The following is a 72,089-nucleotide window of genomic DNA, read 5'->3' as shown; positions in this document are numbered from 1 at the left end:
ATGCAACTCTGGTACTTCTTAACTGAGAAAGATAAAGAGCTACTTGAATGAGATTTTTGTGGTATTGAGGAGGACTCCAGGCAATCTCAAGCAGAATACCTGTGTTTCTACATGGGGTTTCCAGAAAAATCTACATGAAAGTGCATGCATTGCAAGTCCTAAAGTGTGCCAGATGAACTGCAAGTGCGATATCAGTGCACACAGTGTACAGATGTTTCACAGATTCTCACCTGAGCAACAAATTGTGTGGGGAAACCTCATGCAAGTATTCATAGAATCACAGAATGGTTTAGGTTGGAAGGGACCTTGAAGATTATCTAGTTCCAACCCCCTTGCCATGGGCAGGAACACCTCCCACTAGACCAGGTTGCTTAAAGCTCCATCCAGCCTGGCCTTGAAAGCCTCCAGGGATGGAGCATCCACAGCTTCTCTGGGCAACCTGTTCCAGTGTCTCATCACCCTCACAGTGAAAAATTTCTTCCTAATATCTAATCTAAATCTACCTTCTTCCAGTTTGAAGCCATTCCCTGTCGTCCTGTCACTACATGCCCTTGTAAAATGGCCTTCCCCAACTCTCCTGTAGGCCCCCTTTAGGTACTGTAAGGCCGTAATAAAGTCTCTCTGGAGCCTTCTCTTCTCCAGGCTGGACAACCCCAACTCTTTCAGCCTGTCTTCAGCTTACGTTTAGGGAAGACTTCCAGATGGAAAGAGAGGAGGATGTATCTGAGGAAATCTGAATATAGGGCAGGACTGTTTCTTAGGTTTGTTTTATTTTCAGCTTTTGGGAAATTTTGCTTTATAAAAAAAAAAGTTGAAATATTAACATTATCAAACAAGGTTATAACTATTGATCCCCAATGGATGACAGATACATACATAGAATTTTTTAAAAGCTTATTGTATTCATATATTGTGGCTTAGGATTTCGGGACCAAGTGTGAATCAGGCTGAATTACTGGTTTTTAATTTGATTTTCCATATTATAATGTTTTATCTTGTCTTACCCCAATTTTTAATCAAATACATGTAGTGGATTCTCTTTCTGCATATGTGAAACCTGGTACCTTAAACGGTTTCATAAAGCCATGTTTTCCCATTCCTATCTGAACAGGAATATCCCTAGCAATGACCCAGAGAATTTGTCAGAGCGTTGATACAGGTACATACTGAACTATTCACAATTTTTTTTGGCTGTAATGATTTGGGTGAGTTTAGTAATATATCCAGCGGTGCTTATTGTTCTGATGGTTTATGAGGCTTTAATTACCTATTTCACTTTGTAATTGTTTGTTACAATTACGGCCAGGTCCTAACTTGCAGTGCTGCCATGGGCAGGTGTACTTTAATACTCTGTTGTCAGTGCTTTTGTTAAGGAGAGTAGTTTCAGGCTATCTAGCACTAAAAGATACATTAGCTTTTATACCCGAACAAAAATCACATACTGTTTATTTTAATCACAGCACATTGTTGTTATATTGGTAGGTGAATTGGGAAGTAAATAGGGTCCTAAGGCAGTAAGGGTTATTCAGCAATTGCATTTATAAAAATAAAGGAATTGAGTTCTTCTAGGAAATGTGCTTGACGATGGCTCCAAACTCGACTATTTGCTGAAATAAATAGTCCCCTCTTAATTTCATATATTAAGATGTTATAATTTATAAAGTCATTGGGTGAAATATTTAAATGAATTAAATGCATTAAGATATATTTCAAGTCATATATACTAGCTTAAAAAGTATAATAGGTAACACAGATCCAGAAACTTTAAAAGTAGTCAGTAGGGTCTGTTTACTTTATGTAAGTGAATTACTGTGGTTTAATTTTTGACAATTTCATGGCTGCTTTCTCAAGCTGCAGAATTTTGGTTTTTTTACTTTTCTTTCTTGATCTAATGTTTGGTTCAAACTATTTCAAGAGGAAAGTTTGAACCAGAACTTAAAAAACATAGGAAAAAAAGAAAAAAACAAACCACAATCTTTATCTAGTCTCACCTCTCCTGTAGCATAGATCATAGAATACTGCCCAGCAAATTGAGGTTCAATTGGTATTTAATTACCTCTTATCCAGTGTAATGGGGAACTGACACAGTCCAGGTCATGGAAGACGAGGAATTAGCTCAAGAATGTACTGGGGGATGTGTCAGAATAAAAACAACAACAACAAAAAAAACCCACCAAACCAAAACCAAAACTCCTGTCCTGGTTCCAGCGGGGATGGGGTTAATGTCCCCAAGGAGCCGGCAGGGGAGGTAGGTATTCCATCCCACCTGAGCCATGCCCAGGGTATAAGGGGCCATACGGGGCGGGGAGGGGAGAGCAATTGATGCTCGGGGGTGGGCTGCGGCAGTCCGGGTCCAGTCACTTTTGTATATCCCTTTATCGGTGTTATTGTTATTGTTTTCTCTTCCCTTTTGTTGTTCTGTTAAACTGCCCTATCTCAACCCAGAGTTTTGCCTTTTTCCTTCCAATTCATCCCCACGGCTGTGGGGGTTGAGCGAGCAGCTTCGTGGTTCTTCGTTGCAGGCTGAGGCCAAACCACGACACAAAAAAACCCAAACCAAACACAAAGAACCAAACAAAACTCACAGATCTGAAAGGAGTCTGCAAAGCAAGTCCTTCAGCATGATTCTTCACTCTTAAGGTTTGTGTGGCAATTTAAGGAGTTGCCATTCTCTGCCTCTCCGATGGCGCCACAGTTTGTGTGGTTGTGTACTCACCCAGGTCAGGAACTGATTCGATTGAAAAATATTTTTCTTTTCCTGTGTCCTTTTTCAGCCTTCTCACTTTGCAGTCTGATTCTTTCTATGACTGAAATCCACAGCATGGGACATAGTAAAAGCCAAGGCGATGGGAGGAGGTAGCTGGCAGCAGAACCAGATTTAAGTCGTAGAGGTAACAAGCTTCTAACCCATAGCCTGTGCTGTCTCTGCGCTGCAGCTCTTGCTTGGTGCCGGTACAAATCCTGAACAAACCAATTCCATGCTTTTGTGCAAAACTGTATTTGAGCTTAGTGAGATCAAGCCAGGTCTTCATAACCAAGTTATGCATTTATTAAAAGTAAAATAAAAATACTGTGTGCAAATAATCAAAACGGGAACAAAGTGAAATTGGCAAGACTGAGGTATTATGCAAAGACTTTCCTAAGCAGTAGCTATTACTGTTACCTTAATACCTATTTCACATGTGACTTTTATCCAAAAGCTAGACCAGTAGTTTGCATAGCCTTTCCCTGAGTCGCATATGCTAGGATACACGTTCAGAGGAAGCTAAGGGGCACAACAGCCCCATAAAGGAGATGTTAGCAAGCTGCTCAGCATTCTTAGCCAGAGAATGGCAGCTCAGCCCAAGTAAGTGTTGCAGCTTGGTCAGCCAAGCCTCTCAAAGATGGCTGCTTGTGTCCCATTGTAAAGATGTTATCTGTCTTAGAGGCGTTTATCCCTATCAGATTTGCGTGAAATGTATGATTTATTTCCTTGGCCTGTTGTCCTTTATTTGTCATTGATTGAAGACTTAGTAAGTATCAACATTGTAAACGGTCTCACATCTTCTGTTTTTGTATTTATTGCAATGAATTAACTAACAATATTATATTAATTTGCAAAAGTAGCTGTATGCTATCTCCGTCCTCATCCTTCTCAGGAGAAATGTTGTTTCTGATAGGTAATATAAGGTGAGTTGGGGAGAGTGTGTGGCATTATTTGTTTTCCCTGTCATATTCTAATCCTTGTGAGTATCTCATGGTGCAACATAAGTAAAGAACTGCTTCTTTCTTAAACAAAAGTATTGCATCAGGTAGCCTCCCTTTTCCTGGGTTTTTATGCAAGTATGAGGCTAGTCTGTGTGTATTCCATGAGTAGGAAAGCAAGCTGTATAGCTGGAAGGTCTTTTATTACTGCATGGATGATCTTTCTGCAAGGTTTGTTTAAAATGAAATTAATGGCTCTTGTGTCTGGATAATTTGACAAACACAGAAGGGTGGAAAAGTTTTGTTCCCCCCCTTTTTTTTTTAATCACTCTTTAAATGCCTGATGTGTGTGGGTGATGTAGATGTGAAACATCACTTGGCTGATGATGCATTTCAGCTCTCCTTAAGAGAAGCTGAGGTGGTTCAGTTATTTGCTTTAAGTAATCTGATCCTAGTTATTTTCTTACAACCTTGTTGGTCGTATTCAATACCTGTTATTCTGGGGATGGTCCGGCCTAACTTATCACATAAAATACAACCGAATCAGACATCCCCTTAAAATATAACTAAAACCAAGAAGCCTTACTATTCCCATGGTATTCTCCAGTAATCTTTGAGCATTTTTAAACTATTGACAAGCTTTTTTAACCAGTCTGTTCACCAGTACTGTACTTGCTGTTATGCTTCACGCTGTTGAATTTGACTGGGGAGAGTGAGATATTAATATAAAAACCCTTCAAACGGGATAGTGCTGTTCTGCTCCCTTCCCCTGTAATTTTAGTCCTTGCATCCTTTCAATCCAAATGCCTTTGCTTTCTTTCCCTGATGTTGTAGTTTCTATAGCTATTCTGGATCACATTAAACTACTTGTGTTGGCAGCCTTTGCAATTATACCACATTCAGTAAATCTCTGACAAGGCTAAATTGACTTCTGAAGAGCCTTTTGAAGGCCTCATTACCATCAGTTTCTGCCCTGACATGCTAATAGGGACACATCCCTGCACTTATAGCAGTGCCAAAGAATTAAGTGCTTGAATACCTGTCTCTGCAGTATAAATTTTCTAGGATAGTGCTCGTTTCTTTTAGTTTCAAATAGCGTATTCTTCACAGCTGTGATAGAGTAGGTCTGTAGAAACCTGGAACTGGGATGCAGATGTATTTGCTTAAGAACTGTTAAACCAACTAATGCAGCAACTTACTGCTTGTATATAGCTCATTCTAGCTCGCAAAAAACTCTTCCAGGCTCGTAGATCGTCTTGTGGATTTAAGATTCTAGTTCATGTGAGGGTAAACCATTTCAGTATTCTCAGGCTTGGGAGAAGGATGGAAAGGTTCAGCGGTTGTCTAGCACCAGTGCCATGGGAGATTTTGCCAGCAAATGTTATAAACAGCTGTTGCAGTAGTTAGGCAGATCAGATGATGGCTACTAATTACTGTATTGCAGTGATTCCCAGATATTCTGATGTCCCAGTTATCGCTTAATCATCAGAGAAAGAAAAGTTGTTGCTTCTTGAAAAGCCAGTGACAGAAAAAGTGCTAGGCAGGGGAGAACTCAAACAGGAATACTGCAAAGGTTTTTAATGCATAATTTTTATATTAAGTCTTTCCATTTCTCAGATGGTCATGTGAAAAGATGGAAGGGGGAGGGAATTAAACCCCTTAAAGCGAGGGGTCCTATTTCTTGATCTTTAATTTATTTATTTCAGGGGGGAAGCAAAGTGACTTTGGTTTTAGTAAAGCATATTACCTCGCAGCAGTACGCTGTTCTGAGCGAACATAAACTGAAAAGGTAGTGTTTGCAACAGGTCACTAACTAGGAATAATTACTACATGGTAAGTAAAGGTAATGGAAACGGACATCTGTAACACAATGAAATGCTTCTCATTAAGCGAATTAGCCTGTAGAGTGCGGGGTGCCCCCCCCTTTATAGGTGCTGTGCCTAACTGCTACTATTGATGTGTACTTAGGTAATTAAGCTAATGAATGTTGGTAAATTCTTAAAACTTGTATTTCTAGGAGATTTCTGTGGTGTTATTTTCTCTTAAATTTCACTCTGAAGCAGTTTAAATAGTGTAATGGCTTTATTTGCTTTATTACTGCTTTTTTTCTTTCCCATTTTCATTTTTTACAAAAGCTTGGGACTCGGAAATTTCCAACTGATTTTGCAACTTAATTTCAGTGGGAGGAAGGGTCAGACTTGCAGGAATTACTGTAGCTGTTGACAATATGTTCTTACTGTAAATTCTTTGAAAATGTGAAATGAATCTTTATGGTGTAAAGCAAACCCTGTGTGGGGTTTTTTAATATAAAACTGAAGACTGAACTTAAATGATCAGAGAACTTCTTTTAGTACCAGGTTTTTGCGTTTTTGTTTCAAACACTCTTTACCTTTTGGTTCTTATTTCCAGCTTATAACACTATTCTGAAATTTAAATTTATTTACCAAACAAGGTTCTATTATGTAAAATAAAGGTTTGTTGAATAGGGTTTGTGATTGCAGGGACTGACTGATCTATGAATTTATTTTTTTTCTGCTTCTGTGGAAAAATAGTGAATTTTTTCCTTCTCCCCACCCCCAATGGAAATCCTTTAGCAACAATTTTGTCTAACTTTTTTTAGTTTCAAATTAATTTAATAAATACTATGTCTGACTCTTCTAGAAGGAAAAGACGTAGAAGCACACTGTACGTCGTTGGTGGATAGGGGCAAAGATAGAAGCCAGCTATAGATGCACCATGTTTTACTTGCTTTGTTTTACTACCTCTGTTTCCTCAAAATATCTGCTTATCTGAAGGAAAGAAAACATTTACGTGATTCATTGGTTAGAGCATTTTTGTACAAAAATTGATTCCTGTTTGATTCTCTAATTGATTAGAGAACTGACCGCAAAATTGTAAACCACAATAATAAAACAGGTCTTGATACAGTGTAGGGAGTTCTTCCAGGCTGAGCAAATCCAAGCAGTTACTTATTACTGAAACAGACCACAGTTTTGATTCTGCATGGTTGAAATCATCCTCTATTTATACAACCAACAAAAAAAATATTAGCCTTAGGCCACATGTATAAAACAGTGGCTTGGAACTGTTTTCCTCCTGAAACATCAGCCAAAGACGTGGAGCTTTGATATAGTTATCTCTTGATGGCTGGGCACACGGTGGCGTGGAAGAGAAACATTAAGGGAAAATAGATTGTGCCAAAGCTGCTTCTTGTCATGTTCTCCTTTTATCTTGACTTAAGAAGGTTGTCATGCTGTTGTCGCAGGGCTCTGGTAGGGAAGGGAAGTGTTACAAGTCTGAACTCTGCAGTCAGTAGTGGCACGTAATACAAATGTGCAGCTCAGTTAAGCACTGAGAAACACTGATAACATGGGCTGCAGTCTTGAATTTCCCAGCCCCACTCCTGAAACTGCATATAGCTGAGCCCAGTAAAGTAAATAACCTTTGATTTGAAATGAAAGAGATTTTCACTTCCTTATACCAGTATGCTTTAGACTTTTACCGTATTCTTTTCACTGCTCAGCATCTTGCTTTAGCCATTTTGAGTCCTTCAAGGACTTCATAGAAGGCAGCTGAGAATTCTCGCAATATTTTTTTCCCCTCACAGTCAACTAAGCATTTGGGAACTTGCAAAGGAACATATGATTCAACAGGTTTGAATTTTACTGAATAGTGAGCTTTTATTGAATAGCTTAGTGCTTGTCTGTAAGGGTTAGTTTGTGTATGGACGGGTTAGTCTGTCATAGTGATACTCAGAAGTATCCAATTAGCCCCATTTTCTTTGATACTGGCTAATAATGAGTACTTGGAGAGCGAAGACAAGGAAAGGGCAAACACATGTCAATATACTCACTAATATATTTTCTAGCACCTTCCTAAATCTTAGACTTACTGAACCTGATACTGGATCTCTATACTTAATTTTTTGAGAACCCTTTTTTGCAAGCTTGAATACTCAACTCATCTAGGTTTTCTATGACAATAGTTACATAGTTTAATTTTGAATTGCATGTGTTTGCTTTTTTGATTAACTTAATTTAATGCCATGGAGTTACTGTGAGAAATTGTGAGTAAAAACTGAATAGTTATTCCCTATTCATCATCTCCATGCCATTCTTGAAGTTAGGACTTAAATTATGCTCCTCCCCTGCCTTCACCCTTCCCAATGTTTAGCTCTCTTTTTCTAGATTGAAAAGTGATATTTTTATTTTCTCATTGCAAAATTTCCTTGTACAATGTTTGATCATTTTTATGTTTGTCTGTATTGCTTCTAGGTTTACTTTATCTTGTACAAGATGGAAGTACACCCACAGTACTACTTAACACATGCATGGATATCTATGATCTTAATTATGTTGTAAATATCTTAAGTAAAATGTATTGAAATCAAATTATAGAATATGGAATACAGAAACGTGTACTGTGTTATAATAATTAGGACAATAGTATTACTCTTGTGAGTTGGAATTTAACCTTGTTGTAATAATGACCTATTTAATTTAAGATAAAGCCTTTGTAGGATGATGTTTATTTAATCTGTTCTCCATTTCGTATTTCTCTTCCCTTTTTCCTATCAGATGATAATATAATTTGTTGAAATGGTCAGTGATTCCTTTTAAAATTAATGATAGCACAGTCTTTACAAAGCTTTTGTTTTATTTATTTGGTTTAGTATATCTGGTTTTGCCTCTAAACGTGAACTTTTTGAGTGGATTTGTATTGATTCATTGCTGTGTTATTAATAATGTCTTGTCCAAAAAAGATCCAGCAGGATAGCTAGTGTCCAAGCTAGAAATATCACTCTTGAGTCTGTAAAATTTTCTCTGGATGAGAAAAAGCTATTATATAAGAATGTTAATTAAGACAAAAGGTGTTTGTTTTGTTTTTTTTAATCTAGATGAGAGAGGCCTTAATAAAGTTGCACGGAGAAAAGGAAGCTCTGAGGTTCAATAGTCCTGACATTCTTTAACTGCAGGGGGTGGGGGTGTGCAAATAAATAAACTTTAAAATCTGTATATTCAGAAAGAATTTAAAAGGATGTTATACTGAGAATATAGAAGATGATGTGTTTCAAGAAGATAGAAGATGCATTTTGCCTAATTCTGGGCATAATTTCAAGGGATTTGGGGTAAGGGAGAGAATAATCTGAAATCTGTTTATTAGAAATAACCATTCTGAGGCTTTCATATGAAGCAGCTGTTCTCTGAAGTAAGTCCTGGTTCAACTCTTTAAGTGGCCTTTAGGCATTAAAAAACTCTAGAGATAGATTCTTATGGAAAATGTTTTCTGCTTGTAATGCTTATCTCCAGGACTTTTTTTTTTTTTAATATGAAGATTCTTGGTAAATATAAGAAACCACCAGCTTGGAACCACTACTGATATTAAAGTTGCTTCAGAAATTTACTTTCTGAATTGCCCAAGCTGAATACAAGTGCATGTGTTTAAGCGATACTGATTTCTTCATGAGTGCATCACTAGGGACACAATCCCACTGTTTTGGTTTGTCTACAGCTATTAATAATTTAACAAATGCAACTGCATTTTTATTATAATTATTATAAAATAATTTTATATTGGACTTATTTTAAAAAGGCAAACTATTGTCTTTTGAGGAGAACATGGCTAATTATTGGTTTCTCTAGTTTCTACACTAAGGGTTGTATACGTTTAAGACTTTCAGCAAGCTTTGAAATAATTTTATTTCACATAGGGTAAAGGCTTAAGAAAACTGAAAAAGCTATGGAGTTATTACTGCCACTACTGTAGTTCAAGTTTAAGGCCATTCTGTTCACATCTTAAATAACAAATTTCTATGTATTTTCAAGCCCTTGAGAAACACATTGATACGTTTAAACCAAGCAATTTACAGTAAGGACAGCAGATATATTTTTCTTCTTTGCTGCACCATTTAACTGGCTTTATCAATGAGTATTTATGGATGACTCTAACAGGGTAATTACAGGATAGCCTTCATAGACTAAGCAGCAGAGAAGCCAACACTCATGGTGATTTTTGGCTCTAAACTATGCAGTGGGAAGAAGCTATTAACAGCACATTTACAAGCAGTGAGGCTTAGAATAATAGAATGTATTAATACTGTGTATTAGAAAACAAAAAATCAAGCAAATGCTGTACTATACACAATATCAGATTAGACGTAAGAGCTTTCCTTTCAGGATGGGGATTGTCTGGTTTAGGAATATGCAAAGCAAAGAATAAGAAAGAAACTCCACAAAGTCATAATATGCTGGGCATACTTCAAGCAGGTGCTCTTAAAAGCGCAGGAGAAGGCCATCCCCTTGTCTCGAAAAACGAGCAGACGGGGAAGACGACCAGCCTGGCTAAATAGAGAACTTTGGCTGGACCTCAGGAAAAAAAAGGAAAGTTTACATACTGTGTCCAGTTTTGGGCTCCCCAGTTCAAGAGGGACAGGGAACTGCTGGAGCGAGTCCAGCGAAGGGCAGCTAAGATGATGAAGGGCTTGGAGCACCTCCCTTATGAGGAAAGGCTGAGAGAGCTGGGACTCTTTAGCCTGGAGAAGAGAAGGCTGAGGGGAGACCTTATTATGGCATACAAGTATCTAAAGGGTGGGTTGAAGGAGGATGGAGCCAGGCTCTTTTCAATGGTTCCCAGTGACAGGACGAGGGGTAATGGGCACAAGTTAGAACACAGGAAGTTCCGTTCAAATACACGGAAAAACTTCTTTACGGTGAGGGTGACGGAGCACTGGCACAGGCTGCCCAGGGGGGTTGTGGAGTCCCCTTCCCTGGAGATTTTCAAGACCCGCCTGGATGCAGTCCTGAGTAATGTGCTCTGGGCAATCCTGCTTTAGCAGGGGAGTTGGACTAGATGATCTCTAGAGGTCCCTTCCAACTCTGAAAATTCTGTGATTCTGTGATAAGCAACCAGATTGTTTAAAAAGGCCAATAAAAATACAAAAATGCATTTAACTTTCACAGTAATAAATTTCATACAAGAAAACGCCTGTTGTTTAGTTACATGTTGGAATTCCAGTTGTGAGTCCTGGTGTTTGGAGATTCTTCTGGTTCTTGCTATGAATCTAAACTTGAATTGGGAGAAGCAGAGGAATGGGAAATTTGGTAGAAATTTTGTGGGTTTTTTCTTTTACTTAATCCCCTCACTTTAAAGTGCTTGCAGTTTTTACAGAGTAGTCAGCACACTAAAAATAGCTGAGACACAAATGTTAAGAATAGAGAATTTGATCAGAAGAAAATGCTGACACCAAGTAAGAGGGCAGTTGAGTTGAATAATAGAATTATTTCTGACTTACAGGTACATAATATCTGTCTATTTTTAGAGTCCATTCAGGCTTTCACTATAAGCTTATGTAAACAGTACCTAAATTGAAATTTGCAAATCGAATTTCATTTGCAAATCTGTTTAGTGCTAGGCCCCTGGATGCTATACGTGGCATTATATAGTTGGTCTGGTTTTAAATGTTAGGCCCCGAGCCTTCGATAATTAAGCAATGCTGAAGTAGAATATTGGTGAGGGTAAAAATTACATATTATATAAAACTGACATCAAAAGACAGAAGATCTCTAGCTCACTGTTTTGCATTGCAACGGTAAATTGATGTGTTGATGCTTGTAATGAAATTCATAAATCCTCAATTAAATCTGAGATCACGTGGTTATCATATAGGAATGTAGTCACATATAGAAGCATAGCACAGCTTTCAGTGCTTTTGCTTTTCATCCTTGCAGGAAGACAAGGTGATTTGCGTTGCAGAGGTGGACTGCAAGGTGAGGGAAAGAGCTGGGAGGACCGCATGGCTCAAAGGTGTGATTCTGTGTCTCCTCAGTGGTTCGGAGTCTAAGCGGCCAGTTGCCAACAGCATGGTGCAAAGGCTGATACTGGCGCCGATCCTCGTTCATGTCCTTCCTTGTCTGTGACCAGAGCAATGGGATGTGCTGTGCTTCCCTCAGGTTTGCAGGTGATGCCAGATCTGGAAGGGAGTGGTTGATAGATAGCAATAGATAGAACTGACTCTAGATGGGTGCATGGGATGACAAGAACTTCATGACGTTCAACCAAGACGTATGGCAAAGTAAGAAGTCCTGCACCTGGGCTGCAATAACCCGGTGGTCGGGCTGAGGGCTGGCCGGTTGAGTTGGGACCAGCCTCCTGGGAAAGCCAGGCTGGACAGTGGTCAGTGGACCGCCCTTGCAGCAGTGAAGATGAACTGCATGTTGAGCTCAGTTAGCAGGAGCGTATCCTGCAGAGCAGCAGAAGGGATTGTTCTCCTCTGTTGGGCATATGGGACTGCATCTGGAAACCTGTTTTCAGCCTCCTAGTGTGAGGCGTGCCCGTGCTGTTAAACTTCAGAGCCCAGCACAAGTCAACTAAGGTATTTAGGCAGCTGTAGCATATGACAGGAGGAGAGACTGAGGAAACTGGTATTTTTTTTAGAAAAGATCAAAAGAGAAGAAAAGGGGGGGTGGGGGTGTGCTAATTGCAGCCTTCCACTCCCTAAATGTTTCATGGTTGTAAAGAAAGTAAAACTAGGTTCTTCTTAGACATGTACAGTAGAAAACTAGGAGGCAAAGATGACAATTGGGGAAATCCCAATCATTTAAGAGGCAAAATAAAACAAACAAACAAACAAAAAAATTAAAGTCACTATGGGAAGTTGAAGCTGTGCACTTAGTTTTATGATGTTTTGCCATTAAGCAACGTCACTGAATGATAATGTTTGCCCTGCTTTGAGCAGGGGTTTGAGTAGATGACCTTCTGAAGTCTGTTCCAGTTCTGTGACTCTGAATTGTATAAATGAGCAGGTGTCAGTGGAGGAACTCCAGCATGTTTAGACAAATTCCAGTCTGTCACGAAATCACAAATGTTTTGAGAATCTGAGTGCTGTGTACAACAGGAGCTTTTTTTAAAGCTTCGTATTGCAATTGGAGAAGCAAAAAAAATACGTTTCTGGAGTAAGAGGAAACAAATCTAGGTTAAATCTCTTTATGAACTTGCTGGGTGCTTCCCAAGGCTGCCACTGATATCAGTGAACACTTTTTTTCCTGAAGATTGGGTTTGGAGATGTCTTAGTCCTGAGTTAACTTTGCTTTTAATGACAAGCACGTTACAAAGAACTAGAATGCAGGGCATTTAGTTAGAGAGGGAAGCTTCTGTCAAGACAAAACTAAACTGATTTTATCCTTGCTCCTGATAAGTATTGCGAAAAGTATCGCTGCTCAGTCAGAAGTTTGTTGATTATCTTTCCCAAAATTTAGCAGTGAAGTGTGGCAGGATTGTAACAATATCATGCTGTGAGAGAAATTGCATTTGATTTTAACCTTCCCAGATTAAACTCCCTCATGAGGAAATTCCACAGTAAAGTCTTATTTATTAAAGTTGATACCTGAAGCTTACTTTACTTTTCGATGATGGCTGTTATGCATTTATTCTGTAACTGTTGGTTGGACATGGTTTTATTTGGCATGTTTCTGTACCTTGGCATAGAATGGGTGGACCTAATGTGTTTTGCTTTAGGTTAAGTGTTGCAACAGATGTATGAAAGTGAACACAGATTACCCCTTTTCTCACGACTTCTGCAGCAAGTATGCTGAGCCTTCTTGCTAGATTGCTGTAGACAGAAAAAGTAAATAGTCTCATTTAGGAACTGCCATTTTAAAGAAGGCAGAATAATTATTTTCATCTGGTCCTTTTCAATTCTTTTAGTGTCTGGCTGGAAGAAACCGTATGCGTTTGCCATATCAAGCATGTTTCCAGAGTTTCTTGTAAAACATGTAGCGTGGTATAGGTTATCCACCTTCTTACTTCCAGTGCACTGCAAAGGACTGAAAAAATCGGTCATGAGACAATAGAAGTCATGAGAGGAGAAAGCTGTACTGTCAGATTTCAGTTTGCAGGTTGTGCATCTCTCTAGAGGTCTCTTTAGAGATCACAACTGCAAATATATGCTTTTAGAAAACCTGCTGGATTTTGTTGCATTTTTTCACATTTTAACAGTCTAGCCAGGTACAAAATCTGTCTGATCGTATGCTGGTCTGCATCTCATTTCTTACCACTGAGAAGCTATAAATCAGTCAGAAGAATTAAATACAGGGAGACGTAATGAGCAGTTCAGTCATTTTAAAATAAATCCCCCTCATTGCATTGTGCAATTAATAGATAGTGACAACAGAAGGAACAAATCTGCAAGGTGTTGCAGTGGTGCTTGTAGTATCAGTGCTCTTTATGTTCAGACACTGGTTTTGTGTAATGACACACTCAGTGAAATGCAGGTGGCTGGGGGGGGGGGTGCAGCATTTCTTCATACCCAGATTTCTCCTGGTTTGGGGAATTACTTGTCCTCCAGAGACCACCATGGATTAGGGCTTTTTTGCACTATGGTAGCATTGTATTTTTCCTCTCCTGATATGTGACTGTTTGTGGAAATAACTCTCTTTTAATTTGATTACAGTAGTGCTAATGTCCTCTCTACGACCGCCCACCAAGACAGCAGGTAGCTCCACTCCATTATAGTTCTCATACCAACAGGCACAGCATGACTGTAAGCTAAGGGGGCACGCCTGCTGGCACAAGTTCGAACTATTGAGTATCCTAGTTGTATAACTTTTGCTAGATAGTGAAACTATTTTAAATATTTAAGATCCTGGATTTCTGTGATCTATACTTTTTTTCATGTTTCATGCCTGTTCTTTGTGGGTGGGGTTTTTTTTCCTCCTTTCAAGATCTTTTAAACTGTTGCATTTATCTGCTTCAAAGTGGTTTAGTTTCAACCTTTGAATGTAGACGAAATCAGGATCTGAGGAACAATTTTTTTTTTTTTTCCTTCCACCTGGTTTTAATTTTGCTTAGATACGTGTTACTCATACACACAATTTGCAAAGGAAAATAATTGGTTTTCCCCTCTCAAAGACTGATATTAGTGTACTGTGTCCAGGAACACTATGGATACTGCTTTAAAGAAAATACTCTTTCCTCTGTGTGTCAGTTCTCTTTACCTTATCTTTTGTATATTGTCAATTCCTACCTTCACTGGCTATTTTCTGTTAGGAAATTGATCTAATTCAGTCATGCAAAACACATGCTTCCAGCCGAATAATTCATAGTTATCTACTTAGGCAGATAAAATCCTATTGTTCATATGGTTTAAAAACAAAGCAAGCAGTAGTGTTTTTAATAGACATGGGTTTATTTCTGGTTTGGTGGGTTTTTTTGTGTTTTATGTTTGGGTTGGGCTTTTTTTTGTTGTTGTTTTGTTTTGCAAAGCAGATGCACGGGCTAGATTTGCGGGTAATTTGTGTGTAACAGTTTTTGTGCATTTTATATTTTTCTGAGGAGGAGGTTCTGTCTTTTTCTGTTTTTCCATGAAGTATGCCAAAGCAGACCAAGCTTAGATGAGATAGCATTCAAACACCAATCTCCTGATCTGTTTCAAACCAGGCGTTAGTATGCATTCCCTGTTTATAGAGCTTAACTGAGAGAACCTTAGTCATTAGCTCAATTGATCCTGTGTAGGGATGATTAATAAACCTTCAAAAGGTCAACTCAGTTCATAAAACATGGATTTTGGTGTCGTCTTTTGCAGCTCTTGAGGTGTACACTTCACTAATTATCTCCCGATTCCATCATTCAACCTCTAAAAAACGCCAAGGTTGAAAATAGTGGCTGATTTCTTGCCCTGTGAAAGAGAAAGTCTCCTGTGGTTGCATCTTATTGGAGGAGGAAGTGAGTCACTGTGTTTAATCTTTAAGAAAAAAATGACATATCAGTAAAATCTCCTAGACAGTATCAAAATTGTCTTAGGCAGTTAACAGAAGTGCATGCTATAGCACTTGGGTGCTATACTATTGAATGCCTCCTATATTTCTTCAATTGCATGGTGACCACTACTGCATAGTATACAAATAACTTTTAAAAAGTTCTGACTTAATTTTTTTAATCAGTTCTTTGGGTATCTATTTAACTTGTTTACTGTATCAATGAGATTTTTGCTTTTGGGGGTCCGTATATTTTAATGATATTTTTTCTTTTTTTGTTTGTTTTTTGGGTGCTTTGTGGTTTGGTGATAATTGGTACTTGGTAGAGGGAAATTGGAATGTATGTCTGTAGTAGCTTCTATTGTTGATATTTTACAGGTGATGGACACAATTAGCGCAATCAATCTAGACTTGTTAAATAACACTTTGATATTGCCCTGGGACCCAAAATGAAACTTTAAAATGGTTCCAAACTGAAATCTCTTTTCTCTTTTGGCTTCACTTCACATTTCAGCTATGACTTTAGGTCTGGCCTCTTTATGTATCACTTAATGCGTCAAAAATTATTTCCAGGTCTTTAGGTCTGTTAGTTTTCCTTCTCTGTTCTGTATCCATTTGGGTTTTTTTGTTTGGTTTGTGGTTGTTTTTGGTTTTGGTTTTTTACACAAAATACAAAGAGGAGCAACATAGTGACAGTAGTATGTAAAATAACAAAAGTATAAGAGACTTTTTTATCTGTTTAGGTGGTTTTAGTACTTTTGCCAGTGGGCTGTTTCCTGTGTTCTGTTTTTCTTTGGAAACAGTTGTCTCCTCAGGCAGGTCAAACATAGACACGTCCCAACTGAACTATTGGCACACTGTTAATCTGCTGAGAAGCAAATGGTGAATCCTGTCAGATGTAGACTGTGAAAATATTACTGTGAAACAAACCCAAATTATGTGTTTTTTAACAATCCTGTTTGATAACAATGTAAAGGAAATTACAATCTTAATGTTTAGTAAAGGTACTGCTAGTGATCATTGCAATTACTGGAAACAGGTTTTTTTTTTTCAGTTGTAACTAATAACATCTCTTAGGTAGTAATGAGTTTCTTTTTTGGGGGGGGTAGGTTGATGTACAAGATTAACAGTTGGTTTTGTTTGGTTTTATGAAATGTGATGAAAAGGATGTTGTCCCTCATAATAGTACAGTACAGTAGAAAAATAAGGTCGGTGAACAGCCAGTCAGCTGCAAAGGCCTCTTGCTATTAGGATCTATAACGTGCAAATAAATATGGTTGAGTCACTCTTTTTTTTTTTGTGCTCTAAAATAAATACACGAAAAAAGCTCCTTTTGTAAGACTGGCAGTATAGATTATTTTTGGAGTAATTTTCAGAGGAAGGATTTTCACAAAGGTACTATAAGCAGTAAAATGTTACTGAAAATTAAAAATTAATGCTGCATTAGCATAGTAAGTCATTAAATGGTTTTTAAGATACTGTTTTCTATTTAAAATGTGTAAGAGTTATTTCTACATTCTTTGAGGCATTTCTATGTCTATAGGGTATCTATTTTTCTCATTAAGCATGAGTCATCAATTGTATCTTAAACCTGTTTCCAAGTTTTTCTTTTTGAAATGTCATGTGTTAAGTAATAACCAGGAGCACATTCAGGTTAAGTTTTCATAGCTTCGCAGCTGAGAGATTAAATCTGGAGCCAAATTTCTCTATATTCATGAATATAGAGAAGAGCATAGTCTTCCATGTTACTGGGAAGAAAATTTGGGGCCTGTAAGATTTACCTGGAGTATATTCCTGTAAGAAGTATGCTTAGGAAATAGCAGTAATTAATCCTGTAGCATAGGAGCTATGCATTTTAAGATACACAAATCAATAGGCCTTCTTCAAATAGAAAAGAATGCAAACTGAAAAAAGAGCTGGTGAGGAAAAGGAAAAGCTGGTGGCACGCACCTGAGACGTCTCGTCTTACCTTTGTACGCACGCCCATAGATGTACCCAAATGTTGCATATTGTGTTTTTTTGCCTGGGAGTTACCAATTTCAGTGAACACCTTAGGAAATGGAAATCACAGGCTGACTGAGTACCAGTTTGATCACCTGCTATTCATTACACTACACCATATTAAATAGTATAGATTACATCTACTAGATTAAATTAAACCTACACCTAATCACATTAATTCTGGTACATGGAATGAACCTGCTGAAAATATTTGGAGTGAGTAAAATCCTTGAAGAGAACTGTAAACAATTTCTCTGAGGTTTCTTAAAACTAGTTATGGGGAAGCACAAATATGGACACTTTAAGAATAATCATTATAACTGACTTGCTGAGAGTTCATGGAAGAAAGCTGCAGAAAGCCATGCATCTGCCACAGCAGCTTTTGGCTTTTCTGACAACATGCTGCTTATTTCCATACGCTTCATTTTACTGTGATGTCTTGTATCTATATATCTATATAGATATATTAGATATTCAGCTATATTAGATATATTAGATATTCAGCTATATTAGATATTCAGCTTTTGTTCAGTTGAACAGTCTCGGAATGTACCTTTTCAAAATACTTGTGTTTTTAAATACAACATCATAAATCGCTTCTGCATGTGACTTTGGAAAGTTAGCCTTTTATTTAAATTTTGAAGATGTGGCTTAGGTAAACTTCCAATTTATGAAGGTGATCTTCACCTTAAACTTGGGCTAGTTATATAGTCTATGTTCTGGGATATGGAAGCTGTCCTTTCGCTGTCCCCCAGTTGCATGTCAAAGTGAGACCTATCTATGCACAGTTTTCTCTAGCCACAAAATGCTCCCTGATGGGCCTTTCTTTGGTGGAGTATCTTTTAAAATTACTGTTCAAGGAGGTGTTATTCCTTGATTGTGGCCTCATTTAAGGAGAGTGATTAAGTTGGAGAAATAAAAACTGTTAAAATTATTTGCTAACAGTATGTATGCTTTCCTTTGTCTTTTACTGTTAAATCTGTTTGGTTTATTCTCTATAGCATTTTTTTTACCATTTTCTGGGTTTTTTTCATCTTTAAAGGCTAGGAGAGCTCCATGACTGGAAATTATCGACTCATCCTTGGTAAAGAGAGACAACTGTTGCTTTGGAGACTTTTCCCAAAGAATAGTAAATATGAGAAAACTATCATTTAAGTCCAATTTTTAGTCCTGTCACTGCAAAATTGTGCAAAGGCAGATGAGAGAGAACAGTTTCATTTTAATAAAACTATTTGAGTTAAGAAGCATATTTTACAGGGGTGCTCTGAGATTCAGTGCTTTGCAGAGGTTTTTGATAGTAGTAATAGTAATATTAGTAATAGTAGTAATAGTATTAACAATTCAGATGCTAAGTATTTACTTTTTAGCTTGTGCTCTGGTCCCTTACAGTGACGTCTTCTGTGAAATACTGCATACAATTCCTTTTATTAACATATCTCAGGTAACTTAAGGTACTACATACAGTAACTGAATGCTATCTACACATAGCACCTTCAAGTAAAATCTAGTCCACCGCAGGCGTGTAATTTGCGATGTAGAACAGAATGAAAACTTTTCTTGCAGTTCAAACGTGTTTCTACAGAGTCTAATGAGGGATATATTCTTACTGGATATGGTTGATCTGTGATACTACCTAGGATCAAAGTATTAAGAAAAATAAGAGTAGCTGCTTATAAAATGGGTAAAATCTGTGAAGCTAAGATACTTAGTGTCTGTAGATTCGAGTGTCTGTTCAAAGCTTGAGAGATTATGTATCTTAACACAGTTGAAGTGTGTTGCCAAAGGTCTTTCTGCATTGCTTTTGCTTTTCTGAAGATACTGACCCAATTAATCAGCAACTGATGATAGTTGCTGTGTTTAAAAAATAAATAAATAAAAAGTCTGTTCAAATGGTCCTCCAAAATGCATTCAGGTGCAATGGTGGTGTGCTGTAATACTGGAGTTATGAAAAATATTTCTTATAACACGAAGTACACATTTGCTTTGCTATTAATTTCAGTAAATGTTATGAAGTAACCATTTCAAATTAGTCTTGACTATATGTTTAACATAAATTGTCTGTGTATTAACAAATACACAAATAACAAACACACAAAAGTTCCAGAGTTTGTTGGGGGGGGCTTTTTTGTTTTGTTTCCATACTAGTAGTAGAAGGCTGCCATTCCTCAGTTTATACCATAAATGTTTTTATTTTATTTTTTCTTTACAACCTTTTAGTATCACAGTGGAAGGTATGTATATAATCTGATTCACTGAACTACTCTCGTAGGTTTTGAGAAGCTAATGATTTTTTTTTTCCCCACAAAAATTACTCCACCTTAATGTGTGTGCCATCGGTGAGATCAGGATCACGTTGATTGGTTTGGAGTGTGCAGTCAGGGAGACAGGGAGAGGGAAATTGAATTAGATTCTTTTTTCCTGGTTTTGTGGCCTAAAGAGAAAGGGAACCAAAGTATAATGATTTGTTGCTTTCAATGGTCGATGATGTTTTTTTCTTCATGTTTATTTTTCCATATTTTTTAGAGTTGTAGCCAATTGTTCAGTGTTTGTCACTCATTCTCTGGTGTTGCCTGTGGCTGTGTGCTCTTGGTTTGTTGTGGTAGGGCCTTTTGAGGTGTCAGTCTGTAAGTAAGCACTGGTATAGTAAAAGTACCGAAGCACATGGATGCTTTAGTTTCTAGACACTTTAATTACCTGCATCTTGTTCACGAAGTGAAACAAGCTCAGTGGATAGCTGCAATAAATCCATAGTTGGAAGAAAAAAAGGCAGTTTGAGAAATGCCATCATTGTACAAATTTAAAATGGAGCAGCAGAATAAAGCATAGTGGAAAGGATGGAGAGTTAAATACACAATCTGTGCTGGATCCCAGTTCAGCAAGGCACTCTTTAAGTTAGCCTCATTAGGGTCTCAATTTCACTTGGTTTTCAAATCACTGTTCACATGCCTAAAGATTTCAAAATTTTATACTTACATATTACCTTCTATCTCATGATCTCAAAGTGTTATGCAAATCAAATTAGCAGAAAAATAAGTGGAGGTGACTTCTGACTCTGAAATGCTGTTGTTGAACAGCACATGAAAAGAGTAGTAAACATCTTGGCAAGAAACCATACTGTGTCTCTTCAGATAATTGAAGCTGTAGGGAATATTTGTGAAGGTTTAAGAAAGTGTCTGTTTATTTTGTGGGTTATGTCAAGAGTACTTGTTGGTTGATGCCATTGAAAAAGAGAACTTAACCACTGAACTCAGTGTGCAGGAGCAAACACTGAAAACTCTTGGTTGCAGATGGGCAGAGAACTGATTTCCAGAAGCATGATGAGCATTGGAAGTGTGACAAAGATGCTGTCTGCTCAGTTGTCCATAAAACACTGTACAGGATTCATTCTATGCCATGGAGGTTTTTGGTCATACCTCTAAACTGCCTTGGTAGTGTTTAATATGTAAATTCGTGAAGATTAGTGTCTAAAGTTAATTGGTTGCATTCACGCTTTTTAAAGCAGTTAAAAATTGGAGAGGGTAAGATTGCATTTCAAAAGTCTGTTCATATGTATATATATAAAAAAAAAATTACTCTCTTGACTACTACTGGATACATAGGATAGAGATGGGATCTGCTGATGCGTAAATATCCTTTGGATTTGCATAAGACACATGTAACACGAGCATTCTCCCAGATCTAATAACAATAGTACTGGTAGTCTTATTTTCTGAACATAAAAGTTCAAAATATTCAGAATGTACGTACTTTAGCGATTTGTTTTTACCTACTTCTACATCTCAGATTAAGTGCTGAAATGTGTATGTTGCTGCTTGTATTTCATTTTAATTGTCTGCAGAAAATAATTCATACAGCAAAAAAAGTCAGCATATAAATACGTCCCTTCACAGTAATTATTGTACTTTGAGCAATAAGATGCAAGAGAGGCTGGATATCTGGCTTCTGCTGAGTAAATGTGTTGTGAGTTACATACTGTGGGTACAGTACTTCATAGGTTAAGATACTGATGTTTTTTATTGCTTAATGGATAGGATTTAAATAACTGGCTTCAGTTAAAATAATGTATGATGATAACTCGGAATTACAGCCGTTTGCCTGCTGTTTTATTCTTCTTGCTTGACCTTGCCTTTAGTCACCCCCTGACTAACACTACTGATGTGTTTCTGGGGTTTGGGTTGGTTTAGTTTGTGTGTGTGTGTGTTCATTTTTTAATTGCTTCATAATCTGAAGTGGTCAAAGTCTACCCGCCTTCTTTAGTTGCTCACATTGAGACTTAGATGTTATCACACCACATATGAATGTGAAGGTTTTTGTAGAATTGTGTCCATCTGAAAGTTTGAGTCATAAGAATATGGAGTAATTTGCTCACTGCTGTTCTGACTTAGGCCATTGTATAGCAAAAGCTAGGGATTTTGTATTCAACAGATATTATAGAGTCCTTTCTTGCATCTGATATGTACAAAGTATTTTCTTTAGTCATAGTCTCGTCTACTATATTTTAGGTCATTGATTCAGTACAAAATCGCAAAAGGAGCACCATTTTGTAAGTCACTTCTTTAAAAGCCCCAGTAAACACTCTACCCTGTTACAACTCTTACACTGTAGGATCTTAAAAGTCATTGGCCAGTTTGTTCCAGAAACCGAAACCTGACAAGTTATCTAAGAAAACTTATAAATAGAGAGCTATTCCTTAATACCATACTTTTTCTGTGAGTTAGAGTAACAAATTAGAACTTTAATTTTCCAGAGCCTCTTCCTGCCCCTGATGACACTTGCTGTGAAGTTCAAACATTGTTTTCAGGCTGGTGAGGTAATTCCTAGTGTACTCTCTGCTTGCGGATGCACATCTGCTAACTTGTATGGGAATTATGCCAAATTCCACTTAAGAGTTGAAGTACTTTTGTGGTATTGACTTTAACCGGTTCTCCATAGTTGCAGGTGCTGAAGTGGCCAGAATGTGATAAAAGGAATATCTCAAGCCACCCACACAGGTATTCACTGTGGTCTGTATCTTCAGGCTTGATTTTTTTTTTTTTTTTTTTTTTTTAACTAAATTGAAGTGGGACTTTCTGAAGCATGCTTAAATGCTTACAAGGCTATTTAAAGTATCCTGTTCACTAAACTCTGTGTAGGATGCTGCCTTCCTTCTAAGGAAAAGATAGCTAAGAAGTTTGAAGCTGTAGATGATCCAGACAAATACAGAAGGGTGCATGCTATAGTGGGCTGAAGTTCTCCGTTACCAAGTACCTTCCAGGTAAAAAGTGAGGCTCTACCATCACAGGACAAGGTGAAATACTACTGTGAAATCCTCTAGGCCAGGATCAGCAGGAGCTCTGCACTGGTTCAGAGGTCCCTGATGAAGACTTTGGTCCCTGGGTTGTGAGGAGGTCATCCCTCTTCCCTGGGACCTGGCTGGAATACTTATTATCTTCCTCTGCAGCAAAGTGCCTTGGTATATCTGTCAGAGCACCATCCTGTCCTCTCGATAGTTTTTAACTAAAAATTTATGCACACCTCAAATTTGCTATCTCTGACTAGAAATATCTCAAGTCTTCAAATGCAGCTGACTGTCCGTATGCAGGAAAAAGGAGGTGGGAAAAGTTTGAAAGTTGGCTGCTTTGCAATATGGAATAGTAAAAGGCAATTCCAACAAAACCTGGAAGTTCGGTCATCGTTCTGGAAGTGAATATGTGTTTAATAAGATTCCTTTCCAAATATTTGCAGTTAAGCAGAAGCTTTTTCTCTAGCTATAAAATGAAGTCTGCCATTCTTTCCACTGTTAACTGCATCTGTATATAACTGTGCCAATATGAAAAGCATTTACTTTGGTATCAATAACTTAAACTATATTGCTGTAGTATATGAAGAATAATTTAAGCAAGTTATTAATTTATATCTGCAATACTTCTATCTTTCTAGCTTTAAAATTTGATAGGAATGAAAAATGAGTCTGTCAAGAAACTGTAAGGACTAATGTATATGGTATGATGGGGGCTTAAAGTATTTGAATAGGCATAAAAACTTGTTTTAAGGACACGTATTTTACATGGTTTTGTAAGAAGTAAATAGAATGGAAAGCTAGGTGCAAAACTGAAAGGCAAGGCACTGCCTATAAGCAGCATTTTTTTATCAATGCACTGAGTGGTATGTTTGGAAAACATACAGGCTCTCACTTGAGGATTATAGCACTTTATGGTATCTTTCATATGAAAAAAAAAAATCATTGCAACCCGAATTATTTATTTTTTTTTTTATTTGAAAACTGTTTTGTCTATTCTTTCATCTTGGGAAGATACCACATACCTTAATCTGAATTTCCAGGGTAACTGATTTTTTTAGTATTTGATTTTTGGTTTACTGTTCAGCAGGTGAAGATAACTTTTATGTAGAAGGAATAAATATTACTTAAACAAAACTATATTTTGAACAATGTAGAATAAACCTTAATTAAGGGATATTTCATACATATTTCATACATTTTTATCTGGAAAGCAATGAGAGTGAGGCTGGTGATTTGTTATGGACAGTAATGCAGTAGATGCTGATTTAAGCAGAAAGGTGATGCAAATTATTTGAACTATTGGGAAGTGCTATGGGAAAAACAATACGCGTTGAGACTTACTAGTAGTTTGCCTCTTGTATCTGAAAATTTCTCTTTTCTTTGTGTTTTTCAGTTTGATGTCAAAACATTATATTGTGCCTAAAGAAACAGAAGGACTTAATTTTTTGTTAAACTGCTATGTATTTAGGGCCACTGACATCCTCATGTCCTATTTGGCAAGTGGAGAAGGTGGGAACTGTGCAGTTTTCCCTGCTTTCAGTTCCTTAGATATCCCAGATGGTGAGAAAGCATTGTCAAAGAAAGGAAAGAGGAAATGTGGGCAAAAGTAGGAAATGCAATTCTGAGAAGTCAAGCCTCAATTTATCAGACATTTTGATACCTTGCAAGCCTTGACCAGCAGGTGGGAATTTAAACCTGCCCCAGTTTTAGTTGCTTTTGTTTATTTTCAGTGATACTAGCTGTCTTCTATTGCAACTGTATCTTTTTTTTTTTAACATACCTAAAATTAATCCTGGAGGTGGCAACGTAAGTCTGGGTTCTTATTAGCACAGTCTTCTCAAAGCATCTCTTTGTATTATAGATAGCTGACGTCTAAGAACCATAGCAGGAATGTAGGTTGCAGGAGGTAGCAGTTGGAAAGCACAGTGGGAAGGCTCAAAGTTCTAGAATTAATTTAGACTCCACATTAAATCAGTGTTTAGTTGAAACTGCCCTGAGAAAACATGAAATAATACAAGTTTTGGTGTTCAAACTCAAAGCTGGAGTTGATAGAGGCAGCAAAGCTCACAAGCATCATGTGAAGCAAACTGGAAATAGTTTTCCTGAAATCCATATGATATACCAAGACAGTTTCATGTTTCTGATCCTTATTATTTAATACCTAAATAAGTCAGAATGTACCCATTTGCTCCATCTTACTTAATCCTCAGCTGCATTTGTCTGATTGTTGGGAGGTTGCTTTGGGAAATTCTGGAACTTGGTTGCCAGGACATACTTTGCTTATAGGACCCTGTGGCCTGAGCAGTGCTAGTTCAGACTACCTTGGAGCATTGCACAACAGCAATAATAGAAGTTTCTGCTATAATAAGGGTTGATGGATGTGTTTAGTGTCCTTTCCCCTGCCTAGTCCCCATTTCCAAACTCTGGGAAGAAAACAGGGAGACTAAGATTTTTGAAATGTGTGGGGAAAACAATTGTTAAGGTTGTTCTTGTGACAGAAGGAAGACCTCCTCGTGTCAGAAGAGATAAATCTCCTTTTCTTGCCTTTTGCTTTGGAATGATGTAGGTGAGAATAGCAAGTGAGGGTCAGCCCTTGTAGATATCTTGTTGATGTTGTCTTTTCTTTGAGCCCTTGTACTTTGACATTTGCAAGAAAGAAATCTGTAGGGTTTCCTCAAACTTATGAGGCATTTCCACAAGTTGCTAATGCTTTGTATTCTGAGTTACAAAAACTCAAACATGTTGCAGAACTGAGTAGCAATTGGACAAAACCAGAAAAGTCACTATTTCTTCAATGGTCAGAAACTGCAGATCAGCCAAACTGATGATCTGCTTACCAGGGTTGTGTACGTGACTGTCAGAATTCTAGTCACTGAGCTTTTTGCAAGTTTAAGAAATAGTTCTTTCCTTGGTGTCTGGGAGTGAAGGGACTTGCAGAATGAGAATTAGATGCAATTGCACAAACAGAAGTCTGGCGGGAGAAGACAGCTTTTCAATATGTGACTCTGGAGAACTGGAAAGTATAGAGGAGTAATTATCTCTGTCACAGTCTATTCATAACCTACTTTTTTTCCTTAACAACTGGCTTGAAAAAAATGCATTTCTACCACAAATACTAATATATAATTTTATCTATTTAATAATAAATCTGTATCTGATATTAAATAATATTTTTAATTAAAATATGCTGCTATTTTTAAACTTGCTTTTTATTCTGTCTGAACCAAAAGTTTTTTAGAAAACTCCTGGCTATTTTTAGATTTAATCTTACTGTGAAAGGAAGAGTTTTGCTTTAGGGCAACTTTTCTACAAGAAGGTAGGAATGATTAAACTCTAGATACAGTGACCATGAAATCACGTCACACTTCCGTGGTATTGAGTTCAACTACTTTTTCATCAAAGAGATCTTTTTTTTTTTTTTTTTAAGAGGCTTTAGACTATCTAGAGTGCATTCTAAAGACTTTTTTCCACTATTAATTATTAACAGCCAGTTTGATGAACTTTAAATCATTGATTCGTTGTGAGTTGAGGGATGAGTATCCACTGTACAGGGATTGACATACAGATAGATTATGCTGATCTAACATTAAACTGATTAATAGTTTTGGGTTGAACTGCACAGAGAGCCAGTGCTTTCAGTAGACTTCTGCAGGCCTGCCCAGGAGTGAGTCTCAGTCTGTCACTTTCACAAATAAAATAATTTCATAGATGAAAGTGATTTTTTGAGTGATCTTACTTCATTTGCATTATTTCCTTTTTTTTTTCTCAAGAGCTAGTGACACAACAGCAAAAAAAGTTGACTGCTTAACTTATTAATCTTTGAAGTGCCCAGATAAAAAAAAATAATCTTGTTATAATGTGAACAGTTGCAGCCATCATTGCCTTCTTTGAAGACTTTGTGCTTTTTAATTTGTCTCTTCAGTAGTTATTTCAATCATTCAGCACTTTAGAAATACACTGCAATATGACAAGAAATTTTGTGAAGCAATCAAGCCATTTGGCATAAGACTCCTAATTACCTAGAATTTGAGTTATTAAATACACAGATCCAAATTTAAAGAACATGCAAAGCAAACACAGATAGCCAGAGTCAAGTCTTCAAGGACAGACATTGCTTTTTAAGTATGCCTCTCAAATGTGATAAAAGAAATAAAAGTTCATAGTGTTAAAGACTGTTCTCAAGGCCAGGTATTTTGGAGTAGGTATTTAAGGAATTAACCATTTTTTCATTATTTTATCTTTTCCATGCAAATAAAGATACTTTAGAAGACTGAAAAAATAAAGTATATTCTGGACTGCAGCGGAGATGAAATAGGGCTGTGACTTTAATCTCCCTTAGCTTTCTGTGTGAAGAACTGTATTGATTTGCTGCTTAAGATGCTAGACGTGCATGTGGTACCAGATTCTAGCTGAGGTCTGGAATTCAAATACGTTTGTTTCCATGTGTTCCAAATGATGAGAACAGTGACTTCCTGACTCTGCCAGAGCATTCTGTAAGGCTAATTCTGATCTGACTATTTCTGCCTCATATTCTGTGATCTGCTTTGAAACAGAGTATTTCTGCATGCCTCTCAAACTTTAACAACCTCTTTGAAACTTAATACTGTAACTTTATTTTTATGATGCAAAATCACAGAATTGTAGAATGGTTTAGGTTGGAAAGGACCTTGAATATCACTGAATTCCAACCCCCTGCCATAGGCAGGGACACCTCCCACTAGACCAGGTTGCCCAAGGCCACGTCCAGCCTGGCCTTGAACACCTCCAGGGACGGGGCCTCAACAACCTCTCTGGGCAACCTGTTCCAGTGCCTCACCACCCTCAAAGTGAAAAACTTCTTCCTAATGTTCAATCTGAACCTGCCCTCTTCCAGTTTGAAACCATTCCCCCTCGTCCTATCACTACATGCCCTAGTAAAAAGTCCTTCCGCAGCTCTCCTGTAGGCCCCCTTTAAGTACTGGAAGGCCGCAATAAGATCTCCCCAGAGCCTTCTCTTCTCCAGGCTGAACAGCCCCAACTCTTTCAGCCTCTCCTCATAGGAGAGGTGCTCCAGCCCTCGGATCATCCTCGTGGCTCTCCTCTGGACGTGGTCCAGCAGGTCCATGTCCTTCTTATGTTGGGGGCTGCAGAGCTGGATGCAGTACTCCAGGTGGGGTCTCACAAAATGGTTAATAACATCTTCAGTCCCAGAAGAAATACTGCTGTTTCTGACTCAGTGACTTTTGGTTATATGTTAGTCTGTGTTTAAAAAAAAAACCAAAAAACAACAAACTCACAATGTCTTCCATCATAGATTGCTGTAGCTGACTCCTCAGGCGTTCTTTCTTACTTTACCAATAACTGTATGCTTCTTTAAAAAATAACAATAATTTAGAAAGCTGTTTTATTTGCATCTGGTGACATGTAGAAACACCATACGGACCTACCATCTATTGATGGGTTCCAAATAAATGTGCTTTTTCCACACTAATACAGCTTCATATTTTGAAGGCGTAATGTTAAGTTCTGTTACAAAAAGAAATTAAAAAAAAAAAAAAAAAAAAAAAAAAAAAAACAAACAAGCAAAGCAAAAACAAAAAAAAACACCTAGAATTGAAGCATAACTTAAATATTGTCTTTTATTTTATTAAGGTAGATAATGGTTGTGGACGATTTTAGTGAACACATCTGAATTACTTGTCAGAGAGGGAAAGCGGCTAGGAGCACGCAATTGCTTCCAATTTGTCTCAGATTTAAGAAAAGACTTTTTACGTGTTTGCAAGGTAACACCCACTCAGTGGCTTGTGTGGAAGTGCTCTAGTTTGCAAAGCAACATAATGAGCAGCTAGTGAGGATGGTTTTCCCAGCTGCCAAAGGGCTTCGCAGAGTTGTAATGACTGCCATACTACTGTCAAGCTGTCACGGACTAAATGAAGGTTTTAAAGCATGTTTGGTGCGTTTGTGGGTAGCTGTTTTTTTGGGTTTTTTTTTTTTTAGTGTTCTAGAAATGCTAGCTTTTTCCTAAAATACTAAGACACAAAAGGTGAAACGCAACTAGGTCTGTTTGCTATGTGCGATAATTACGAATGTGAGATCTAAAGGGAGAACTGCCATTTTTCCAAGAGCTAACTTGAGACTTAATTTCTACCTAAGGCAACAGAGATATCCAAAGCTCTTACAGGCTCTTCTGTAGAAGAGCCCTCACAGCCTCTCCTAGACTTACTGTATGGTGGATGATACAGAAACAGTCATCTAATCAAGATGTTTTTGTAGTTGATCAAATAGGCATTTGCAAGAGTTTGAAGTTTGTGCACTTAATGTGGTCTTCATTTGCTGAACGACAGAGCACAGCACTAACAGCTCCAGCTGAAGACAAAGATGCTGTTCATTGATTATTAAAAGTGGTATACAGAGAACTTTGGAGAATTAGTTTTTTGGATATGTCAAATCAGCCAAACAATTTATGGAGATGTTCATATGAGACATTTAGTGTTTAACTATCGTATCTATAAAATTTGATATTTTCAGTTGAAATTACTCCTGTTTTTAAGAGCACTAGAATGTATGTCATGTAGAAGTCTTCAGAGCAGTGAGAAGTTTACTGTATTAAAGTTTGTCTTTGCATCGCAGAATTGATTATCCATGAGGTTCTGAGGTGGAAAAAAATAGCATTTGATCATATAATTTTTCTGTCTAGTGCCTCCTGGTTTTGAACGCTTTGTTTTGCAATGCTACTAGTGTTAATTCTATGTGTGGCTTATGTATAGTATACTCGTTTTGTTTTTAATACATGGCTCATTCAGCAATAGATTGTTGCCTGTTTTGTGTGGAAAGGGAATAATCCACAGACCATAAAACTTGAGCCACTGTTAGATAGCCTTCTATTAGTACTGCTTTGTAGAAAATATGTGAAACTCGTTCCAGTGGAGTGCTACAGAGTCTGCCAAAGTGATCACTGGGGTTAGCAAAAAAGACATGAGTAAGTATTAGAAAGGGTTCATTCAGGGAAGGTAGGGACAGTTTGTGGTCGGCTCATGTAACTTGTGAATTTGTTTCCCACTCAGTGGTGTGTAAACGTGCAATAAAAACAGAACTTGTATATACTGTGTAAGTATAGATAGGATGCCTATCACCTCTGCTTTATTGATATTGCTAGGCATGGCTGCATAGGCCACTGAGCAATCAATGAACCCTTAATACTAACCTCACTTCTTAGTAATAGCTAGTCTTTGCATTTCAGTAGTTCTGATCTAATTTTACTGCTACCTTTCTGATACTACATTGATTTTCTCTGTTCTGTACCGTTTGATGTGCGATTCTGAATAGCATACTGCATCAGTTTGGTTCTCAGTGCTTCAACTGCTCATTAAGAGACTTCTGACAGTCTGTTTATTACATTCTTATCAATAGTCTGGTCAATATATTGAGTCCAACTATGCTTTCTATTCCAAGGTAACTTCTTAAAAACAATTATCTGCCGTGTGGAATGTTAGTATCTAATCTTTTGAGTTTTTTTTGCCTACTAAAATGTCCTTGGAAATGAAGTTTTTATTTATCAACTGAAGTTCTCCTAAGGGTGATTGGACTTTCACATACACAGATGCAGACACACACTGAACTGAAAAATGTGTAAATCTGAGGTGTTGAAAAGAACTTTGCATACTAATTTGAATTTGCTAATCTATTCCAAAGTACATTTAACATCAGGACAATGATCTGTGCATTGGTAAATTTTCATCCTAAGAAACAATATTAACTTTTTAACTTTTTGGAATGATGAGGTATTACAGCAGTGTTTACTTACTGTATAATTGCATCCCAGCATGCAGAAGTGCATGCAGCATGCATTTTCAGAGTGGGAAGCCTGTTTCCCTGATTGCTGGGGCAAAGGGGGTGCACAAAAATAAGCAATCTTACTATATAAGTCTTGATTATGTTAACAGCCTTTTTTAACCGCCAGCATCTAAAAGAAAGAAAAGTGACTTTTCTAATAATGCTCTTTTCGGAGGACCACATGGATAAAAAGATTTTTGGAAATAAAGAGTTTAAGGAGAAAAATAAATGACACACCAGCTTTAGTAGATTGTGCAGTACAACAATTGTGCAAATTCTTTCTTCACAGAAAGTAGAAATGTGTTTGGAAGTGACTTAACATACAGCAACAGATGAATAACTTGTAAATAAAATACAGGGTACAACTATAGAAAGTGAGAGGCTAAAAGTTATACTGATGAAAAGAAAATTTCTTCTCTAAACGAAGAAGTCTTAATACAGGAAGCCAATTTTCCTGCTGTTGAAAGGTTAGCTCTAATGAACTCTTTGAAAACCTGATGCTGAGTTAAGGATACACTAATTGGAGTAGTTTATATTGCCTTTTTTTTTTTTTAAAGGCAGAGCCGTCTTGCATGACTGACTTTGTGGTTTTCAATATAAATTTTGTTTATAACAATTAAGATCTTTCTTATATATAGTCATTGTGGTACCTAATATTTTTGGTGAGATCGAGCAATCTATAGTTCCTTAATTCTTATAACTATATTTTTCACAGACTACTGTCTGATTGGGTGGATTTACTTTCTCAGTCCAGTAAGTGCATATACATATGTCTGTTGACTGGAAATCGGGAATTGAATGTTATAGGTGTTGGTGTTATACAAGTGTGGCCTATATGAAACATGTTGTGAAAAGACGGGAGAAACCTGTGTTTTTTGCAATCAATCACCAACATCAAAGTCAGTCTAATTTAACAGATTTTTTTTAAAAAAGTTCATGTAAATGAACCTATACTTACATGGAGATGTATCTTTTTTTTTTTTCTTCATGTTCTCCTGTCTAAAATGACAAGAAGAGAAAGAAATTAATAAGAGGCTGTGTATGAGAAACCTCTGCTAATTAGCATGGGGAAAAGAGAACAGTAAGGTGGTTGTAAGAATACAGATGGAAAGACCTTCAGTTTCATTCTGTTTTTTACAGAGTGTTGGCAACTTAAGCTGCTAATGGCTAAAACAGATCCAGTTTTGAGTAGTATAATGCTTATTTGGCATCATACTATCATTCTGACAATAAGGAATGTGCTCTTTGGTATGTTACCCAGTAAAGGGAATGTGTTCTTCTGTCAATTAGTGACATGTATTTACTTTGTGGGACATTATAGAAAATACACCAGCAAACCAGCTACTGATGCAGTGAACTAAATGGCATGTTCCTGAAACATTAAGCCCATTTCAGTTATGTGTTTTTTCTTTTATATGTTCAGTGACGAACAAGAAACCAGCTCAGGCGTCTATTACGAAGGTGAAGCAATTCGAAGGCTCTACATCCTTTGTCAGGAGAACGCAGTGGATGCTCGAGCAGCTTCGCCAGGTCAATGGTATAGACCCTAATCGGGTGAGTTTGAACAGTTCTAGAAAATGAAAATTGAGCTCTTCTATAACTAAGTTGTGAATCTGGCATTCTTTCACTATTCAGAGGGCATCTGGAAAGATAAGATACAGGTTTAAGTGCAAAGTCTCAAAAAAGAAGTAACTCAATGGAATATGTGAATTAGATTTTAATGGGAAAGATGGGAGGAAGCCAAAGCTCGTTATCATACGGGTTTTTTCTTCCTGTCTTTCCCTACTTTTTTTCCTTCTCTCTCTTTGTAAAGAGGAAAAATAAGAGCCTTGTTTGCATTGTCTTCAGCTATAAGCCTCTTGGGGTCCATGCAGCTGTGTTGTAAGATAGAGCAGTAAGTAGAAGCAAGGACAGAAGAGGTTACTGAGGTTCAAGTTTGTGAAATACTGTGAACCTTGTGTTTTTTCTCTGATCGTTCTGCATTTCTTATCTTTTCTTACAAAGGGCGGTGGTGTGGTTTAGTTGCCAGTGGCACATGAACACTGATTTAAACCAAAAACAAACCAACTCCCCATGAAATAGTTCTGGAATTCTTTTAATGTGGAATATACAGCCCACCTTGAGCTGTCTCAAGACAAAGTCATACTAACATGTAATATGCTTATGAATACAAATCTTCAGTAGTAAACCAGCAGAATTGGAAGTTAGGAATGTGGTTTATACTATGAGATCACAAAGTGACTTACCGTGTTCATTGTACAGCAAAATATGTTTGTGACTAGCACCCTTGGTTTGTTCAAAACCGTGCTCTGATCAGCCACCTAAGCATCTTAGCAATGGTGCACCAAGTTGCATTACTACCCAATGCAGTCTTTTGTACAAAAAAGAAGCCCTTTGGCCACTGCCCTATGAAATGCAAGGTGTGGAATTATATTTTCTCTAGGTAGAGGAGCAACAAAGGTGCAACGAAAATTATAGTAATGACAAATAGATAAGGGATATGAGTTTTAGGACCTTTCCCGGCATGTGCTATAAATAACATACTTGGGGTACTCTCAGAATCAAAGTCCCATCAAGTTCTTAAGCTTAGGCATGTTCCTTTCAAACTTGTCTTCCTGTGATTCCTTGTGTCATCGATTCAAAATAGCATTTACGAGATTAGATTACAAAATTATATTTAGCAAATACTGCTACATAGCAATACTTCTTGCATAAAATCCATTTATTTTGGCAGTTGATGCACAGTATAGAGCTGGGCTTTGATTTTTTTTTATTTTTTTTTTTTCCCCCCTCTCTCCTGGGAATGCTCTTTTGTTCGTGCTATCCTGAGCCCTAAGCAACACTTTATGATAATACATTAAATACAATAACTAGGACTTGCTATTTGCTTTCCTCCTTTGGTTGAGCATTGAGAGCAGAAACACATCTTCTGTAATATATTGTGAAAGTAGATTTTTGTGCTGAGGCACAAATCCTTGTGTAATATAAGAGACATAAGTAATTCTATATCTGTATATAACAAGGATTTCTTACAAGATTCCAACTCGTATTTTTTTGGACTAAAGTATTTTTGTTTTCTGGAGTCTTTGTCATAGCTGAATATTGTTAAAAATATCTGCAAGAAAAAAAACTTCCTGCCTGTTTTTTTTTACATCCAAAAATATGCAAAAGAAGCGTAAGCCCAGGAAGGTCTTGATTTGCACGATCTTTCTGCTTTTTCTAACATAATACTTTTAAAAAGTAATAGCTTTATATCTTTCTGCAAGTCATTTATAGAACTGGAATAATAGTAGTATGTTTTTTGTCTTTTAGGATTCTCCAGAATTTGATTTACTATTTGAAAATGCTTTTGACCAATGGGTAGCAAGCACAGCTTCAGAAAAATGCACCTTCTTTCAGGTTCTACATCACACTTGTCAGCGATACCTTACAGACAAGAAGCCAGAATTTATCAACTGCCAATCTAAAATTATGGGAGGTAAGTCAATTGCAGCTGGAGTACTTTGTGAGTTTGGACATAAAGTGATTTGCACATGAGTTATTCTGTGTTCAAATGAGCTTGCAGCCTAATTACATCTGGAAACTGTGGGTCTGAATATGCTAACTTCACAGTAGTAAACGTCTAGGTTTCAGCATTTCTCCAAGTACCACTTCACACTCTTCTACTGTCTTTGCTTCCCTTGTCTTCAGTTCTAGAGGCAACATCCCCTCTCCACCTTGTAAGAAGTTATTCTCCTCTCTCTTTTTAGCAATCTTGATTTCAGTTTGTCTCTCTACTTTTCTTCATCCAGAAACATTTCTGGGTGGCCTGAAACATTTCCCACTAAAAGCGTGTTCTGCATTATCATTTCCTTGCAAGTCTGTCAAAAAGTGGTTATTACTGAACTTCCCATGGGTCTTTTGGAATTTACTTTGTCCTTGACAGAAATCGGTTAGTTTAGAGTTTTGTTGCATTTCATAAATCACGTATCTTAAGGTGAATTTCTGGGATTAGGCTTAAAACCATCTGGTTAGTTAAAAAAAGTCTGGTCAATATGTGAAACTGGCATTTACCATCCCTGTCCTGAGCAGCAAAAACTATTTTGGGGGGAGGATTTTCATGTATTTCACAAAGTATTCTTTAGGAGAATAAACCAGTTTAGTTGTTCCCTTAGACTGAATTTTTTTTAAGTGGTCTCCTTTTTTTCTGCTCTAAAACAGAACACTTTTAAAAACTCTTACATCTCCCATATTCTGCACAACTGGAATAAAAAACCTGTTTTTTTTCTCTTTCTCAATGAATCTCCTAACATTTTGTGTTTCCAAACTGTAAAAGAGAAGAGCAAGCTGACTTGGGGTTTTGCTTAGTTCTTGTTTCTTCCCCTCCGCCGGTAGGCATCAATTATAAATATAGAGAGCCTTACTCAGTTCTTTCTGGTAATTCTCTTCCCTCATAAATCTAGAATACATTCCTGTATGGTACTATCAGAACTACATTTTGTGCAGCCACCTTTCTATGCTCTTTTTTCTGGCTGTTATTTTGTCATGCATCCCTCTTCTCTAAAACACCAAAGGTAAACTTGAGGAAGAGAGAGATTATGTCCAGTTTGGTGTTTACGTTTTAGCTACTGACACGGAGGTTACTGCTAACTTTGCAGTCATAAGTCAGAACTATTCTGTCAATCATCCTTTTCTCTTAGTGTTTTCTCAAGCTAAGAAAAAAGGCACAAAACTCTCTTGTAAACTTCCTCTCTCATTTTTTCACATTAATAGGATTTCCTTTGTTTTCTTTTTGGTGTGGTGGGGAGGAGGGAGGAGCAGTTTCTGCACTGATGGGAGAAGATAACCTCTACAATTTTTCCATTTCGTATGGAAGTGTCCTATCAAGCCTTTGTTTGTCATCTGTTTGCTCTTCCATCCTTCCTGCTAATTAATCAGTGTTAATAAAACACCACACATTACATGCATTATTTTATTCTCATAAGTTTGACCTGTTCGAAATTAAATTCTTGATTCAACTGACCCAAATATTAACCTTTATCTTAAATAAGTGTCATCACAGTGGGAAAAAAAAAATTGCCACTGAGATTCATAAAATTCGTCTTGACTTTTACTTTTTTAACACACACTAGACCCCACAATGTCCCATGAAGCATACCTATATTCTCTCTATGAAAATTCCGTTGCTTAAATGGGCTTATTCAGCCATCCTCCCATACCAGATGGTGACTGTTTCCATATTCTTTGCCTGACATTCTGACTGTGCACAGACACAATCTCACACAGACACAGTACAGACTGTGGACGCTGTACAGGGCCAGGGACTAATAAATCTCCTCACGGATACAGTGCTTCTGCTGTTCTTCATACTGTCAACTTTTTTCTCACACTGGGTTACAGACTCCCTGTGGATGGGTTTTAAATTTGACAGAAACTAGAAGTGCAAACCAAGTAATAGTTGACCCTAAATTCCAGTGGCCTTCTGTGTGTCTGCCTCATTGAGCAATGAGATGTCGGCCAAAGGGGGGGAGGGGGCGAAAATCCTCATTAGCAAATCAGCTGTATCAATTATTATACAAGGCAATGCTATCATATAATTAGAAATTGTCTTGTAATACGTAAGATGAAATAGTCTGTTTAAACATCTGCTGTTTCTTTACATATTCAGATTTATATTCTTAGTGTGATACTAGGTTTTCTACAGTATTACTATGTCTATACTATAATTACAAGCTTTATTGGTGTATTCATGCATACAGATAAATTCTTACTTAGTTACAAAAGTATTACTCAAGCACCCATGCTGATATTTCTTGAAAATATAATTAATTGAAAAAAATAGATGAACTTAGCTTTTCAAACTAAATTTTTTTTTTGAGTTGTGGAAACATTCTTAGGTTTACTATGTTGTTCAGCATTTTTCCTAATGTTCTAGTATACATGGAGAATATATTTCAATAGTCTTCTTTTCATCATCTTCAAAAGCTTTTGCTTTATTTTATATTTAAATGTATTACAATGTATTTAGCAGACACATGCTTCCTCCACTAATTAAAAATAAACAATTATCGTAGCAACTTTGATATATCTCCCAATTAAAGGCAGGCCCCCTTAGTAATACTTAATACTGTGAAGTTAGTTCAGTCACTGGGTTGTGTTGGTCTGTTAATCTGAGGCAAATGGAGTAATTGCTAAGTGACCAGAAGCAGCACCTTTAATTGACTTTAGAAGCTGTTCTGTGAGTTGGTAGTTGACTGTCTCAGACACTGGGGAGATATCTGCAGTCTGTCAATATACACACACATATCGGTTATGTTATGTAATTATATAGATATGCGCATCATATATGTAATGTGTATCTTTTAATTAATGCATATTTTCAAAAACAACAAAAAATTCCACCAAAGAAGACTTCCTCACAAGTGGAACTGAAGATGAAAGAACTTTGAAGGGCTTGTTTACAAGCTTGCTTATCTTATTAAGCCTTATTCCTTCCTAAAGGATAGGAGTGCAGAAAGTGAAATTAATGCTGTGTCTGTTTCTGCAAGAAGTGCTTAAGAGCTTAGCCGTAAGTAAATATGGGTGTCCCTGTGGAACTCCAGACCCTCTTCATTGCCTTCCTCCTTTTACCTCCCCCCAAACACACAAACTTCCCCCTGCAGGCCAGAGCCCTGCCCCTGATTCTTCTTCTCCAGAACCATTCTTTGCTTTATTTTCATTTGAGTATCATGTAAGGATATAGTCTGCAGAGTTAAATAGGCTAGACTGTTTTCTGTAACTTGATTAATGACATCAGTAATTACAACAATAATGAGAACAGATGAAAGGTGTAGGTGCTAATTCTGAGAACAAAGAGCAAATTCAAATTTGGGAAGACTGTAACAAGATTCTTCCCACTAGTATCTTGTACTAAATATTTCAAGTTTGTCTGTTGTTTAGTAGAGCTGTCTTCGTAGCTTACATGCACTCTGGATGTTATTTTGGGGAGGAAAGGAAAGGCAGGCATTTGGAGGTAGAGGGTTTTTTCACTGAAGTAAGAAATACTTTCTGCTTTTGTATCTTTCTAACATACAGGTTCCCATACTAGAATATGTCTAATTTGGAGCACCTTTGTGTTATGTTAATTGTCATTCGGTGGCCAAGTCAATCAAGATTGTACTGCTTTTATGTCAGTCACGTAAAAAACAAAGTTGGAGATGAGTGGCGTGCAGAAATTTTGTCATCTACAGGTTGTGTTCTTTAGAACAATTTAATTCTTGACATAACATTAGGCTGACACTGAAGATGAGTTTGACTTTCATTTCTGGATAGAACCCTGCGATACAGCATTTAAAGCTCTTAAAAGATTAATTCTGGGTCTGTAAGAATAAAGAGTTGCTGCCACCTTTAGATACGTATTAGAAATGCATAGTCCTTGGAAAGGAGCAGGATCTCTGGTTGAAGGAAGATGATGATCCTGTGATATTTTTTTGGTTTGTTTTGTTTTAAGCTTTGTCCTACCTGTGTGCTTTGGTTTTAACAGCCATTCTGCTGAATTAATTAAAATATTCTAAGAAGCTCAGAGCAGTGACATCTTTGCCTCTGTAACGTTTTCTCTATGACAGCTGACAGGAGTTATTAATGTATCATTCTTTTTTCTCCTCCAAGAATACATTGCCAATGTGAGAATGGTAATGAGTATTTCTTTTTTTCATAAGCTATTGACTCAGCTTAGTTTACCACATTTGAGACCTGGTAAGCATATAGTGGTGTTTACCATACTGTGCAAGATTAATGACTAATTAAAGGAGATGAACAAAAACTTGCCATTAGGAATTAGCATGGGAAAAAAGAAGATTGCTCCCCTCCCTCCTGTCAAATACCTGATACTTGGTGGTTTCAACTCTTACATGATAGCCATTGAAAAAAGTGTGTAATTGAACATAATATTCTTACAGGCTTCCACTTGTAAACTAATTCTGATGCAAATTAATTTGACAAAAAAAAAAAATTTTGGCAGTGTTTTGCCATTGTGAAATTACCGATCAGACAAATCTTAGCAATGTTTCTGTACAAGAACAACAAAATTTTGCACATGTGATTAAGATATTTCTTGCCATGGTAAAACAAATACTCAGTTGTTTGCTTTAGAGAAAATAAAGGACTCTGTCAGTCTAGAGATTGAAATATTAAAAATAAATTTTATGCTGCCAGAGACCGTTGCATGTGCTTGCTTTTACGCCCTGCATATTCATGTCAAGATTAATTCTGCTTTACCATTTTTTATTTATCTGGATGGATTTTAGGTATCTTAAGCATAAAAGCCGTGTTTGAGATCAGAATGGATAAGAGTAGTTGAGTGCTTGTTCCATAGAAATACTGCATATATTCAGAACTTTAAATTAACTTTCTAAAATGGGTATCTTGGGCAAAAAAGTACATTATGTTCTTGTAAAATCTGTAGGGGTACATAAAATGAGAAGGGACATTTATCATCTTAAAGGTTGGTTCCTTTTTGATCTGTATAACTCTGAGATGAGATAATATAGAAAGTATGAAGCAATATATTTTCTTGCCTTTTCTGAAGAATGAGGATCTATGTGAGGTGTTATCTTCAAGATGCAGAATATTACTGGTTGTCATAGAAATGGGGAAAAAAAAAAAAAATTGTGTCAAATAATCAGTTTTTAGTGTTTACAGAGTCAGAATGGAGTTCTGCTTTTTTAGTAATTACTGATTCTGAAAGTTCCTGGTTGGTTAGACTTTCATTAAGCATAAATATTAGTTAATATTGAAAATATTACTGACTTAGGTTAGTACTGATTTTTATGAATTTCTTAGATTAAAGTTTTCAAGTTTAAATAAACTTCTCAGTTTGGAAGAGGGTAAAGGTTGTGGTAGTATGAAATTGATCCTAATTAGATATTTCTTAATTTGTTACCGAGCTGCAATATACAGGCCTGGCCTGGCCTCAATGCCGGTATTTAAAAACATCAACAAAAGTACATATGAAATAGAGAAGATAAGTTTTTCTGAAAGACATTTGGGACCTGTTGATTTGGCTCTTAATCTTTGTGCTATACATTCTCTAGACTTTAGTTATTAATTTCTAATTTATATAATTTTGACTAAACTTTAAACTTCAGTACTGTTTTTTGGAAGCAGGAAGGCGGGGACATCAAAACTATATGGTGATGCTGAATCCTAGAAGAAACCAAAGTGTGTGAATGTAATTAGCTTGAAAAAGTATAGATAATATCTTATCCTTTATTTTAATGGAACATCTATTAGCAATAAAACCAGATCAAGACCAAAAGATCAAAGGTAGAAAGAAAACTTAAAAAACACTTAGTTTATGAAAATCCTTATTTTAATGTGCTGCCTATCTAAAAATATTTAGAAGATCGGGTATCTAAATATATGAATATAATCAAAGTTTTATTAATAAGATTGGAAGCAATCTATTATTCGCTTGTTCTACTGATAGTCAAACAAGCTAGTAATTATTGAGGCTTAGGGAATGACTTTGTTGCGTGGTTACTCCAGTTTCTGTTCAGTATCACAGTATCACAGTATGCTAGGGATTGGAAGGGACCTCAAAAGATCATCTAGTCCAATCCCCCTGTCGGAGCAGGAACACCCAGACGAGGTTGCACAGGAAGGTGTCCAGGCGAGTTTTGAATGTCTCCAGAGAAGGAGACTCCACAACCTCCCTGGGCAGCCTGTTCCAGTGCTCTGTCACCCTCACTGAGAAGAAGTTTCTTCTCAAATTTAAGTGGAACCTCTTGTGTTCCAGCTTGAATCCATTACCCCTTGTCCTATCACTGGTCGCCACTGAGAAGAGCCTGGCTCCATCCTCATGACATTCCCCCTTTATATATTTATAAACGCTAATAAGATCACCCCTCAGTCTCCTCTTCTCCAAACTAAAGAGACCCAGCTCCCTCAGTCTTTCCTCATAAGGGAGATGCTCCACTCCCTTAATCATCTTAGTTGCCCTACGCTGGACTCTCTCCAGCAGCTCTCTGTCCTTCTTGAACTGAGGGGCCCAGAACTGGACACAATATTCCAGATGCGGTCTCACCAGGGCAGAGTAGAGGGGAAGGAGGACCTCTCTCGATCTGCTAACCACCCCCCTTCTAATACAGCCCAGGATGCCATTGGCCTTCTTGGCCACAAGGGCACAGTGCTGGCTCATGGTCATCCTGCTGTCCACCAGGACCCCCAGGTCCCTTTCCTCTACACTGCTCTCTAACAGGTAGCTCCCCATCCTATACTGGAACCTGGGGTTGTTTCTGCCCAGATGTAGGACCCTACACTTTCCCTTGTTGTATTTCATTAAGTTATTCCCTGCCCAAATCTCCAGCCTGTCCAAGTCTCTCTGGATGGCAGCACAGCCCTCTGGCGTGTCAGCCACTCCTCCTAGCTTAGTGTCATCAGCAAACTTGCTGATAGTACACTCAATTCCCTCATCTAAATCATTAATGAATATATTGAATAATATGGGCCCCAGTACCGACCCTTGAGGCACTCCGCTGGTTACCGGCCTCCAACTGGACTCTGCCCCATTGACTACGACTCTCTGGCTTCTCTCCTTCAGCCAGTTCGCAGTCCACCTAATTATCCGGTCATCCAGTCCACACTTCCTCAGTTTAGCCATGAGGATGCTGTGGGAGACCGTGTCAAATGCTTTACTGAAGTCAAGGTAGACCACATCCACCGCTCTGCCATCATCCATCCACCTCGTTATTTCCTCATAAAAGGCTATGAGGTTGGTCAAGCATGACTTCCCCTTGGAAAAGCCATGCTGACTGCCCCTAATAACCCTCTTATCCTTGATATGCCTTGAGAGGGCACCAAGGATAAGCTGCTCCATCAGTTTCCCAGGGATGGAGGTGAGGCTGACCGGTCTATAGTTACCCGGGTCCTCCTTCTTGCCCTTTTTGAAGACTGGAGTGACATTTGCTTTCCTCCAGTCCTCAGGCACCTCGCCCGTTTCCCAAGACTTGGTAAAGATGGTGGAGAGTGGTCCAGCAGACTGTTGCAGTACTACATCCCTTTGAGAAGCTGGTAATGTGCAAGGCTAGACAGACCACTAGTCTGATCCACTGTGGCAGTTCTATTTACTTCTCTCCTCTATAAATAAAATACAATTGGTTTACAATACAGTTCTGCTGAACTGCTGTGGTATCTGTAGTGCATTCCAGCACCTTTGAGCCATACACTTGTGTATATTTTGTTTCACTGTGTGTCTGTGGCTTGGTAAATATTTTCCTAGGAAATTGCATTTAAACTGAATGTATTGTTTATTGTGGCTCGCAAGTTACTGTAGTGTCAATTTTGGTGCATTAGAGTTCTGCTTGAAAAAGTGCTTTTGTGGAAGAAAGTGAACAGTCTGTAAAAATAAACTTGATACAGAAGCAAGTTTCTGCACGTCAGTCATGCCATGAATCTGATTCCAGGAAAAAGCCCAGTGTCACAGTGTGGGTCCCACGTTGCATTACAGTGAACACTAGAAATCACATCCTCAAGCTACAAAGAAAGTTACTGTATTTCAGATGAAATGCAACTGCCTGGACTCATAAAGTAATGATGACATTGATAAGTTTGCAACATCTTTGAAACGCTCACTGTGGGTAGCTGGTACTTGCTGTGCTTCACTAAAGAAAATTGCTGATAAGTAAGCGAAAGAAAAGTTAATGTTTTTCTTCTTTACTGATTGACTGGTCTTAGCACATATGAGTTATTGCATATTCAGTTTGTCAGTCCAGTAAGCCCACCTCAAGGACTACTTGAGGTGCTTCTTACTCCTGAGGTGGAATTTATCTTGAATGTAACTTACGACAGCGGCAAAGCTATTCACTGCCAGTTTGACCCTGATTTGTTTTACTGAGATATCTTTTACTGTTTCTCCTTGCATAGCTTCATTAGCTTAGTGTTGTTGAAGGTACAAGACTGATTTACACATACTCAGTGTATTTATACATACATAGATATATTTGTGTATAGTTAAAACATATGTTTGAGGTTTTATATGTATTTTATAGCATTTTGGAATTCATCAATATTTGCTTAAAATGAACGGAATGCTTGTTCTGTTTTGATGCTGCTGTGCACATGCATTTGCATGTGAAAGCTGTCTCCTGGTCATCTTTGTGCGTAACCATGTGAGACCAGCCAGAGTTTCTTCATCCTTAATGAAACTTTTTTTTGATCTAGCTGTACTCTGACATGGAGAGGTGATTGTCCATGTTCATAACAACTTGAGAACTTTTAGAAATGAAAAACAAAATTGCTTCTCTTACTCTTTTCAAAAAGAAAAACAGCAGCCTTGGATGATGGCCAAATGAAATCTTTAAAAAGGAAAACTGCACCACCTGAGTGCCCAGCTGTTTCAAAAACTAAAGTTCCCCTTTTCTTTTCCTGCAACCTGGTATTTCTTATCTTTCTTTTTTAGGTCACTGTTACTTCATTGAATGCAGCCATTTTCGCCAGTCTGGAAAGTGAATGCAAGTGGTGCATCGATAGTAATAACTGAAAATACCTCTGTGAGATGCACTTCTGTGTGAATCCAAATCCATTTCTTAGTATTTGTGAGCTTCTTAAGTCCTTGAGAATGAATTTTGTATAAAGGTTGCTTGAGGCAAGAAAACTCAAATGATGTATTAAATAAGTTTTTCTTAAAATGACAGTGCTCCAACCATTTCACCTCATCTTGTTTGAAAATCGCACAGCCACTAGCTCATTTGAAATCCGTTGCTCAGAACTGTCTGATGCTTAATGAATTGATACATACTTTTTTCAGAGTATCTTTTTGTTATCTTTTTGAATTTTGATTCTTTCCAGTTTCAGTCAGAAAGGATAGGACATGATCTGTCTCCAGAATCACTTCTTGATCATCTGAGTAAAAATCCTGTGTGTCATATTTTTAATAAACAATCCCTTTTGAAGTCATAAGACAATGACATTACTATACATTTGCATGAAGCAAATATAAAGTGTAAGTTATCTTGTCCAGCATTGTTTCCGTTCCAAAAGTCATTCTAAATTTAGTACAGCATACTCTATAACTAGCAGGAATTCATTCGTGTTGACACTTTCAGTCTTCTGTAATTGACATGGATCGGAATAGTTCAGTATGTATATCCCCACCATGTGGTTTCACAGCAATAGCTCTCTTGCTACTTTGATAATATAAGTCATTTATCTTCTGAAGGATTTTAGCATCTCCTTCATCTCTTGCAGTTCTCATATTGACGTTAAGAATGCATAGAAGACCTTGTTTGGGTAGTCTTATTTACTAACACTTAATTTTTCAATTTTTCTAACATTTAGTTCTTCTTTCTGATTGTTCACATGCAGTGTTAATCTGATAGCTGTGTCTGTGTTTTAATTTGTAATATCTATAGTATATGGGCTATGGGTTTTTTGTTGTTTCTTGTTTGTGGTTCGGGGGGGGGGGGGTGTTTATGGGTGATTATGGCTTACGTTTTGCCTTCTTGTAAACCTGGTATTTGAAACGTAAAGCTCCAAATACACCACTACACTGGAAAAAAAAAAAATAATCGGGATTGTTTTCCCTCTGACTTATGTTCTTGCAGTTCAAACTGCCTTTGAATATGGTTGACCTCCCCCGGTTCAGGGCTTCCAAGTTATGAATTGGAAATCGGTATTTAAATGTTGGAAAAGTCCATGCTAAATGTTTGTGACAGTGAGGCAAGTGACACCAGTTAAACTCTCTATATCTAGACTTTCTGGGAATTGAGGGGAAGGAGGATTTAAAAAAAAAAAAAAAAGTTATTCAGCAGCTGGGATGTTGGGAGTTGATCCCTTTGTTCCACATGGTAGGAAACCATAATCCTTTCCAGGTCACCTGGAGTAGAACTTCCCAGATTCAGGTTAGAGGAATAAAGGAAAAGAATAACTAAAATTGCTCTTTATGTCTTAATACATAGTTAATTTTGTGTCCGGAAAAACTAAACCTACAAAACCTACAAAAAAGAAATATCAAGTATTTTATTGCTGAATAATGTTCCCTCCATGTTTTCATCTCTCTCCTCTATTTCAATTCTGTGTACATAACTGTTTAAAAAAAAAAAAAAAAAGCTCTGCAGGCAATGATGTTGGGTAAAATAGCCCATTCTAATCCTGTCTAATTCTGTTTGCCACCCTCTGATTTTTAACAGCCATTTCATCTAGCTTAATTTTGTATATCCAGTGTTCACAATCGAATAGCATGTAAGTCCCTGTTCTTCTTTGTCTTAAAAAAAAGACTAGTTTCTGGGTGTCCTGGTTCCAGCAAGGATGGGGTTCATTTCCCCAGGGAGCCGGCAGGGGAGGCAGGTATTCCATTTCATGATTGCTTTTCATGGCTTTTCATTATTGTTTAATATAAAACATTAAGAAAGAGAACAATCTATGTAGTTTTGATGAGGTTTTAGACCAAAGTGTTGGGGTTTTGCTGTTCAAAATTGCTTCTCTTACAAAAGGATTGTGTCAGAATGCCCGCTGTGGTATAGGAGTTTTCTAAGGATATAACTTACTGATTTTTCTGTCTTGTCTTTTTCTTCACGTTATTTAAACTCACTCATAAAATGCAAAACAAATTGGATTGACATTACCTTTACTCACTGTAGACTTTAATGCATTGCATTACCTTTGTGCAGCTGTAGAACGTCTTGAGAAGAGGCCACTGTTTTTGATTCCCAGGGGTGGAATCAAATCTGAAATGACAATCCCTGAAATCGCTTAACTTACCCGTTATTGAAGGTTAGAAGCTGGTCTAAGCTACTGAAAGACCAGTCATGCTGGCTATCAGGCTACGAACAAATTCTGTGAAGACATTTGTCTCATCTCTTAATTCTGTTAGAAATTTTTCTTCATTAAAATAATACACAATTGTTGGATCTATGTAATGTTTTCCATTCTTTCTCCACTGTCAGACCACTAACAAGTTATAGCACCAATGGTTTCTTTCTCTCTTTGCTTTTATTTACATTTGACAAAAACATAAAATGAGTACCTTGGCTGGTTGCTCCTTCTGCTTACCAGTACTTACCCTCAGGTTGCACACCTATATAAACAATGTTCTTTCTTCTGTTTCCTTCTCCTTTCCTTCCCCCCCGTAAAGGACTACTGCTGAAATGATGCTTTAAAGCCAGTTATGGATTTGGACAGGAAAGTACAGAAGGTAAAGTTCTCTCAAGTGTTGACTTAAGCTTGCAGTTAGGAAAGTTATTGCTATTATGACCTGGATGGATTTTTAGTAGTGTATCCTTCCGCTGCTGCTGAATTAAGGTCAGTACTATCTTTCAGACATCCCTTACCTGCCCTCAGGAACCATGGCAGGCTCCTCTTCATTCAGTGTGAACTTCAGCTCTAAGTTATTTAGGTGTTGAGCACCTGGATACTGCAATTGTTCTGCATGGTTCCTACTTGATAGTGGTGCAAAAGTGAAGAAACTTTGTTCATCAATGTCTGATTTAGAACATTTCCACATAGCTACAATAAAAAAAAAAAAAAAACCTTGTGCAGACACGTTAAGCTCAACTCTATTAGTAAGTAGAGTACTATCAGTAGTCTAATCATGGCACTCTTGAAATCAGAGCATTTATTCAGGTCCTTAGGTGGACTCAGTGGCCTTTTCTGAGCTTTGGGCAGCTATGACGATATTACTTGCAAGACCCTGGGTAGCTAGCAGTCCAGATCTGCAATGACTGTGTAGGCTGCAATCATTGCAGAAAGCTGAAATACCGACACATTCTTCAGTCAGTCAATCCAGAAAGAGTACGTAGCTTTCCAGTAAATAGGTTAAACCCAGGACTAAAACAGAAAGTGGGATGTTACCCACTAGACTGAATTTTTATTTTTATTTTTTTTAACTTAAAACGTACCTTGCAAACCTAAAGAGATGATGTGGCTAATGAGAGCAGAGGAAGAAACTGATCTCAGTTGTCAATAAAGTTTATGTTGTTTTGTTGTTTGCTGATGAAGGTTTTGCAGCTGAACAGTTAGGATTATCATTTTGCCTCCTACATTCTTTATAATCAGTAGGACCTTTTTAAAAGTATAAGGTTATGATACACAAAGTCTTTTTTGTTATTGTTAGAAATAACTTGGAAGCATATGTTTAACTCCCAGGATATAGATATTACTTAACTAGTAGCAAGAAAAAAATATGCTATTTCCTCGTGTAAGAACTGAGATATGTTAAACTTGGCTTTCTTTGGCCGTAAAAGTGCACGATTACAGATATGTAAAAAGAAACTGTATGCAGATGTAAATAATGAATTGACAGTGAAATGACGAACTAGGGTTATATTAGAATATGTTCCAGTACAAAATATTCTAAATTACTAGAATTAATGTTAAAGGCTTCGTTTCAGATGTTGCAAATCAAGAAGACTGAAAAGTATGGGATCATGTTTTAAAAGGTTTATAGAGGTTTAAAAAGCGCTTATAATCCACTGTGTTTCTTTTTTCTTTCTGTCCTATATGTTTTGGACAAAATGCTAAATTAGATGGTTTTGTAATCTCAAAGTCTCTCTGTTTCAAAATAATATTCAATATTTGCCAGCATTTTTCTATTCACAGTTGTTCTTGGCCACTTAATGGGTATTCCATCAATTGGTATTAGAAGATTCATTTGTGTCAGAAGAAATTGCCTACCCCACATAAAAACAGGGGAATGTAGTGTAATCAGTCTTAATTTGAGATCACTTCTTATTCTGAAACCTGCATTAGTTTCCTGACCAGAATCAGACTAATACAAAGGGGGAACATTGATCTGTGACCTGAGAGTACAGTGAGTTTTAATTTTGTATGATCAGTACAAGCTAAACTAAGTGCAGAATATGTAACACTTAACAGAGTTACCAGACTTCAGTGACTAATGCTTCTTTTGAAAGTCAGATTTAGGTGCAAAGACCTACAGAAGTGTTTTTTTTTTTTTTAATTTCAAAGAATCATAGAATCATTTGTGTTGGAAGGAACCTTGAAAGGTGATCTAGTCCACCCTCCCCTGCAATGAGCAGGGACATCTTCAACTAGATCAGGTTGCTCAGAGCCCCATCCAACCTGACCTTCAGCGTTTCCAGGGATGGGACATCTACCACTTTTCTGGGCACCCTGTTTCCAGTCTTTCACCACTCTCATTGTAAAAAGTTTCTTCCTCATATCTAGTCTAAATCTACCCCCTTTTAGTTTAAAAACTTGTCCCCATCTTTCCTGTAGGCACCCTTTAAGTACTGAAGGGCTGCAATAAGGTCTCCCTGGAGCCTCCTCTTCTCTCGGCTGAACAACCCCAACTCTCTCAGCCTGTCTTCATAAGGGGGTGTTCCATCCCTCTGATCATTTTTGTATCCCTCCTGGTGGGCCTGTCTGTTTGGCTTAAGAAGTTATCCTCTGTGCACTCCAGCAGTCTCCACGATTGCCCACAGGTCTCTGTGCTACTTTTCCAGCAGATGTTGGGGTGGCTGAAGACCCCCAGCAGGACAAGAGCCTGCGAGCATGATGGCTTCTATAGCTGGAGTAAGAAGGCTTTGTCAACAGGCTTCCCTTGTTTGGGTGGCCTGTGGAAGACACCAACCACAAGGCTCCCCTTGTTGCCTCGGTCTCTAATTCTTGCCCATAGGCTTTCAACCTGCTCATGGCTATTCTTCAGAGACAGCTCTTCATTCTCTATCCATTTCTTGATGTAGAAGGCAATGCCTCCACCCCTCCTTCCTCCCCTGTCTCTTCTGAATATTGACAGCCACAGTCCAGTCATTGGATTTGTCCAACCAGGTTTCAGTAATGGCAACTACATCCTAGCTTTCTAGCAGCATGGTGGCTTCCAGCTCCTCCTGTTTGTTGCTCTTGCTGTGTGCGTTGGTGTAGAGGTACTTCAGACTGTGCTCTCTGCTGTGTCATCTTAGAAGAACACCCCTTAATTCCTTTGGGATGTTTCTGTGGTGTTTCCCTCTTGGCTCCTCAGGAGCCCCTGTCTCATCTCCGTAAGACTTAGTCTGCCGCAGTGTAGCCAGCACACCTCAGAGCAACAGGCTGAGGGCCTTTGCTAGCACCCCATCTAACCTTGGCATGTCATCCCACAGATTGTCACGGGCAAGCCTAATACTGTCCCCCTCCCCCCTCAAGCCTAGTTTAAAGCTCTGTTGATGAGCCTGGCTAGCTTGTGAGCAAAGACCCTCTTCCCCCTTTCAGAAAGGTGAACCCCATCTGACACCAGCAAGCCTTGTGCTGTGTAGGCCATCCCATTATTGAAAAAAAAAACAAATGTAGCGGTGATACCAGCCATGGAGCCCTTTATTAATAGACTGTGCTCATCTTTTTCTTCCAATGTTGCTGCCCATGACTTGGAAGAGAGAGGAAGAAATAACCTGTGCTTCAGATTCCCTAGCCCTCGGATGACGTGTTGCGCCTTTATCACGGCATACATGGAAGAGCAGCAATGGGTAATAGTTCAAGGGGTATACTAAGCTAGGAAGCTTCCTAGTGATGTCCTTAACCTGGGCTCCAGGGAGGCATCAGACCTTCCTGAAGAGGACCATCTGTCTGGTATATTGAACCCTCTGTTCCCCTCAGAACGGAGTCACCTACAACTATAACTCATTTATTCCTTGTAGTGGTGGTCGTGATATGGGGAGTAGGCCGTTGTGATCTTGGCAGCACCTCTGGAGAAGATGGACTGTCATCCACATCATCATCCATTGGCTAGCCTTCAAGATCCAGAGCCTCGTACCTGTTTTAGAGGTGCCTGGGAAGGCAGGATGGACAAGGAGGGTGGAAGTCCATGGAAATTGTCTTGTTCAGGCTGAGCTGGGAGACTTGTATACATCTTGGGGCTTAAATTGAAGTTGGGAAGGACATTATCCTTGAAAGATAAATTAAGAAATTGATGTTCAGATTTAAACTGCAGCTTCAAGTATTTCAAAGTTATAATTAAATTAATAAATCAAGATACTACTTTCTATGAATGTTCTGTCTTTCAGATTACTTAGTCATCCTTTCTGGCTGATAGTTTAAATATTGAAATTATCTAGAGAACATTCCATTCATGTGATACAGGAATTCATTAAGTTATAAGAGGGAATTATCTAATAGAATTACAATCACTGAAATAGTATTTTTGTAATCTTCTACTTAACACGAGCTGTTTAATAAGACTTTCATGTGACTATTGAAGAGAGTTCAGAAACCTTTTATCTGTTTGGTTCTTTTTAGCAGCATTTCTTTTTTTATTCAAACGAGGCTGTTAGGGCCAATACAGATAGAATCATAGAATCAGTGAGGTTGGAAGGGACCTTTAAGATCATCAAGTCCAACCATTAACCTACCCTGATAAAAACACCACCACTCCTAAACCATGTCCCTAAGCAGCTCATCTACCCTTTTCTTAAACACCTCCAGGGATGGTGAATCCACCACCTCTCTGGGCAGCCTATTCCAATGTTTAATAACCCTTTCAGTGAAAAAAAGCTTCCTAACATCTAATCTAAACCTGCCCTGACATAACTTGAACCCATTTCCTCTTGTCCTAAACATGAAAGGATGTTTAACAGTTATGTGGCAGGGAGGTGAGAGGGGTGAAAAGGGAGGGGAAGAACGTTTTCATCCTGTCAGCCTTTACAGTAGTGATGGAAGGCCTTGGGGCAACAGTGGTCTAGGAACTGTGACTCTCAGGTAATGATGACTTTAACAAATAAGTATTCTCAGTAAGGAGAGACAGCTTATGGAATTGTGAAGTGCCACCATCCCTTTGAACGTCATCAGTCTAAATATTTTGGTTTTGAAATACCTAAGCCTCCTGAGTTAGAAGTCTAGAGTTAGCTTAGTCCTTTATCACTGTTGTAGTGTTTCGCGTGAGTCATTCTGGACATAGCTGTTCCTTGTTGTGAACAGTTTCCTTGACAATTTTAGTGGGGGAGGAGATTTGCCTTTGTATCTTCAGTGCTGTGTTGCAGTAATGAACTGTTAATTTATTTTTATTTTTATGGCATAATTCATTCTTCTAACAAAAGGTTTTGGTTTGATTGCTGAATCTGGCTAATATGTGGGAGTCATCTGAGCCTTGGCAGCCTAGGGGAAATTTTCAGACTAGAGAAACTTGTAACTTCCTCTTTCCCCTTTTCCTTGGAAAAAAATCCCTTTCTAGGCATAATTCCCATATGAACAAATCCCAGGTAAAGAACTTGAGCTTCCTGTGGTCACTTTCTCCTTTCTGAAGTGCTGTTTTCAGTGGTTAACTACAGTTTAGAGGGCGGCGGAGGAGGTGGCTTTTATGAAGTGCTCTCTAAAAGAGTGACTAATCAGATACAAGCCACATTCAAACTGGTTTTTATTATTTACAGGAGCTGATGAAAACAGATGGGAGAAATTTGCACAATTAGCAGAGAAAACATGCTGATATTAACATTGTCGTTCCAGTCTTGGGTGACTGGGATGTTGCTAAAAGATTGCCCTTAAATGTGTAGCTCCTAGGTTACCAGACCCTGTTCTCCCTGAGGGCAGCTGCTCTAGCACAGGCAGTCAGTCTCAGGCCAGACACTGCATTTTGATTTTGATGCGTTCAAACCATTGCTCGTGACTGACACTATCCTGACCTTGGACCAGTTCTTGCTCAGCGTTCTTCATTCTTACTCATAAGCTACAACTTTATTTCAGCCTATGTGGTAACAGAAGTTGGTGATTTTGAATATGCTACTTAAATAGTCTTTTTGTAAAAATACAGATTGAGTTTGTAGCAAACGTGGAATTTTCAGTCACCTACCTAATTTAGAAACCTGAATCTTTTGACAAATACACTGTGTTCCATGCCTCCGTTGTAGCGAATTAGTGCATTATGCTTCTCAATAATAATTAACACTACTTAATCAGAAGCTCAATCAATAGTATCGACACAGTGACTGTAAGCAGTACCTTTGTTTTGAAAAAAATCTTGTTTTATCTTCAGGGCATGTTGCTGCCTGATTCTCCCACCCACCCTAAATAAATGTCAATACTTTATCGAATTGAAATTGTAACAAAACAAAACAACAAAAAAAGTGTATCTGGAGATGTGTAAGCCCTTTGGATTGCCTTGAAAAGGTGAATTAGGCTTTGTATTGGTTTTGACTGGGATGGAGCTCATTTTCTTCACAGCAGCCAGTATAGTGCTGTATTTTTAGATTTGAGACCAAAAGTGTGGTGATAACATATCAGTGTTTTAGGTGAGCAGTGCTTACACAGTGTCAAGGCCTTTTCTTTTTCTTATTCTGCCTGGCCCCGGGGAGTAGGGTGGGAGGGAACGCAACCAGGGAAGCTGACCCAAATTGACCAAGGAGATACACCATGCCATGTAATGGCAATGCTCATCAATAAGAACTGGGGGGGCTACCTTTTCCCAAGGTAGCCATTGCTGAGGGACTGGCTGGGTATTGGGCAGCTGGCGGTGAGTGATTGTTTTTGCATCATTTGGTTTTTGTTGCTTTTCTTTCTTCTTCTTTTCCCCCCTTCCTTCACTTATTAAACTGGTTTTATCTCAACCTTTCTTGCTTTTGCCCTTCTGATTCTCTTCCTCCGTCCCACTGGGTGGGAATCAGTGAGCAGCTGCATGGGAGCTTATGTGCCAACTGGGGTCAACCCACCACAGGCTTTCATTCAAAATAGCTTTTTTTCATGTTAAATAGAACTCTTTATAGCAGTCACTGTCTTTATCCTATATGAAATCTGCTTCCTTATTCTGAATATTCCTTACAGAAAAATACTCTGATTTTGAATAGAATTTGATTGATATTTCAGCTTGTGGTCATGAAGAAATGTAAGAAATACAGGATTTTGCCTACTAGCAGAAATGGCTTAAAAATTTCAACCAAAAACCCCATACTATTTCTTTATAGGAGGACATCAGTGTCAATAAAAATCCATGTGGAAGTTATCCCATTTCCAGCCATTTTTACCAGTTACCCGATCAAAGGCATCAAAGCTCACAAGCATTTTCAGTATTCACAACGTTCACAGGTCTCCCCTTGTGGCCCCAGTGGAACTGTATTTGAAATCAATGTTAAAACTTGGCATCTTATTCTCAGACAGAAGCTTACCATGGTGCATAGCTGCTGTTCTTTGTTTTAATTGCACATTCTGCTCCTTGACAGGTCAGTTGTGATAGTGGCATTGCTTGTGATCCTGTAGAATTGCAGAACTTTTCCAGAATAAGCCCCTTTAACTCATAATTGTAGTAATGGGCCAATATCACTACTCAGTAAGATTTTTAGACTTCATTTGGTTTATAATCTCCAAGAAAATTACCTTTTTTAGAAAACAAATTAGGCTTTGTTCCTACAAGTTTTTTGCGGTTATTACATGCAAACTCTTCCAGCTTGGATCTTTAGATAGGAAGTTTTTCTCAAAAGTGTGAGTTTCTGTGTGTTTGGTCTGTATTTGGTATACTGGGTTAATAATCTTGACTGTAACTATTTACCATTAATATGAGCACTAATATTAACTATCACCATTAAATGTTATTTAATAATGATTTTAATTTGTCAGGGTTTATCTGTAAGAAGAAATTTACTTAAAATGTAGTAAAAGTAACAGCATAATCCACCATCCCACCCCCCCCCCCAAGGATTAACAACATTTGGAGCAAAGTAAAGGTAAGACACAAATTCCTACAAGTTGAAGCAAAGATAAGTTAAAAGGAATTTTTCAAATTCTACTGATTTGAAATTTGAATCAGTCATTTGATCAGATCAGTCTCTTCATGCCTAGTGCAGGCACTCTTAAGAAACACATTTCATATGCAGGGGTTTTATTCCTTTTCTTGGTCTTTGTCAGATTTTCTGTCAAGAAAATCTTTTCTGATCCTTTTTCTCCACCTCCGATTCTGGTCTTACTTATGTCATCCAACAAATTAATACTTCTAAAGCTTTAGATAACATTATTTCACATATCGTCTATGCAGATAGCTTTCTTTTAGTATACATAAGGACATTTATCTTCTCAGTCAACAGAAATAATCTGTGTGTATAAAACTGTTTATATTAGTTTAACTGTTCAAAAGTATGAATAATTTTCTTGACACATTGCTATGGAGTACTGAATAAAACAAGGAAATCTCAGTAGATCAGGAGGTGCGCTCATTATCAAGAGATCTCATCAATGAAAAATATTTATTTATTTAATTTGTTACTCTAACGCCCCTTATTATATTGTTTAATGTCACTATTTAAAATAAAAGGGCAGTAGCATCAGAGATAGTGCCTCCATTTTCTTCCAACTGTGGCAAGAAAGGTTACCCTACTCAACTGTCCATGGAAGGGATTTTCATAGTCTCTTGCAGAACCATAAAAAGGGTTGGTTTTTTGTAATACAGCTCTTTCTAAATCTAAGATTTTGCAAGCCTCATTGAGAAATTGGAATACACCTTGCTTGCTAGTAATAAAACTATTAAACTGTTGAACCCCTAAGGTAATTAAGATGTTTTGGTTTGTTTGCTTGTTTTCTTATTTTGAGACCTCATCTTCTCCATTTGATTAAATTTTATCCCCTATGCTCTCTGCAGAAGTCATTCTGTTCATGTGCTGTTTTCAGGTTTTGGTCAGCTAATGGTCTGCTGTGTTTCATGCTACTTGCTTTTTTTAAATTTCTGTGGTTCTGGTTAGGATACGTTGAAATAGGGAGTTAAAACGGCAGAGATGTAACTTGGGAAGAGAAATAATGCTATATTATATAGCCTCTTCCCTCCTTCAGACAACTTTCCTGCTTACAAAAAGCATCTCTGTGATGCCTCCTTCTTTCACAAGGATATGTCCATTCTTAATTGTTAAGCACCTGTCTGTTCTCCCTAGAGTCCTTTAGGTTTTTATTGATATTTTATTTGTTCAGTGCTTTTGGTTCTTAAGTGATGAGTGCGCAGACAGTTAACAAAACACAAAATAGTGAAGGAGAAAAAAGCCATTTTTTGTATTTATGCTCAATGTTTCCAAACATCTGTTGAACTTTTAGTGGCACCAGTATATCTGAGGGTAACTAGTATGTGTAGCCATATAGAATAATTATGCTGTGATAGAAGTGGTCTTGTTAACAAACTTGAACTGATTGTCATTATTCTTTTAAGCTTAATTCAGTGATACAGGTCCAGTTTTATGCAGTTCAAAGGGAACCAAATACCTGTTTTCTTTAAATGAAAAATAAGTTTTCATGTGATAGATCTTAATTATCGTAGCTAATTGCATTTATTTCATTCTCAGAAGGTGGTTACTAAATGCTGTATTAATGTATATACAATTAAAAAGTGAATGCTTGCATTTACAAATCGGTCACTGTAAAGTCTTACCACTCATACGGATAAATCCCTGCATTGAACTGAAATACACTTAATATGGCTAATAGAGAATGCAATGAACCTTTTATGAATGTATGATAAAACAAATCATGCAAACTAAATAATGGTATCTCTTGAGTCCTATTAGTTTCTTCAAAAAATAGACGGGTTCCCATGCTGACTGATGATAATATCTCTATATCTTTCAGGTACTGGGTATGGTGGGTTAAGGATGTACTTTTCTCTTGTGCGTGATAAAAGACTTAAAGCAATGTCACTTGATTTCATGGTCTGTGAGACCCTCTAATACAGCTTGTGATCATAAGAACCAAAAAATTTAAAAATTAGTCTGAGAGGAGCTGCAGTGCTTCCTGAAAAGTGTTATTTCTTCAGTTTTTATGTCCATAAGCAAGTAACACTGCTGGGATCACTGGTCTAACGCACTCACCTGAGGGCCGTTGCCCCTCTGCTACTTCTGCACCTTTGGGCCACAATAATGTTACATATTATTACACATGTCATTAATAGAATTTTCTAAGGGGAGAGGGGAGTTTAATTCCAATAGGTTATGTTTCACGACAGCAAATTCAAAATAAAATGCATCATTTGCTAAGCAAATCAGATCACCATGCTGTGTAGCTATTGATTAATTTGGAAATCTGCATGTTCCTTTCCTCTGGGTAGACAACTTCAGATAGTAAGACAAAAAGTATTATAGAAGAAAAGCTGTATTAGAAGTGACCTTGTTAAGCCACTTGTTTGAGTAACTGAAAACAAATTAGCAGTATGTTTTTGTGCTTTTATATATAGCAAAATTAAACTGAAGAAACCCACTGAATTAGCTTGACTTATTTCGTTTCAAACTTACATTGGCCTAAACGTACATGTCTTCTTGATATTAGAGATCAATATTAATCTAATACTTTATATTAACATGGGGAAAATATATATCTATATGGAGTTTATTTCGCAATATATGCTCCACTTACTCAGTGAGTCTGCAAATACTCTTAGATAGCGAAAAGCTGTGTTTGCCCTTAATAAAGACTTCAAAAAAAGCTATTTAATAAAATGACAAAATATGTAAGCTGCTTTATTTTCCTTTCATGTTTATTTGAAAGAGAAAAGTCTGTGGACTCAACTGCTGAGATCTGTTCTACGGGGCTGTAGAAAGATTTATGTGCTCCAAAAATGGGAGAATCCCATTTCCTTGGAAGAAGCAGCAACATAAGCGCACAACTCTTTCTGCTTACAGTGAAGACTGTAGCCATGGAAAATTTGATACTGCAGGCCCTTCGAGTTGAACATCTTGGGAACAATGCGAGTTCTTTCCTACTAAAAACAACTCAGAACATCAGCTGACCCATATCCATATTTTGGTGGTGTTTATCTCATCTTGAAAATGTTATAAAATCTCTTTCCTGAGCAGGTGATGCATGTGAAAAGCTGTTGAATGTCTTCCATTGAGGAGCTTGTGTCTCTGACCTAGTAGATAAGAAGTCCTGAAATCCCCTCAGACTCATCATGGCGGGGGGGAACAGTGTGGTTAACAGCAGTTGTGTGAGCGAAGATGGAAGACAGTCTTTCCAGACTCTAGGAAAGAGATGTTGACCCTCACATTTCTTTAATTTTTTCTTCAGGGGTTTGGTGCAGCGGGCAGACATGAGTTTACACCTAAGTAGGTAGAGCTCAGGCAGTTTTGTTTTTCAGTCATGGAACAAACTTCTCTGAAGATCTTAATTCGCAGTAGTTATCTCCTGAAGAATGGCTTAAAAATTTTGCAGGTTGTAGGTGATTTGTTCATAGGAATGATTCTCCAATGCATCCAGTAAAAGTGTTGCTATTCTTGCCGTGATACTAATATAATGACAAGGCATAGTCAGTCATACCAGCAACCACCTACATGTGCTCTAGAAATATACTGGTGAAATTCAGTAGACTCCTGATGCATGAGTTTGTGTTGCTCGTAGATTAGAGCGCGTTTTTTTATTGTTTTAGTGACATTCCATTGGAAAAGATTATCCAAAAGTAGTTATTCCAAAAGAGTCTCAGAATATCAGCTTCTGCAAGTCACTGGCCATAGGAGAATACAGCAGATCTTACCTGGAGAGAACACAATATTGTATTAGCTATAGAGAAAAACAGTTACTGTCATTGTGCCAAACTTCCAAGTTTGTTCTTCTCTGCTGAAAACAGTGTAGAGAAAAGGATACCAATCTTTGGCCTGATACTTTCAGGGTTATATAAAATACAGAATATTTTCGTTCTGCAGTTTTCTATTGACATTGACAGAAGGTCAGCAATGTGTTAACTTCTACTTCCCAGTACATTTTAAGACTTCAGAAGATGCTTAGTTTTATAAAACACTCTATGTACCCTGCTTCCCTTGAATTCAGCAGAATCTTTGTGTTCTCGTAAAGCAACAACAGAGTTAATCCAGTGTCGAGAGCTTTTAAGACTCCTGTCCTAGAAAACTAGCACTGATTTATACAAGCAGTTAAAGCCTTTAGATCACACCACCAAAAAAGGGAAACTATTTCCAGTGCGGTGTTGCCCACTACATGTGTTTATTGGAAAAGCGACCTGAACAGAAGCCAAAAGAATCTCCCAAGAACTGGCTTTAAACAAGCAAATTATGAACAAAATAACAATTGACTGAAAAATGTTGAAGTAAGAACCAGTACCATATTTAAAACTGTTGAGTTTTATTATCACACTCCTCAGTGTCTGAAGAGATACCACTTGAAAAGATAAAGTTTCATTTCTGTCTCTGCAAATTCCAACTCACAGTATTCTCGGATATTCATCTCTTCAACATTAATACCAATCGTTATTTTCCTTTTCTGAATGCAGCCTCTTTGTTCCATACAACAGAAAAAGAACTGAACCTGTAGCTGTTCCATATCCTAGACATCCATTATTTTTAATTACTGATGTGAAAAATGTAACAATATTGGTATAGAGGAGGCCAGGCTGCTCTTTGCTTGGTATTTCTCATATTGACTCATCATATGTGAGTCATTGTGTGTAGGTTCTTGGGTCCCTTCCCCACCTCCGTAGTTTGATACTAGTTGTGGTTTAGTTTAATAAAATTTTAAGGCAATTTTTTAATCTCAAGAGTTCCTTCATGTGCAGCTTGTACTGTTGTATCACAGGCTACTTGGGGCAACCTTCAGTTTCACTCTTCATTGTTTGTTTGCTGTTTCTAAGGAAAGGAGTATTATCTGTAAAATGAGTCTGAATGGGTCTTTGTTATTCCTTTTTCCTTATGAAACTAATAGAAAAATAACCTTTCAAATTAATATTTGGGTTTTATTTTTTAACCTGGCAATATTTTTTTAAGTAGACACACTTTTCAGATTAAGGATAAAAGCAAGTAGGTTTGTGTTTATTTTCCCTTGGTTTTGTATGTCCATACAGCAGACTTCATTTTAACAGCAGGTTTGCTGTAGTGCTCGGTTCAGCTTTGTGTGTTTCGTACCTTTACCAGCATAGTTCATTTAAAAGTGTTACATACTTGGTTTTTAAGTTGTGAAAAAAGGTTTTGTGCAATTACAATGTTTGGGGCACTTCAGCAAACTGGCAGCAATAGTGTGCCTAGTGGTTAGTACTCGATCTGTATTGGCTTTCTGGCTCTCGCAGTGCCTTTGTATATGTCTAGACAACAGATTCCTAGATAAGAAATTCCCTGTAAGGTAGATTAAGTTTTAAAGCTTGTGGAAGACACCAAGGGACTACTGTATTGCAAAAAGCTAAATTTTTACTACTCCTTTTCAAGAAAAGGTTCAAGGATAGGACAAAGTAATATTTTTGTCCTACATGTATTTTAATATGTACCAGTTTGTACTGTTAACATGTAATTTCTCTGGAGTTTTCAGTTTGTACTGTGGTTCCTATTATAAACATTCATCAGCAGTTCATTCCAGAAAGAGGATAATCCTTTCTGCTGAGAAGCGCTATAGAAAGGAGAACAGAAAATAGTGAGCATTTAAAAAGGATAAATGTAGAGGAGTAATTCAGTTGAAGAAACTACTACATTGTGTGCCAGAGAAGAAATGGAGACACTGATAAGTTGATTTGGATCATAAAGCTAAAGGCTTAGAAGATATTGAGCTTTGCTGGGACTTTAAATACTAGGGTTTAAATAAAGTATGTTGTCACATGAAACATGGCTGGTGCTCCATGTGGAGAAGGGTCAAAGGTGGATAGATCAGAGCAGCATAAAATAACTGTAGTAATAGTGTTTGGAGTGCACTTATAAATTAAATATAATAATTGCGATATGGAAAAACACGGTGAATTCATACAGACGTGTCCTGCAGTGTCAATCATTTATTCTCTAGGGAAATATTGTGACTTCCAAAGAAGGTTAATCTGTATTAACCTGCAAGTGTTGTGAAGAAGCTGTGTGCACTTGTGAACGGTTTCATTGATTTAGTAGAATAGCTTCCTGAAATGATGTATGAGCATATGGCTTAAAAAAAATACATAGCTATGTCCACTGCTTCCTTATATTCCCTAAGTATTATGTTGCCATATGGTACTTGTTTAATTTACTAATAATACGGTTTGAGTGAGAAAACACTAACATCCTGTTGTCCAAAATGTAACTAGATGGTAAACTAGCAGATAACACGTCAGCTCTAGAACTTTAAATACCGTTATTTTCTTTTATAATACAAAGCATATATATATTTGGGTGTTCTAATAGTTTCTTTTGATATTGCAGGAAACAGCATACTCCATTCAGCAGCAGACAGTGTGACAAGTGCAGTACAGAAGGCAAGTCAGGCTTTGAATGAACGTGGTGAGAGGCTTGGTCGAGCAGAAGAAAAGACAGAGGAGCTGAAAAACAGTGCTCAGCAGTTTGCAGAAACTGCACACAAGGTAAGATTTTGGTGGGATAAGGCTCTCAGTAGGTTTAAGTCACACATTCCTTTATTTTGAGAGGAGGAAGCTCAAGAAAGAATTGCAGTCAGTCACTGTTTACAAACAGCTTGCTGTTTTCCATGATACTGTTCCTCACTTGGCAGATTCCTGGTTTATAACTTCTTCTTTGCATGGATCTGCGGTTTGCTGCATTTCCACTTGAATTGAAACTACCTATATTCACCTTCCTGAAGCATATTTCACATCCATCTTCCCACTACTGTTTGGTGCTACTCCTCATACTTTGTGCAGCAGTATAGTGAAATTGTTGTTAATCCCCTTTGATAAGCAGTCATAGGTCTGTGACTGTTTCTGAAGACATATCTTTTTATGTCTGGAAATGTTATTTATGAGGATTTTGGGGAATTGTTCCGTCTCAAGAATGTATGGGCGTTCCCTGTTCTTGGTGGAAGGTATTGATAGTACTATGCCTGTTGCTTCTGCACGTGCATAATGGTGCTGAGCTTCCATCTCTGTGACTAATTGTAGGCATCCACAGCATAAGATTTGGTGGCTGTGTAACACATCCGCAGTAGACAGAATGCTTTTCAAAGAAAAAAGTAAAAGTGAGCAACGATTTTAGCATGCAAGTTTGATAGTTCTGCTGCTTAGCACAGGCTAGGCTTATGCTTATGCCAAAAAATGCCTGGCTACTGCATTAACACTAGAAATCCTGGATTGATATCTTGCAGTTCTATACAAGCCTCTGTCTTATGTAGTCTGTAAAATGTCACAAAACAACTTATTTTGATATTTACTGAGATAATCCTGTACTTTGTAGTCCATTTAGATAAGCATGGTGCAGCTTAGTGGCCTGAGTGTGTTACGAGCCTGGTCTTGGACTCTTCTGTCTAACACCACCACCTTTCCAACACCACGCTCCCTCAGTGATGATAACTATGCCAACTTAGAAAACCAACCTTAAACAGCAGCTACCACTGCTTCTAGGATAGGGGCCAAAAGATTTGCTGCTTTAGAGTAAAGCATAGAGTGCTGCTTGGTAAGGAGTTAAATGAAAAATGCCTTTGATAGTTGGGCCGCTATGAATCTTGATTAAGATCTGAATAGATTTCATTTGTGTCCGTTGCCCTTTCATCTTCCACATGTGCAGAACAGCAGTTCCACCAGATGAAGACATGCTGCAAACAGAAACAAATCTTTTCAACAGGTTCTATTAGGAAAATCTTATTTTAAAAATCTCAGAATTAAAGGATGCAGTATTGTAGTAAAAATACCATCTTTGATAGCCTGTGTTGTACCATATTTAAACATAAAAGTTTACAAAATCCTGATGTAATAATACAAAATAAAAATTGGAGGGAAACATAGCAGGAATGGTGGAGAAGCTAAAAATATCCACAATAAAAGTCTTGTATTTTTTAATCAAATAAAATATGGAAAAATTCTCAATCAGAATTTTTTACATAGTCATTTGAGTTTACATGTCTCTGTGGCAGTAAGTGAACAGTTTCTGCAGGAAATGTTGAAGTGATACAGAGTAGAAACGGCTAATCTCCATTTGGACTGTGTGCTGGGCTGAGATTTATGAAACCTTCCTGCCACTCCAGTTCTACAGATTCCCAGTCTTCCCCAGATGAGTGTGAGGCCATGTGCTGTTGAAGCTATCCCAGTTACCAGCTGCCTAAAACAGGAGTGTGACATGACAGTCTTTCAGTGGATGATAGTTAAGGATTTGTTGGGTTTTGTCTTTTTAACAAGAAAAAAACAACTTTGTGTTTGAAGAAAACAAATATAGTTTATTTCCTAGAGGACTTCGAATGACTACTTGTCATTTTAATGATCTTAAGGATAACTTAGTAAAATGGGGTTTACAACATTTTTTTCTCGCAATTTTTTCTGTATTGGTGCCCCAAGTCTTGAATTGTATCATAGTGCAGTAGTCCTGCAGTTTCTCTACTGTTATGTCACAAAAATGCATATGGCAGCCACCCAGGAATGTATTTGCTTAGAGAGATTATTGTTTTATGGTGGTGTGCTTTGTTTTGCAAGAAAGGATATTTTAGGTTTTGGTTGAGCATTTAGGAATAAGTACAGTATTATTTATTATTGTTAATATTCCTCTGGTTAAGCCTTTGGGGGGAAGCTGCTACTCAGATTTTAGATGGTGTTTGTACAGATAAGAAAACATTACTCCAGTGAAACCATGAAAGTGAGGTCTAGCTGAGTGTTGCTTAAATGGCAGAATTGTAACTTTCTGGCAAAACAGAAAGGCACCAATTTTAACTTACTAGTATTTTTGAACACTTCACGCAGCAAAGTGAAGTTCCCATTTTTGTTGCTTTATACTTGCCTTCAGTAAAACAGTAAAAGTACTTTGAATTATTGTCAGCCCATAATTAATTTCACCACTAAAATATTGTAACTGGATACAGATTTCTCTTGCAGCTCAGTTTGTCTGTCTGGACATTACTTGGGCAACAAACAGGAGGAGTTGAAAGCTGTTATGCAGCTGCAAAACTATGATATAGTTGCAATCGTAGAAACCTAGTGGGATGACTTTCACAACTGGAGTGCTGCAATGAATGGCTATAAAATCTTCAGAAAAGGGTAGGCAAGGAAGGAGCTGCAGTGGGATAGCCCTCTGTGTTAGGGAGTGTTTTGACTGTCTAGAGCTTGACAACGGTAATGATAGGATTGAGTGTTTACGGCTAGAATCAGAGGAAAGGCCAACAAGGCAGATATGGTGAGAGTCTGTTACAAGCCACACAACCAGGATGAAGAAGTAGATTAAATGTTCTATAAGCAGCTGGGAGAAGTCTGAGTCACTAGCCCTTCTTTTCTTGGGAGACTTCAACTTAGCAGATGTCTGCTGGAAGTACAATACAGCAGAGAGGAAAGTATAGGAGGTTCCTGGAGTGTGTGGAAGATAACTTCCTGCCACAGTTGGTGAGGGAGCCAACTAGGGAAGGTGCCCTGCTAGACCTGTTGTTTGTGAACAGTGATGGACTTGTGGGTGATGTGAAGGCTGGAGGCCTTCTTGGACTTAGTGATCATGAAATGATAGTTTTTGATTCTCAGAGAAGTAAGGAAGGGCGTCAGCAGAACTGTCACCTTGGAATTCCAGAGGGCCAATTCCTTTGGCCTATTTATGAGGCTGGTTGACAGAATCCCTTGGGAGGCGCTCCTGAAGGGCAAAGGAGTTCAGGAAGGCTGGACATTCTTCAAGAAGGAACTCTTAAAGGCACAGGACACATGTCCCCATGTGTTGAAAGACAAACTGGTGGGGAAGATCTACCTGGTTGAACAGAGATCTTTGGCTGGAACTCAGAAAATAAGAGTGTATGACCTTTGGAAGAAGGAGCAGGCAGGAGGACTACAAGGAGGTTGTGAGGTTATACAGGGGGAAAATTAGAAGGGTCGGAGCCCAACTAGAGCTTAATCTGGCTACTGCCATAAAAGACAATAAATTTTTTTTCTGTAGATACATTACCAACAAAGGAAGGCTAAGGAGAATCTCCATCCTTTATTGGATGCGAGGGGAAACATAGCGGCCAATGACGAGGAAAAGGCTGAGGTACTTAATGCGTTCTTTGCCTCAGTCTTTAATAGTAAGACCAGTTGTTCTCCATGTACCCAGCCCCCTGAGCTGGACAACAGGGATGGGGAGCAGAATGAAGCCCCCATAATGCAGGAGGAAGTGGTTAGCGAGCTACTACACCATTTAGATACACACAAGTCTATGGGCCGATGGGATCCACCTGAGGGTATTGAGGGAGCTGGTAGAAGTGCTCGCCAAGCCACTTTCCATCGTTTACCAGCAGTCCTGGCTAACTAGGGAGATCCCAGTTGACTGGAAGTTAGCAAATGTGACGCTCATCCACAAGAAGGGCTGGAAGGAGGATCTGGGAAACTACAGGCCTGTCAGGCTGAGTCTGACCTCAGTGCCAGGGAGGGTCAGGGAGTAGATAGATCATCTTGAGTGCCATCACATGCCACATACGGAACAACCAGGCAATCAGGCCCAGTCAGCATGGGTTTATGAAAGGCAGGTCCTGCTTGACTAACCTAGTCTCCTTCTATGACAAGGTGACCCACTTAGTGGACAAGGGAAAGGCTGTGGATGTTGTCTTCCTAGATTTTAATAAAGCCTTTGGCATCATTTCCCACAGCATTCTCCTGGAGAAACTGGCTTCTCATGGCCTGGATGGGTGTACTATTTGCTGGGTGGAAAAACTGGCTGGTATCTGGGCCCAACAGTTGTAGTGAACTGATTTAAACCCAGTTGGCGGCCAGTCACAAGTGGTGCGTCCTGGGGCTCAGTATCGGGGACAGTTCTGTTTGATGTCTATATCAGTGATCTGGACAAGGGGGTCAAGTGCACCCTCAGAAAGTTTGCAGATGACAGCAAGGTAGGCAGGAGTGTTGATCTGCTTGAGGGTAGAAAAGCTCTACAGAGGGATCTTGACAGGCTGGATTGATGGTCTGTGGCCAATGGTATAAGGTTCAACAAGGCCAATTGCCGGGTCCTGCACTTAGTTCACAACAACCCCATGCAGCACTACAGGCTTGGGGATCAGTGGCTGGAAAGCTGCCTGGTGGAAGAGGACCTGGGGGTGTTGGTGGACAGCCGGCTGAATATGAGCCAGCAGTGTGCCCAGGTGGCCAAGGCAGCCAACAGCATCCTGGCCTGTATCAGGAATAGTGTGGTGAGCAGGACTAGGGGAGTGATCATCCCCCTGTACTCGGCACTGGTGAGGCCCCACGTCAAGCACTGTGTTCAGTTTTAGGCCCCTCACTACAAGACAGATACTGCGTGCTGGAGCGTATCCAAAGAAGGGCAACAAAGCTGATGAAGGGTCTAGAACACATGTCTTAGGAAGAGCAGCTGAGGGAACTGGGGTTGTTTATCATGGAGAAAGGGAGGCTGAGGGGACACCTTATCACTCTCTACAGCTACCTGAAAGGAGGCTGTAGAGATATGGGGGTCAGTCTCTTCTCCCAAGTAACAAGCCATAGGACAAAAGGAAATGGCCTCAAGTTGCACCTGGGGAGGTTTAGATTGGATATTAGGAAAAGTTTCTTCACTGAAAGGGTTGTCAAGCATTGGAACAGGCAGCCCAGGGAAGTGGTTGAGTCACAGTCCCTGGAGGTATTTAAAAAACATGTAGATGTGGTGCTTAGGAACATGGTTTAGTGGTGGACTTGGCAGTGCTAGGTCAATGGTTGGACTTGATGATTTTAAAGGTCTTTCACAACCTAAATCAGTCTATGATTCTCCTTCAGCTACATGTCAGGTTACTTTAAGGTATAAAACATGTAATGGAGACAGTGGAAGATGCATGGCATAGGAAAGTTCTTTCTAACATCTTTAAAAAACGCCTTAGTCACCTGTTACAAAAAATAAATAAATCCCACTTAATTTGCACAAGAAATAATAGCACTCACAGAGCGCTTCTGTTTTGGCTGTCAGAGTTTGGGTTTGGTTGTGTTAAGGGCTGGAACTTACTGTCTTCATCTTCTTTGTTTGCCTACAAAAAAAAAAAATCCCTTCCCCTTCTTCATGACTGCACAGGAGCCCAGACTTAAGGATTCTGTGTAATAAAAACCTGTTGTCAGACTTGCCTGCTAAATGCACATTTTTCTGAAGAAAAAAAAAATCTTGTTTGAGGTGAGAAAGAAAAGTGTTGGTTGGAGTTCTTTCATGCTGAAATGCATTTCCAGTATATCTCTACAAATAATTTTTTTAAATGGCGTATTTATGACCAGATCCTTCGGTATCAAAGTGTCAAATTAAATTTGAGTCACTGATCAGCATTGCACTGCTAGCAAATGAGGAAATTTTAACTGCCCCTACCAGTTCTCGTTTCTAGGTAACTTCATAGAGGGTTCCCTCATCTCAGCTGTGTTAGCATGCTAACATATCTACAGATACCAATTTTTTTTTTATTATACAGAGCCTAAAACTGACTTCTTGGCTTTGTTTGCCAAAGTCATTCTACACTTTTTATACAGGATTTAACTCACCTTAGCTCTTTCTTCTCCCTCTCATTCCCAGTTTTAAGTCCATTTTTGAATTATTTGAAATATAAATCATCAGTAATCACAGAGGTAGAAAGGCAATCAGTCCTTAATTTTTCATCATTATGTAGTGGCTGAGCTTCTGAACAGGTGTATTAGATTACTTGTCTAGAATTTCTGATTGTATTTAGCAATCCAGATCATTAGGTCTAAATGACTGTTCTTTTAAGCATGTCTTTGTTTCTTGTGTCTTGCTCTATCCCTCCTCACAGATAGCAAAATAATGGAACGCTGGGAAACACAGCTATGAAAGCAGATCAATCCCACCTCCTCAGCATAGCCAAGGAAAGCTTTGCCTATCTGTCACAGTAAAGGGAACAACTGCATATCTGTGTGCAAAGAAGTTACAGATTTCATGCGTCTACAGAATTCCGTTTACAAACTCTTCTGATCCAGACGGGCCACATTAGCTCGATATAGCTATTGTTACATGTGATCTCTCTTTAATTCATTTTTTTTTCTTTCTTTTTCAGCTTGCCATGAAGCACAAATGCTGAGATACTGCCCAAAGTAGAAATCTTCCCAAGAGAAACTGAAAAGGCTACATTCAGCAACTTTTACAGGAGATCCAGACTTCTGTGTGCTTTTTTCTTCCAGTTCAGTGGAGATGCATTCTTTCAGTTTCTGTGCAGGAAAAAGTGTTGCATTTCTACCTTTTTGACTTACTTTTGTTCCTCTTTTGTAATATTGCTACACAGTCCTGCAGTACTTTCTACCTGTATTTCAGTTGTTACAGGAGTGAAAGCAAACAGGGAAACTGGACCAAATGACAAGTTGATCAGGATTAAAATAGTAATATTCTTCCCCAGTTGTCCAGAAAATTATTTAACTGGTTGTGGACATATGTGTGGAAATGAAATCCAAAGAAGGGGTATACTTTTCTTCATTTTATGTAGCATCAGCAGAATGTGAATGTTGGAATTAAACACCTGGGGCTGTAACTGTAGTGGAGAATAGACTGCTTTGTCCTGGGAAACAGAAAAACTTGTTTCTTGTACCCAGTGTAAGAGGTTTTGCATGTGCCGTCACCAGCATTCAGAAGTGCATATCTGAATTTCATAGGGGAATCTGTTACCACTGCTGCATTTTGAATATTCCTATTTTCCCTTCTGGATTGATTATTTGAATAGTGTAGTGAAACCTACAGAATGTATGCTTGAGGTTTCAAAATTGAGGAAAAAAGTAATTTTTACATCTAAACACACATAGCTGTGCCTCAAACACAATCTAGATTTTAGCAATCTGGTATAAAATAACATTTCATTTTCTTGTTACCTGTGATTCTGTGGCTAAAGGCCTATGTAAATGAGAATGCAAAGGCTTGGAAAAATGAGAATGCACTATTTTCAGAGTCATCCGTTTTTCATAAATTCTATGGTAAGAATTTTTGGGAACACTTCAGAAATTTATCTGATTAGAATGACATTTGTGTTAGCTAGTTGTCTGATTTTTAATATAGAGGCTTTCAAAAAGCATGTCTTGGTACATTAGAATAATAATTTCTAATTTGGGTCTTAATTTTCAATATATATTGTCACTGGAAGGGTGAATCCCTACTTCATTCTATATTCACTATATGCAATATATGCACTGTATTCTCTTACAAAAAGAAGTAGATCACTCTTTTCCTTCACAGCTGTTTTCTTAACATTTTTAAGATGTTCTAATATGCTTCTAGAATGAAGAGAAAATGCTGCACTTTTTTGTTGTTGTTGTTGTTGTTCTTTTCAAACCGGTAAGCTAGAAACAGAAATCCTAGCTGAAGTTTCAGCCTTCATCTTCTGAAGATGCCCGCTCTTCATTTTTTTCCTCATCTTACCGGAGAGCCAGAAAGCTGGCGTTATATGAATGTACTGTAGTTCTCATTTTCAATGTAGAATAAGATTTTTGCATTATTAATGACACTTTAAGCAGTCTAAAATCCTCAGAGCAGTGCTTGTAAAAGAGATAAAACCTTCTGTGGTAATTGAGAATATTTTAGTTACCGCAAGCTGAAGTAACTGAAAATCTTGTGGAAATACCCATTTTGTAAAAAGATGCTTGGCTTTAGGAAAACATTTGCATTTGAACTAAGGACACTGTCTAGTTAACTGATTGCATTCAAACTTTACATCGTGGTTTTGGGTGGTTTTTCCTGTAATTTAAACTGGTTTGTATGAAGCTTTTTATTTAATTTCACACTGGGAATTGAGAGGGGGGGGTAAATTTTTCATCTGTCTAGTACCACACGATCATTTAGATCTATTTAGCATCAGGTCTAATAGTTACTACATCCAGCACCATCAACTGAAAAGGAATTTGCCCTCATCTGTTATAAATCAGAACAGGCTTATTAACAACATGGGTTCTGAATGCTCTGAGCTATGTACAATTAATGCCTGCCCTGGAAATGTCAGTAACTTTCTGAGTGCTATTGTAATGACTATGGGTATTTCTGCAAATTAACCAGGAAAACAGTCCCTCATTAGAAATTAAACTTCTGCTAGAGATAAAACGTTAAGCTATTTTTTAAAAATAGCTGCACTAGAAATCAGTCAGGGAGTGCATTTTTGGCCACATAGCTGTTCTATGTCGTCATCTTTTTCACTTTTACTTTTTTAAGTATATTCTGCTAACCTCACAAGTCTTTCTCTTGAGAGAAAGAAAAAATAGGTTTTGAACTGCTGCCATCTAGCTGGTCTTCTAAGCTTGTCAATAATTTAGAATAAGTGTCTAAAACCCAGATCAGATAAACCTGGAAAGAATTAGTTGTCTAAACTCAGAAAAGAAAGGCATGGGTTTTCAGGTGTTTACACAAGTATCAGCTGGACAGGACAAGGTCACAGTTGCACTGCTAAGTTCCAGACCTTTTGTGAGTTGAACTGTTCTAAAACATTACTTTGGTCCCACTGACAGTTTTTCAGCATTTTCTTTTTTTTAATATCCTCCAGTTAAGTGTATTGTGTTATGTATCATAACTCAGGACTTCTATCCAACCATCAAAAGCCATTTACTATGGGAATTCTAAATAGCCTATTGTTACTGAATGAAGGAAAAGCGGTTTGTCTGTGTTTACTTTGTTCTTGCTGTTTGTTAAACTACAAGATTTGGTAGTTTTTAGGAAAAAAATCAGAGGTGTATAAATGTCTATCCAAAGGTAAATCTTATAGCATTGCAACTTCCTTCTGGAACTTAGCTTGTAGTGTATACAACCTAGTATTATTAGATAGTCATGTACATAACATATACTATAATTCAGGTTAATGTTTCATATGAAAGAATGTATTTGTAAATTGTAACAACATCAATAGTTTCTTTATCTTTTTAAAGTTCTGCAAAGAATAAAAATAATGTATTGTTAGACTTGACTACTGTACTGCAAACTCTGTCTTAAAAAAGGCTACTTTTGTGTCTAGCAAAAGTTGTGCATTATGTGAAATATTAACAAAAATGTGCTCTCTAAAAAGTGATCTTAAAGGTAGGTAAGTTTTGCTATGATATGCCAGAATTGTAATACTTGCTGATATCTATTGTAACCAATTCCTGGAAAGTTCTCAAAGATGTAGAAATTATCTTGTGCCATTCGGGGGGGAGGGGGAAGTGGGACCTGCTCTCTTGAGTCATTACTGGAAACCCTGATTTTGTCATTAAATACTTTAACTGTGATGAAAAGAAAACTGTCCTTGGATTATTTGAGTAGTCTATTCAAAATATAAATTATTTGTAAATTATGTTTTTATATTTCTCTCTAGCGGAATTATATTTCACTCTAGCAAAACTGAATAAAAATTAATTTCTACTCTAAAACTTTCTCCAGAAAGAATACTGTAATTACAAAAGAAGTAATGGGAATGAGGTTTAAGGATTTAATGTCCAAGCAAATTCCAGACAACAGTTAACACAGGTTTAAGTTAGCATCCTACCCTAAAGGCTGTACAGGTTAAAAAGAACTGCGCTGTTAATTTGCTTTTAATTTGCTATGAAATGCTTAGTCTCAAATTGTTACTCTTCTTTTGGCCATCTAATTTTGTTGATAAATTTTTATCAAAACAAAGGCAATTTTGATTGCTCTATGGGAATAAAACTATAAAGGTAGAATTCTTCTACACACAGGGACGCAATCCCATCTATCCAAATGAGGGCTACTTGCAGAAGAGTCTTATGGAATATGAACTGACTTTGCTACCGTCTCTTTTTTTCAGGCTTAAACATGGTCCCTAAGATCCTGATCTCAGAACTGTCCTGTTGACAAATACTGTCAACTCGCAATTACTTTCATTACTAGGTAAATTTTGCTAGAATGCATGTCATCCATTTGATGTGGAATGACATACATGTCCAATGCCCAAACTGTGTGAAACTTAATAAAAACAAATGAGACCTCTGGCGGATCAGAAGCAAACAATGCAACAGCATTTTGTTGTAGTTTACACATAATAATTTGGCAGTTCTTTTCCATCATTATTGTACATTTATCCTGTAAGAATAGAAAAAGAAAACGGTTCATTTTCTGAGCATTTTTTTAGATCGGTATCACCATGTTGGCATTTTTTTCTTGATATTATCGTTTTCATAAATCATCAGACTAATCTGCTGCTGTGTATAATCTATGATAAAGATGATGGCGATTGTTATCTTTGAGTCATAGAACAGGCTTAGGCATGAATGTTCACTGATTCAATATATTAGGATTTCTAAGTAAAAGGTAAGCTAGTGTGTTGGAGAATATTGTTGCTGCCACACTCCTGAAGACATAATACTTGACTGAGAAAATCAAACTAAGATGCCAGTCACCTTCAGCTGCACGTCACAATGTCAATGAAGGTATGCACTACTTCTAGTAGTGAGCAGATCAGTAGACCTACCCAGTACTCACTAAAGATTGCAATGTCTCAGATTAAAAATTGCTTTTATTTTTTTTCAAAATTAGACCCTCACGGAAGTTGCCAGCTACCAGTGGGGTAATGACATGAACTTACATAAACACTAATTTTTCCAAGGTTTGTGAAACCTCAGCATCCACTTCATAGCACACCATTTCCGCTTGCTTTGTGCATCATCTGGAAGACTGTGTGGTATTTTATATGTATGTTTCAATTATACCTTTTTTTTATTATTTGAGTTGTTACTATCTTTTTGTCTGCTCTTACCTCATGCAATCCAAATAGTGGTAACATTTTTAAATAGATAATTCACGTGATGGTGTCTAGCTTTGGCAGGGGTTGACTAGTGATTACAGGCACAAAAAGTACTATTTATTTTCACGACGACTGAGCAACTCTAAACTGAGTGTAAAGATACTGTTACATGGAGGCATATGGGAGATCTTCTGTGTTAAGGCCAAGCATTCAGGGCATAAAAGGATATAAAAGTAAGGTTGTTAGCTAGGGAGGTCAGATGGTTTTAGAAGCGTAGAGAATAGACATCTAACAGAATTCTAATTGAGACTTTTAAACAATTTCAGAGGTTTCTGGTAGCTAAAATAGTGATAACTTTTGCAGAGGAACTGAAGTTCAAGGCTGTATTTTGTTGAAGTTCTTTTGCTGCTAAAGATTGGAGGACAAAGAGTTTTCTTCTGCCTTAAGTGTTCTGTTCTGGATAGAACAGAAAGGAAGTATGATCAAAACAAACCAGAATTTTGATAGTGTTTCATACTATATCAAAAAGTAAATCTTTAGTATATGCAACTAACGTTAATCAGCATGTGGGTTTTCAGACAAATCAGTGAGTTGGGTTTTCTTCCTATTTCAGAAAGAAGAGCTACAGTAAAGCTTTCTTTGGATTAGCATGATCAGCAAATAAAGATTTCTAGAAAAGGTGCATTTACCTGTGGGAATTAAGATTTTTTTTTTTTTTTTTTTAATGAAAATCCTGCCTTCCAAAACCTTCACCAGTTTTATTAAACCCAGCGTCTGGAAACATTTATGACAGCTGTGAGATCCTTGGTGTTGTAGGTATGGTTGGCACTCTGATAAAAGGCGTTTAGCTTTAGTAACACATTGCTACGTTTGCTTGTTTGAGGCTAGGAAGACAGTTTAGCTCAGTCAGAAGCTTCCCGATATTGTGCTTTAGGGATAAGGATGTGTAAGCGTCATTTGTGCTGCGAATCAGCAGGGGCTGACTTCTGCGGCGAGGGCGGGCAAGATGAGGGAAGGGTTGGAGACTCCTGGGTCACCACATGAGGAAGTCAGAAGAGGTGATGAAATAACTGCCAGAAGAGCCCTGTGATGATGCGGCTCCCCGGGAAGAGGACAGCAGTGGTGGAGGGCTTGTCATTAGTGTTTGCGCACAAGAACCATCTGCAATTTTAGCAGCGAGTTCTGGCAAAACTTCTTCAGGACAGTCCTGAGGGATT

The 72,089-nt window shown here is 37.9% G+C and overlaps 1 protein-coding gene across 1 annotated transcript; it reads left to right on the top strand.

The window, feature by feature from the left end:
• Positions 1–31,971: 31,971 nt before the first annotated feature.
• Positions 31,972–66,388, top strand: STXBP6 (syntaxin binding protein 6). The gene is made up of 4 exons (XM_082485210.1): positions 31,972–32,082; positions 33,841–34,006; positions 59,517–59,674; positions 66,229–66,388. Exons 1-4 carry the CDS (start codon positions 32,038–32,040, stop codon positions 66,250–66,252), a joined length of 393 nt encoding a protein of 130 aa, XP_082341336.1. The 5' UTR covers positions 31,972–32,037; the 3' UTR covers positions 66,253–66,388.
• The last annotated feature ends 5,701 nt before the right edge of the window (positions 66,389–72,089 follow it).

Source organism: Vanellus vanellus (genome assembly GCF_965231255.1).
Source record: "Vanellus vanellus genome assembly, chromosome: 6".
Classification (NCBI taxonomy): domain Eukaryota; kingdom Metazoa; phylum Chordata; class Aves; order Charadriiformes; family Charadriidae; genus Vanellus; species Vanellus vanellus.
This window is presented reverse-complemented; position numbering and strand designations above follow the sequence as displayed.

Bases quoted from the DNA above. Each gene is read 5' to 3' on its own strand.
- STXBP6 (XM_082485210.1), top strand. From the start codon at position 32,038: ATGCTCGAGCAGCTTCGCCAGGTCAATGGTATAGACCCTAATCGG. The intron at 32,083-33,840 runs GTGAGTTTGAAC...TTTGTCTTTTAG, and splicing joins ATGGTATAGACCCTAATCGG to GATTCTCCAGAATTTGATTT. The intron at 34,007-59,516 runs GTAAGTCAATTG...TTGATATTGCAG, and splicing joins CCAATCTAAAATTATGGGAG to GAAACAGCATACTCCATTCA.